This window comes from Homo sapiens, chromosome 10, assembly GCF_000001405.40.
Source record: "Homo sapiens chromosome 10, GRCh38.p14 Primary Assembly".
Lineage (NCBI taxonomy): Eukaryota > Metazoa > Chordata > Mammalia > Primates > Hominidae > Homo > Homo sapiens.
In genome coordinates this window covers 36,169,945-36,242,033 of record NC_000010.11, presented here as the reverse complement: position 1 = coordinate 36,242,033, position 72,089 = coordinate 36,169,945, and the positions used below count along the sequence as shown (strand labels likewise).

Genomic DNA, 72,089 nt, shown 5'->3' with positions numbered 1-72,089 from the left:
ATTTCAGAGCTTGTTATTGGTCCATTCAGGGACTCAAGTTCTTCCTGGTTCAGTCTTGGGAGGAGGTATGTGTCCAGAAATCCTTCCATTTCTTGTAGATTTTCTAGTTTATGTACATAGAGGTGTTTACAATATTCTGTAATTGTTGTTTGTATTTCCGTGGAGTCAGTGGTAATATCCCCCTTGTTGTTTCTGATTGTGTTTATTTGAATCTTCTCTCTTTTCTTCTTTATTAGTCTAGCTAATAATCTATCTATTTTATTAATATTTTCAAAACATTAGTTCTTGGATTTATTGATCTTTTGATGTTTTTTCATGTCTCAGTATCCTTCAGTTCAGCTCTGATTTTGGTTATTTCTTGTCTTCTGCTAGCTTAATTAATATCATTAAAATGGCCATACTGCCCAAAGCAATTTATAGATTCAATGCTATTCCTATTAAACCACAATTGACATTCTTTACAGAACTAGAAAAAAACTATTTTACAATTCGTATGGAACCAAAAAAGGAGCCTGAATAGCTAAGGCAATCCTAAATTAAAAGAACAAAGCTGGAGGCCTAATGCTACCAGACTTCAAACTATACTACCGGGCTACGGTAACCAAAGCCACATGGTAGCATTACAGAAACAGATACATAGAGCAATGAAATGGAATAGAGAACCCAGAAATAAGACCACACACCTACAACTATCTGATCTTCTACAAACCTGACAAAAGCAAGCAATGGAGAAATGATTCCCTATTTAATTAATGGTGCAGGAATAACTGGCTAGCCATATGCAGAAGATTGAAACTGGACCCCTTCCTTACACCATATACAAATATTAACTCAAAATGGATTAAAGACCTAAATGTAAAACCCAATAATATAAAAACCCTGGAAGACAACTTGGCAGTACGATTTGGGACTTAGGCATGGGCAAAGATTTCATGAAGGAGATGCCAAAAGCAATTGTGACAAAATCAAAAATTGACAAATAATATCTAATTAAACTAAAGAGCTTCTGCACAGCAAAGAAAACTATCAGGAGAGAAAACATACAACCTACAGAATGGGAGAACATTTTCGCAAACTATGCATCTGATAAGGGTCTAATAATATCCAGCATCTACAAGAAACTTAAACAAATTTAAAGAAAAAAACAATCCCATTAAAAAATGGGCAAAGGACATGAACAGACACTTTTCAAAAGCAGACATACATGTGGCCAAGCATATGGAAAGAAGCTCAACATCACTGATCATTAGAGAAATGTAAATCAAAACCAGAATGAGATACCATCTCATACCAGTCAGAATGGCTATTGTTAAAAAGTCAAAAGACAGCAAATGCTGGTAAGATTTTGGAAGAAAAGAAATGCTTATGCACTGTTGGTGAGAGTGTAAATTAGTTCAACTATGTGGAAGAATTCTGTTATAAAGACACATGCATGCATATGTTCATTGCAGCACTATTCACAATAGCAAAGACATGGAATCAACCTACATGCTCATCAATGATAGACTGGATAAAGAAAATGTGATACATATACACTGTGGAATACTATGCAGTCATAAAAAAGAATGAGGTCATGTCCTTTGCAGGGACGTGGATGTAACTGGAGGCCCTTATCCTTAACAAACTAACACAGGAACAGAAAACCAAATATCATATGTTCTTAGTTACAAGTGGGAGCTAAATAATGAGACCACACAGACACAAAGAGGGGGAGAACACACACTGGGGCCTATTGAAGGGTGGAGGATGGGAGGAAGGAGAGGAATAGGGAAAATAACTAATGTGTACTAGGCTTAATACCTGGGTGATGAAATAATCTGTACAACAAACCCCTGTAAAAATGCAAGTTTATCTATGTAACAAAACTGCCCATGTACCCCTGGATTTAAACTAAAAGTTAAAAAAAAATTTCATATGACTGAGGACCCTAAAGAGCTTTTGCTTATGTGAGTTACAGTTGTCACTATTTACGGTATTAGAAATTAAGATAGAAAAATTTTAAATATTTATTTACATAGAAATGACAGTGCTAAGCCCCCAATAATAAATATATTAATGTAGGTAACATTTTATAAATAACTACATTTTTTGAAACAAAAAAGTAGAAAACGGCATTGTTTTACATTTTTGTGACTCTCTTTTTTTTTGACGGAGTCTTGCTCTGTTGCTCACTGCAAGCTCCGCCTACTGGGTTGGCGCCATTCTCCTGCCTCAGCCTCCCGAGTAGCGGGGACTACAGGTGCCCGCCACCACGCCCGACTAAGTTTTTGTATTTTTAGTAGAGACGGGGTTTCATCATGCTAGCCAGGATGGTCTTGATCTCCTGACCTCGTGATCCGCCCACGTAGGCCTCCCAAAGTGCTGGGATTACAGGCGTGAGCCACCGTGCCCGGCCGCGACTCTTTTTAATGTATGACTTTTTTTTTTATATACTTAATAGGAAAAAGCTGAATTCTCATATCTGCTTCTGCATTCAATCTGTTGTGATATGCAGTTTGAGTTGAAGTACAGTATATTAAAATTTGGTCTTACAAAGATATGGGGTTAGAAAATGAGGGCTGATATTTTAATAGTCTTTCCAATAATTATGGCTATTCTTCAGTAATACAATAAAACTTGAGAAATGGTAGTTCCTAAAAGTTAGTCATAATATGTAATCTGAAACACATCAATGCAATTTTTATATCTGTTTTTACATCACAATCTTTTGGTCATGCACTTTGAAAGAATATTTTACCTATGCATGGCTTGTGGTATTGGTCATAAGGAAAATATATCAGTTTGCTAAGTTATGCAGCTCTTTCAGATGTTAACACATTTCATTATGTAATATAAAAAATCACACTCATTAATATCATCACGGATCTTGACAGAAAAGTCTTGAAGTATCAAGAAGCTGTTAAGATCCTGGTGGTGAATACAAGTTTTTAAAAATTCCAATTTTTATTCAAAAAGCTCAAATTTTATCACAGGCAACAAACACTATCAGTTGTTTTCCTTGAAGTGACAGATTCTTGTTCATCTTCAAGAAAATGTCTGCCAAATATCCATGTATGCAAAACCGTATTTAGTCTGTCAGGCATTCTTTCAAATAAAAAGATACATAGAGCATTGAGTCAGCTTGTCATTCTAACAATCACACAGGTGCTTTTCCTGGGGATATCACCCATACTTCAGTGGTGGCAGAAGTGTGTAAAAGCCCATTTTATCACACAGAATATTACAAATACACTAACTTAAGTGTTGATATTTTTAAAAATTAATACTTCACCCAGGATATTCTTTACCCAGAGAAACTGCCCCCTACCCCTGCCACTGAGATGTGTGCTGGGGAAGAAGACTGCTAATAGAGCGTGGTGTCTGACTCAGGCTCCTGTAGTTTTGCCCACCTTTGCTTTTGTATCATCAGTGCAAAGATACACAGTGAAAGATACATCTTGGTATCACTGTGCAAATAGCTTCACCTCATGCCAGGATTTCAGAGACTCCCAGGGATCCATGGACCAGTCGTTGAGAATGCTTGGTCTAGGGTTTTCATGCTTCAACCTTTCTCAGGGTGAAAAAAAAAATTGGAGAAGAGAGACTTTTCCAGGGAGGAGTAGCAGGTAAGGACAATCCCAGGGGAAATCTGGAAAGTTGAAAGGTTTTGATCATATGATCCAGGAGGGGCCAAGTCCTGAGACATAGAAGGGGAGGTGGGGAATTGTGGGCTGATTGGAAGTTGGTTCTGATACCTTCAACTTTCAAACTACATGGTAAATTATGGTGAAAGCATCAGGGCTGAAGGGAAAGGTGGAGAAGGCCACTGATGCCTAGCACAGCCACCTCCACTCCTAAATAAATTCAGGGAAATCTCAGCATGGGTGCTAATGTGGTAATAGTTCTCCTAGCTCAGCACCTCTCTAGGCAGCATATTCAACTGTGACCTTTCAAAAACCACCATCCTCTAACCTGGGAATTGACCATTTTTTTCTGTGAAGGCCAAAGAGTAAATATTTGATATTTTGTGGGCTATACTGTTTCTGTGCAACTAATGAACTCTGTGGTTGTGACACATAAGTCTCCACGAATATATGTATGGACCATGAAATTTGGATTTCATAGAATTTTCCTGTGTCACAAAATGTTCTTCTCTTGATTTTTTTTTCAGCCACTTAAAACTTTTAAAAACATTTTTAGATTACAGGCTGTAAAAAAACAAAACAAAACAAAACAACAACAACAACAGAAACTGGGCTGCATATGGACCGTGGGTAGAAATTTGCAAACCTCTGTTGTAATTCAAACTTAATGGCAAAAATTTGGAGTGCCGTGAAGGGTAACTTGGATAAATGAAGGCCTTGTAATATTCCTCCATTTATACCTCCATTTCAGGCTGGCCTTTTGCGGAGTACAGACTGCATTGTTGTTATTTTATTGTGTTTTATTTTATATTTTAGAGCTAGGTCTTGCTATGTTGCCCAGGCTGGTCTCAAACTCCTGGCCTCAAGTGATCCTCCAGCCTCAGCCTCCTGAGTAGCTGGGATTACAGGTGTATGCCACTGTACCTGGCTTTGCATTGCTTTTATAACGTCGGTGATACAATTCACAAGGTATTGAGACAAAAGGTCATGAAACATAAATTATACAACACAACATAGCATAACACATTGTAATATATTGTGATAAAAACACGGGTGATGTATTTATTAAATTCTGCCAGTTCTCATCCATAGAGATCGTCCACAAAATGGTATTTGCACCAAAAAAAGGGAAAACGACTAAACAGATGACTCCCCTCTGCTTTTGGTCCCAGGCAGAATTTTTTTTTTAAATCTGAAAGCAGAAACATGACTTTCCCTAAGCAACTCAGTTCTGCAAGATCTAACCTGTTAAATAATGCTGTTGTGAAAGCTCAGATTAAGTAACTGGATTTTCTTTATCCCAAGAAGGCCCTCCCTGCCTCTTCAGAGTTTAGCAGCTCTGTAAGCCCCAGTTCAAATCTTATGTTCTCTATAAAACCTTCCCTTGTCTGAGTCAACTCATATCTGAATTCCTAGGCATTCATTTATGATACTATTTATTTGACAATTATATACTGATTTATAGGGTCTTTTCTGGTGTTTTCTTAAACAAAATTTTTTGATTCTTGAATAGTTAACTGTAAACTCCTAGAGAATCACAATCCTCTTCTAGTTTCTTGTATTTTCTATGTCCCTTCGCATAATGTTTCACTCATAGTAAGAGCAACTCAATAAGTACTCAGTTAAAAGCAAACACAAGTAAAAGAATACACTTTTTGGCTTATTATTCTTCAGGACTTCTCCATTCAATTTCTTCTCTAGTCTAATTTCTCAATTAGTATGCATCTTGCTCTAGACTTTTTAATCTACTCAGGAATTTTTTTAATCCAACATGGAATTTACAGACTTGTTAGTTTATTTGCTTTTTCAGCACATTGATAACCCTTGACTGAAAGCACTGGTTCTCCAACATTCTGTTGAAATTAATTTGGTGCTCCATGAGTCGAAGCTAGTGAAACCTCATGACAGTGGATTTCCCTGCAAAAGTCCTTCTTTGCTCATAATGAGCCAGTATTAATGTTTCACAACTTCTTGTGCTCAAATTAGATCTTCATAATGGCATAACAGAAAAAAATGGCTCATTGGCCTAACACACAAAAATAAAACCAGAGAGGTTAAATAATGAAAACTATACAGACCGCTATGGTAGAGCCACAAAGTATCTCTCATATTTTTGACAAATGCAGCTATTACTGTTGGCTAATCATGACTGCTTTTCTGGTTTTTTCTTTTCAAATTACTCATCTAAACTACATTGAGGTATCATTTTGATGTGGACAGAGGCTTTCTGTCATGCTTAGCTTGGTTCTTACCATGAACCAGTTTGATTAGACCCCTGACCTTCAAAAAGCTTCTGGAGTTGAATCTGGAAAATGGGTATAGACTTAGAATGCAGGTACAGAGTTAGCACTGGAGAAACGGTGCTGGAAAACTGTATCAATTTTTAAAGGAAAATTGGCAAATCTATTGCAATTTTATTTTACTCACTGTATTACCTGTAGGCCATTAATAAAATAAAATTTATCTGGCAACTTGTCTTTGATAATCAGTGATGTGACTGAAAACTGAAGTTGGAAACTGTGTTTCTAAAGCATGTTGTTTTGTGGTGTCATATTTTTCCATTTCTATTGTCTTCCAATATAGTCAATTCTTCTTTAAACAGTCAATAAAATTCCTCACCATTCTGTGACTCCGATGACTAAATTCATGGATCCAACAATTGTCTAATTTAAATTGGAAGAAACAACAGGAAGAAAGGATACGTTTTAATTTTGCCCACGTAGGTAGTCTCTTATGTCTTTAGGAATTGAATACCAACTTTTTTGTTACCTATCATTTTTATTCTCAGATAAGGAGTAAAAACACAAATTTTATATAACCAGATAGTTATTATAAAACTAAGCCAATATCTTTGTCTTTCTTCTTCTTTTTATTTTATTTTACCTTATTTTATTTTATTGTGGTAGTAACACTTAATGTGAGATCTACCATCTTAACAAATTTTACATGTGTAATACACATTGTTAATTATAGAGATAATGCTCTACAGCAGATCTCTAGAATTTATTCATCTTGCGTAATTGACACTTTATGCCCATTAATTAGCAATTCCCATGTTCCCCTCCCCCTGCCCCTGGCAAGCACTATTCTACTCTCTGATTCTATGAGTTTGACTCTATGAGATGCCTTATATATTATAATCATGCAGTATTTGTTCTTTTGTGACTGGCTTATTTCACTTGGCATAATATCCTCAAGATTTCTCCATGTTGTAACATTTTCAGTATTTCTTTCCTTTTTAAGGCTAAATAATATACCACAGTATTTATACACCACACTTTCTTTATCCATTCATCCTTCAGCAGACATTTAGGTTGTTTCTACATCTTGGCTATTGTAAATAGTTCTTTAATGAACATTGGAGTGCTAATATATCCTCAAGATTCTGATTTCCATTCTTTGAGATATGTATGCAGAAGTGGGTTTGCTGGATCAGATTTATTCTATTTTTAATTTTTCGAAGAATCCCTATATTTTCCATATTGACTTCACTATTTAGCATTCCCACCAAATACGTACAAGGGGTTCCAATTTCTCAGCACCTTTGTCAACACTTTAGTATTTTGATGTTTGATAATAGCCATCCTAACAGTGTGAGGTAATACAAAATAGGATATTACATATATATTATAATATATTACACATATATTATAATATATGTGTAATATATTATAATATACTACACATATATTGTAATATATATGTAATATATTATAATATATTATAATTATCTCATGGTTTCAATTCACCTTTCCTTGGTTATTAGTGATATTGAGCATTTTTTTCATATGCCTGTTGGCCATTTGTATGTCTTCTTGGGAGAAATGTCTATTCAAGTCTATAACCCATTTTTTTTTATTTTTGTTATTGAGTTGTGAGAATTTCTTATGAATTTTGGAAATTAACTTCTTATCTGATAAATGGTTTAAAAATATTTTTTTCCCATTCAAAAAGTTGACATTTTAAATATGGAGTGTTTCCTTTGGTATGTACAGACTTTTTGGTTTGATGCAGTCCAACTAATCAATTTTTGCTTGCTACCTTGTGCTTTTAGGGTTAGATCTATGCAATCATTGCAAAGACCAACATCATCAAGCTTTTTTTCATGTTTTCTTCTGGAAGTTTATGGTTTCAGGTCTTATGTTTAAATCTTTAATCCATTTAAAGATAATTTTTTGTGTGATATAACAGGACAATTTCATCCTTTTGCACGTGGATATTTAGTTTCCCGAACAAAATTTGTTGAAGAGAATATTCTTTACTCATTGTATATTCTTACACTCTTGTTGAAGATCAGTTGACCAAAAACGTGCAGACTGATTTCTGGTCTCTTTAATCTATTCTATCGGTCTATATGTCTGTCCTTATGCCCAGTACCACAAAGTTTTAATTACTATAGAATTGTAATATATTTTTAAATTAGGAAGTGTGATGTCTCCAGATTTGTTCTTCTTGCTCAAGGTTGTTTTGTCTGTTCAGAGTCTTTTTTGGTTCCATATGAATTTTAGTGTCTTTTATCCTATTTTGTAAAAATATACCCCAAGAATTTTGATAGGAATTGCATTAAATTTAGAGATTACTTTGGAAAGAGTGGACATTTTAACAATATTAAGTCCTCCAATCCATGAATATAGGTTATCTTTCCTTTTGCTCATGAGTTTCAAAATTTCTTTTATCAATGTTTGATAGTTTTCAGTTTAATAGTCTTTTACTTTCTTAGTTAAGTTTATTCCTAAGTATTATTTTTGGATAGTATTTTGTGAGCATATAGAATTGTAACTGGTTTTTTATGTTGTTTTTTATTCCGTAATTTTACTGAATTCATTTATGTTCTGACAGGTTTTTGTATTAGTTCAGTGCAAAAGTAATTGCGGTGTTTGTCAATGGCAAAAACCACAATTACTTTTGCACCAACATAATAGTGTACTTAGGGTTTTCTGTAAATAAAATCATGTCATCTGCAAACAGGGACAATTTTACATCTTCATTTCTTATTTTGGTGTCTTTTATTTCTTCTTCTTGCCTAGTTGCTTTGGATAGGAATTCCAGTACTATGTTGAATAGAAGTGGTGAGAATAGGCATTCTTCTCTATTCCTGATCTTAGAGTAAAGGCCTTCAACTTTTCACCTTTGAGTATTATGTTAGCTGGGGGCTTTTCATGTAGGTCCTTTATAATGTTGAGGCAATTTCTGTCTATTCCTAGTTTGTTGAGAATTTTTGTCATGAAAGGGTGTTGAATTTTATCAAATGCCTTTTCTGTATTTATTGAGAAGATCACGTGATTTTAGCCTTCATTCTGTTGAAGTGGTGTGTCACATTAATTGATTTGCACGTGTTTAACCACCCTTGCATCCCATCTAACTTGGTCGGGGTGTATGATCCTTGTAATCTGCTGTTGAATTTTGTTTACTAATGTTTTGATGAGGATTTTTGAATCTATGTTCACCAGAGATATTGGGCTATAATTTCCTTTTTGTGTCTGGTTTTGTTATCAGGGTGATATGGTTTGGCTGTGTTCCCACCCAAATTTCATCTTGAATTGTAGTTCCATAATCACCGTGTGTCCTGGGAAGGACTCTGTGGGAGGTAATTGAATCATGGAGGCGGTTACCCCCGTGCTGCTGTTCTCATGATAGCACGTGAGTTATCATGAGATCTGATGGCATTATAAGGGGCTTCCCCCCTTTGCTCAGCACTTCTCTCTCCTGCCACCATGTGAAGAAGGATGTGTTTGCTTCCCTTTCTGCCATGATTCTAAGTTTCCTGAGGCCTCCCCAGCCATGTGGAACTGTGAGTCAATTAAACCTCTTTCCTTTATAAATTACCCAGTCTCGGGCAGTTCTTTATAGCAGCGTAAGAACGGACTAATACACGTGGTAATGCTGGCTTCACAAAACTACTTTAGAAATGTTCCTTACTCTTCCTTTGTTTGGAAAGAATTTGAGTAAGATTGGGGTTAATTCTTCTTTTAATGTTTGATAGAGTTTACCCATAAAGCCATCTGGTCCTGGGATTTTTATTGTTGTTGAGAGGTTTTTTGTTTTTGAGACAGAATCTCGCTCTGTGCCCAGGCTGGAGTGCAGTGGCGCGATCTCTGCTCACTGCAAGCTCCGCCTCCCGGGTTCATGCCATTCTCCTGCCTCAGCCTCCCCAGTAGCTGGGACCACAGGAGCCCGCCACCATGCCCTACAATTTTTTTTTTTTTTTTTTTTTTTTTTTTTTTTAGTAGAGATGGGGTTTCACCGTGTTAGCCAGGATGGTTTCGATCTCCTGACCTCGTGATCCACCCGCCTCGGCCTCCCAAAGTGCTGGGATTACAGGCGTGAGCCACCGTGCCCGGCCGAGAGGTTTTTAATTACTTCTTCTATCTCCTTACTAGTTAAAGGTCTATTTAGACTTTCTATTCCATCATGATTCAATCTTAGTAAGTTTTATGTTTCTAGGAATTTATCCATTTCTTCAAGGTTATCCAATTTGTTAGCGTATAATTATTCACAGTAGTATGATCCTTTTTATTTCTGTGGCATCAATTTCTGTTTTTCCTCTTTCATTCTGATTTTATTTGAGTTGTTCCTTTTTTGTTAGTCTAAAAGTTTGTCAATTTTTCTTAGCTTTTCATAAACCAACTCTTAGTTTCACTGAATTTTTTCTGTTATCTAGTTTTTATTTTTTAAATTTACACTCTAATCTTTATTCTTTCCTTCTTTCTGCCAACTTCATTCTTAGTTTCTTCTTCTTCTGCTAGTTTCCTGAAGTGTAAAATTAGGGTACTTATTTGAGGTCTTCTTTTTTAATATAGGCATTTATCACTATAAATGTCCTTCCTAGTACTACTTTTGTTCTGTACATTTTTTTCTGCAATATTTTTATTTTTGTTAGTCTCAGGGTATTTTCTAATTTCCTTATTACTTAAAAAAAGTGTTTGTGTGTGTGTGTGTGTGTGTGTGTGTGTGTGTGTGTGTGTGTATGTGTGTGTGTGTGTTTTAGAGAAAAAATATTGCTATATTGCCTAGGCTGGTCTTGAACCCTTGAACTTGAGTGATCCTCCTGCTTCAGCCTCCCAAGTAGCTTGGACTACAGGCACATGCCACTGCATCACCTCTGATTATTTTCTTTGACCCAATTTTGATCAAAAGTACATTGTTTAGTTTCCACATATTTATGAATTTTTCAGTTTTCATTCAGCTATTGATTCCTGAGTTCACTTAATTTCTTCAAAAAAGATACTTATTATTTCAATATATTAAAATTTGTTAAGACTTGCTTTGTGACTTAGCATCTGATCTATCCTAGAGAATACTCCATGTGCATTTGAGAAGAATGGATATTCTACTTATTATTTAAATATTTTAAAATTTGTTAAGACTTGTTTTGTGACCTAACATGTGATCTATCTCAGAGAATACTCCATGTGCACTTGAGAAGAATAGGTATTCTACTTCTATTGGGCAGAACATTCTGTATATGTCTGTGAGGTCCATTTGGTCTATAGTGTTGCTCAAATCAGCTATTTCTTTGTTGATTTGTCTTTGTTTGATCTGTCTAGTTGTTCTATCTGTGGTTGAAAGTGGGGATATTGAAGTCTCCTAGTATTATTTTGTTGCTGTCTATTTCTTCCTTCAGTTCCATCAATGTTGGCTTTATATATTTAGTTGGTCTGATATGAGTGCATTTATACATGCTCCTCAATTTGCAATTGGGTTACATTTTGATAAACCTATCATAAGTAAAAATACCAAAAGTTTAAAATGCATTTACTATCTCAATAAACCCATCATAATATTAAACAATTGTCAATCAAATTTTTATTAAGTCCAGATGCTCCTTAAGTTATGATAGGCATTCTTCCCCATAAACCCATCAGAAAGTCAAAAACTCATAAGTCAAACCACCATAAATTGGAACTATCTTTATATATTTGTAATTATTATGTCTTCAGAGTAAATGAGACTTTTTATTAAATAATGTCCTTCTATCTTTGCCAGTTTTTGACTAAATGTCTATTTTGTATGATATAAATATTGCCATCCTGCTCTCTTTTGGTTGACATTTGCATGGAATTTTTTTTTCATCCCTTCACTTTTGGCCTGTGTGTGTCATAAATCTAAATGAGTTTCTTATAGACAGCATAGAGTGGGGTCTTTTTTATTCCATTCAGTCTCATCACTGGGAAATTTAATCCACTTACACTTCAAGTAATTGTTGATAGGGAAGAATTAGCTACTTGCCATTTTGTTACCTGTGTTCTGTTTGTCTTACAGATTTTTGTGTCCTTTTTGTCTCTCTTGTTTTCTTTCTTTGCATTTTGTTGGGTTTCTGTATTAACATGCTTTGATTCTTTTCTCTTCGTGTGTGTGTTTATAACCTCTATAGATATTTTTGTTGTTACTTTGGGGCTAAAATAAAATGTCTTATTGATATAATAATCTATTTTAAGATGATAACAGCTCAATCACATATAAAAACTCTACACCTTACTACTGCCTCCCCATAGACTTCATATTACTGATGTCACAATTTACAGCTATTTATTTTGTCCATCCATTGACACATTTTTAGTTAGTTATTTTTAGTCACTTTTTTCTTTTGAATTTATACTCAAATTAAAAATGACTTATCTACCACCATTACAATAATATAGTAGTCTACATTTCTCTATGTATTAACCTTTACCAATGAGTTTTATACTTTCTTATAGTATCCCATTGTTGTTTGGCATCCTTTTGTTTCAACTGGAAGAAGTACCATTAGCATTTTTTGTAAGGCAGGTCCAGTCGTGACCAAATCCCTGAGTTTTGTTTGGCAATGTTTTTATCTCTCCTTTATTTTTGAAGAATGTTTTTGCAGAGGTTAGTATTCTTGATTGGAAAGGTTTTTTTCCAGCATTTTGAATATATCACCGCACTTTCTTTTGGCCCCCAGGAAAAAAAAAAAATCTGTTAATAGTCATGGGAGTTTTCTTACATGTGACAAGCTGCCTTTATCTTGCTGCTTTCAAAATTCTCTGTCTTTGACTTTGACAATTTTAATATAATGTCTGTTGATGTGTATTTCTTTGGATACATCTTATTTGAGACTATTTGAGTTTCCTGGATTTGAGTGTTCATTTTGTTTCACAGATATGGGAAGTTTTCAGCTGTCTGGGGGTTTTTCATATATGCTTTCTGGTTCTCCTTCTCCCCGCTCTCTCTCTCCTCTCTCCTCCCCCTGGAAAATCTCTTGATGTGAATATAGGTCTGCTTGATGGTATCAAATAAGTTCCTTCAGCTTTCTTCATGCCTTTTTTTTTATTATCGTTTTCTCTTTCGCTCCTTTGACTGAATAATTTTACATGGCCAGTCTTTGACTTCACTGATTCTTTCTTCTGCTTGATCTAGTCTGCTGTTGAAGCTCCCTAGTAAATGTTTTAGTGCAGTTAATGTACCGTTAAGCTCCAGGATCTCTGTTTGGTACCCTTTAATATTTTCTATATCTTTATTGAAATTCTCATTTTGTTCATGCATTCTTTTGTTAACCTTGGTGAACATACTTTATGGCAGTTATTTTACATTCTCCATCAGGTATATCATATAACTCAGTTTCCTCTGGGTCAGCTTCTGGAGCTGTATTTTGTTCTTTTGTTTGGAACATATTTCTTGTTTCTTCATTTTCCCTGACTCTATGTTGGAGTCTTACACATTAGACAAAACAGCCACCTCTTTCATATTGGCCTCATACAGGAGAAGACCCTCACGAATCAGCCTTGCTAGGGATTCTAGGAGCCTTTTTAACCTTCGTGCACATTCAATCCCCTTTCTTTGTTCTTAGCAGCCCCCAGGCATCTAGAGTGCACTAAGTCCTGTCAGCACTTCAAGAGAAGTGGTACTGAAGTCACTTCCACGGACAGGCTCCAGAAAAGTTGGATCATTGGACACTCTGTCAAACTGTTTCTCTTCCCTGGGAGGATCTAAGATCTGGGTTTTTGTTTTGTTTTGTTTTTTGTTTTCCTCTTTGCTGATCCAGAGAAGGGGCTATGAGAAGTAGATAAATGCTAGTTCGAACCATCATCTGTGTCCTCACTTGACCCCCAGCTGGGGTTGCCATCAGCACTCAAGACAGGCGAGACAGAAGTCAGTCCTCTGGGTAGTCCCAAGAAAATTGGGGTCATTGGACATGAGATCCACTTGTTTTCACCTCCAGAAGAAGCTTGAAGGTAGGATTCTTTGTTTGCTGTCTCTGTGCTGAGGGGATATAGGGTTATGGTGACTGCAAGCCCACACTGCCATTTCTGTTCTCCCTGACTTCAGTCAGACTAAATTATGCTGGGTCACATAAGTACTGTGGGATGGACTAGACAGAAGCCAGTTATTTGGGAAGCCTCTGAAAGAGTTGGGGAATTGGACATGTGGTCAACCTCTTTCTCTCCCTAGGGAGAAGCTTGGAGCTAGGACTTTACCTCCCAAGTCTATGGAGCTCTGACAGAGGTAAGGATTATGGCAAAAGGGTATATCAAATTTCCGTACTGCTCTCAGTGTGGGTAGTGTGATCACCTGATTCAGAAATCCTCAGCTAGTTGCTGAATTTCTCACAAAATGAATTTGTCTGTGAATTGTTGAATCACCGTGGTCATGGAGGGAAGGAAGAGGCTTTGTATTCTGCCATCTTGCTGGTGTTCTACCACAATTTTAAATGTAGTTTTTTTTAACCCATCAGTTACACTTTTAGCATTTGATTCTACATATTTATAGAAGTAAATCAAGAAATATAAACGATAATATTTATTATAATTTACAGTAGGAAAAATATGAAACAAACAAATGTACATAAGAATGGAAATTGTTTAATAAAATATATTATTTTCATAAAATAAAGTACTGTGTTTATATTTAAAAATAAGATAGGGTTGTATATGATGATATTTAAAAATTTTTATGAATTACTATTTAATAGTTAAAAATTAAGGTGCAATATGGGGTAATTTTATTTAAGATTAGTGTGATTTTATTTAAGAATACAAAAAGGACATTACATATATGGGTTTATGCTAAAATATTTTCACTGTCTCTGAGGATGCTTGTGAAATTGTTAACTGTGGTAATAGTTACTGAAAATGATTAGGAAATTAGATAAGAAGACATACTTTTCATTGGGTGCCTCTGTTATACTATGTGCCTGATAAATACCTGCTATACATGTATTGTAAACATTAGATTTGAACTTGTAGCTGTCTTTGGCAAGTAGCAGATGTTCAACAACCGCCCATTTCCTTTACCTTACATGTATGTCAATTCACAGAATCCATTCAATACTTCGACAGACTTTTTTTTCCAAAAATGTTTATTTCAACTTAGAAAATGCATAAACTGTGAAAAATTATCAAATCTATATTGCTATTCCATGTATTTAATCTGCACAGCTAGCATTTGTATTACCTGCACATATATTTTATTGTTTTGTTTTCTAGATTCATTTGAGTGCTAAAAATATAATAAATCTGTATTTTAAAGATTTCTCTTAAAACAGTTTCGAGTTTAGACTGGAGAATATATTTCACACAGGAATTTTAAAAATCGTCTTACTGATATTGTTTCTTTAGGTAAAAACACAAAGTGGCATGATGCCAATTCAGCATGACTAATGAGAAAATAACATCCCATCTCACCTTCTAATGGTCTACTTAATACAAAATAAGAGCGTCCTCACCAAATCCACACCAAAGAGGAAAGGACAGGAGAGCAAGGAGAGAGGAGGGTGGATTGGCGGGGACTAAAAGGAGAACAGTAGGGAAGGGAAAGGAGGCTGGAGGAGAGAGAGGGGAGAGCAGAGGCCACCATGATATAGGCCAGAACAGAAGTCAGAAGTGTGTTAAAGTATGACTCATCCCATCTGCATTAACTTTTGCTATACATGAATTATCACCTTTCTACTTTAAGATATTTCCACTGATTTAAAAAATCAATTTTTAATTATTTAGTGTGGCTTGGATCATCTGTCAGAAGTCATGATCTAAACAACCTCATCTGGCCAGGCACAGTGGCTCACATCTGTAATCCCAGCATCTGGGAGGCTGAGGTGGGCGGATCTCCTGAGGTCAGGAGTTCAAGACCAACCTGGCCAAGTTCAACATGAGTGAAACCCTGTTTCTACTCAAAATATAAAAATTACAAAAATTAGCTGGGCGTGGTGGTGCATGCCTGTAATCTCAGCTACTCAGGAGGCTGAGGCAGGAGAATTACTTGAACCTGGGGGGCGGAGGTTGCAGTGAGCTGAGATTGCGCCACTGCGCCCCAGCCTGGGTGACAGAGCGAGACTCCATCAAAAAAAAAAAAAAAAAAAAAAAAGGAAAGAAAGAAAGAAAAAGAAAGAAGAAAGAAAGAAAAGAAAAAAAAGAAAAGGAAAGGAAAACTCATCTCAGTGTATTTCTATGGCAACCTCTGAAAACCAAATATTGTTTAGCATTAAGCTATTTCCACATGCTAAGAAGAGATTTAGACTCTATAGCTGTGGACCATGATGCCATGTGTCTGCTGCCAACTGCACTTCATGGCAACAAGGGAGGCACTGTTAAGGCAGCTTGGGTTCCTCAGGAGCAGGTCTATAGAATGCTTTTCTGGAATGCAGGTAGACAAGCCTTGTAAATACACAAGGCTATAATAAAACCTGAAAGCTCCTTTGGGACCATGTACGGCTGGAATTTTCATCTTAACCTATGCTTAAGGCATGCTCAGGCGAGGGGAACATTTACAAAGCAGTGTGTTGAAACCCTTTTATACATGGACACAACCTGATATGGAAATATTACAGAAAGCTACTTGTGTACTGTTTGTTAGAACTGGAGGGGAATGAAAGACCTACAAAGGAAACTTTAAACATAGCCCTTTCATTTAGGGATGAGTAAGCAAAGAGTTTTACTGACTTGCTTAAGTTGATACAACAAGTTATTATCTCATATTTCAGAAAAGAACCTAGGTCTTATCACTCTCAAGGTAGTTGCATGAAATGAACAAAAGGACATCCATTAAAGAAAGCATTTACTACTTGTAATAAACTACTTGTAATAAAGGTGACATGAACACTTAGAATAATCAAATGTAGAACCATACTTAATCTCGTTTAGGCCATTTGACTCTCTCTCCCACCAATCATTCAGTAGGGCCAAATTACTAATCTGAATTCACTCATATTCTTTTCTTCACGAATTTAGCAAACTCTTAAGGAATAGAGAAGAGTTTCAAAACACTAGAAGCTCATGGGCAAATGGCATGGTTGTAACCCATGAAAATGGTAACTGCTGGAGGTATGTGTGGCTTGTTATTGCAACACAGCAGAGAAGAACCTTCATTTAGACAGGGGATGTCATAAAGGCTTCTTGAGAGGAACATTTTAGCACACCTTGAAGAGCAAGTAGGAAATAGCATTAGACCAGGGAGAAGGACACATTCAGTGAGAGGGAATTACATACGCAGTGACTTGGAGAAATGAGAAGTTTCATGAGAACAGACTGCAGCAGGAGTTGCGAAAGTGTAATCTTAAGTGACAGGGCTAGAAAGGCAGACACAGAATATACAGAGCTTTGGCTGCCATGCTGGATTTGAAGGTTGACTGGGAGACTTCTGAAACAGTCCCTCTGCAGCTGGGTGAAAGATGAAACAAAACAAGTACAAGGGCATCTTTCCAAAGACCACTAAAGATAAGTGAGACATTATCAGTACATGATCTGAGGCTATCCAGTGAGTGTGGTTAGAGAGGAATGGAGAGTTTTGAGAATTATGTAGGACAAAGAAAAACATGTGAGTAGCAATCAAGTCTTCTTGCTGTCAGCAATGCGTTTCTGAAGTGGAATATAGTGACAGTGGCTAAGCCAACACCCTTAATTTTCCCTCCCTGTTCTCCCTTGGGATATAGAACAGAAAGAGTTGTTTAGCCTTGGCAATTTTCTGAGTCTAGTCATATCTACCATGTGATATTTACTCAAAGTTTACAGGGCTTACGAAATTTTGCATTTTAACACCTCTGTACATTTTTTAAAGAAAAGTCATGAGACAGAAAATTATTTCATTATCCAATTACCATTTTGATGTGAAAGTCATCATTTATATTTTTCTTAAACTTTTATTTTATTTTATTTAGATGAAGTCTTGCTCCCTCACCCAGACTAGAGTGCAGTGGGATGACCATAGGTCCCTGCAGCTATGATCATAGCTCAAACTCCTGGGCTCAAGCAATCCTCTCACCTCAGCCTCCCAAATAGGTAGGGCTACAGGCATAGCACCACCATGCCTGGCTAATTTCTAATTTTTTTATTTTTATTTTTTATTTTTTGGTACAGACAAAGCCTCGTTATGTTGTCCAGGTGGTCTTGAAATCCTGGCTTCAGGAGATCCTCCTGACTTGGCTTCCTAAAGCACTGAGATTATAGGCATGAGCCAACATGCCCAGCCATATTTTCCCTAACCTTTCCTAGTACCCCCTGTTGAACCTTATTTTAAGTGCCTATTTTCTGGACAAAAATCTGATAGGAATTTATATTTCTAGCATGGCACCTTAGATAATGTGTTACCTTCTTTTTTTTGGAGGGAATGTTTGTTGGGACATGAAGATCCTTGCAATATGTTCCTTCCAAACCTCTCTACTAGGAAAATAGCTACATGTAAAGCATAAAAGTTTTATACCTGAGAGATTTTCTCTGATCCTCAGCCATCAGGAAGCCCAGAGCAATGGTGTGATCCACCTTTATGCACTGGGTAGAGCCGTGGGGTAGATATTTGTGTGTATTAATTTTCACATTAATTGACCTTCATTTTCATTCATTCAAGTTCATTTCTATTTTTTAGAAAAATCCTTTCATGTTTATGTAAGTTATCTAAAATCCTTTCTGGATGCAGTAGGGTATAAATTATGAGATGGACTCCATAAACTGTAGCAGTCAATAAATATTATAAATATTCATTGTTATAATCATGGAATATGTAGACAGTGCCCAACCGGAATAAGAGCAAAGGTGATGAACTTCGGTCACATTGCTGGGTTGGGCATCCACTGTGCTGTCTATTAGAGGAAGCGCTTCTTCCCACTCTGCTTCAAGGAAATAATGAGATGCCAGTATTGAAGTATCTTCCAAGGAAATCTTCTAGACTGAATTGAATAATTAAATTAGCTGTTTGCTGAGGTTAACCAGGCTTCCCTAATTAGTAACACATCTGCTCTTCTCCTTAATGTCTAAACCTGTCTCAGTTTAATAGGGTTACAAGTGTTATCAATAGGCTTTCTCTCTTGAGTTCATATGAAAATAAAATTTATCCTCTGCTAAATCAGAGTGTAAATAACTAATCCCTATGCTACTATGAGGTCTGGCTGAGGAACTAGAGACAAGGGATAAACTGATATTGCACTTTTCAAAAAACGAAAAGAGTATTAAAAATTAGTATATTTGCCTGCTGAGATAAAGAATCCTGGAAGAGCCTTTTCGGAATCACCCAGGCTCTAACTTGAAAATGAAACAATTAGCTGGAGTTTTTTTCTCCTTCTCTTCCCTCTACCCTACTTTCCTCCTTTTAAAACTCAATTACTTTCTGTAGTGGATGATGCGGTATACCATAAAGATGTCCCCCCTCCAGAATTGAGGTATTCATTTTCCCAGCTACTTAGCATGTTGAGGCTGAGGCTCTGAGCTGAGCACCTCTTCAGGAATTGGGCTTAACTGAAAACTGCTCAAAGGCACAGTAGAAGCCAGGAGAAATGGAACCATATGCTCAAAGTGCTGAAAGCAAATAACCGTCAACCTAGAATCCTACAACCTGCTACATGATCATTCAAAGATGGGAAAAGCTGAAGAATTTCATATAAGCAAAGAGTAAGAGAAGTTTCAATTAATAGATACTCACTGAAAAAAAACTACGAAAGAAGACATTTCAAGGAAAAGGAAATTGAACCCAGAAAAACGAGTGAGATGCAAGAAAGAATGAATGGTAACAAACATGTTAGAAAATCCATACAACGCAGTAATCGTTAACAACCCATTACAGCATAGGGAAATGCAGCAGATGTGCTGAGCAGCAGCATCACACAAAATGATGGAAGGTGATGAGACAAAGTACTCTGAGATCCCTGAGTCAATTGGGAGGTGGAAAGAGGACATGGGTAACTTCAGACCTATGTACATTAAAACCATAAGGATAACCACTAAAAAATACTGAATGTGTAACTTTCAGACCAGTAGTGGAAAATAAAATGGACCTTGATCAATCCATCACAGAGTATTAAGAAGAAGACACAGACAGAAGGATAACATAAAGGCTGTGATGAGCCCTGGGAACCCCTTTCTGACTGAGCTATTCATTGTGGGACCAGGAATGTTGGCCATTGATGGCCAATCCTTGAAAGGAGATACTGTGTTCAAGTTTACACCCTCTCTCTGGTGACAGCCACCTCCAGTGACAGTCAAAGCAGGTGGGTGATTGCCCAGCTTCCTTGCCTCAAGATGAAATATCTCTTCAGAGCCATCTGAGCTCTTGAGCTTCCGCATGGGAGAAGCTGAGACTTTTGCTGCAAATGCCTCATAGTTCAGTTCTTCTCTTTGCCCAGTCCTGCCTCCTTAAGTCTTTTACATGTATTGATCATGAGAGCATCCCCCAATATAGCTCCTGCATATAAGTTTCTATCTTAGATTTTTTTTTTACCCACGAGCCTGGTCTAAGACAGTTATCTCATACATGCTAGGCAACAGGATAAAACATGAGCAGAAAATAGGGTATAGCAAAGGAATTTCAAAGCTAATGTCAGAAAATAGCTGTAGATTCTGAAGTGAGACTTGACACTTACACCAATGCGGCCTTAGATAAACTCCTTGAGCCTCAGTTTTTTTTTTCATCTGCAGAATAAGATCGATGGGGTAGTTAAATAGGAAGTGCTCAGTGGTGTTAGATAATATTATTCACTGCATGTGAAAATATAATACTGAGAATATCAAAAGAAAAAAAAAGCTAAAAGTGCAATGGCTTTGTTTTGCCTAAAAGACTTTGAAAGAGGTGATATTGAAAAATGAGTAGGACAGTGTCAAACAGGAAAGAGTTGGAATATGCCAAGTAGAAGAATGAATATGAGCCAAATCATGAATGTGTGGGAAATTAAATAATTTGCTTGGGATGATGTATAAATAGAAGTGGCAGGAACTGGAGCTGGAAAGATTGGAGCTAGCCTATGCAGCTTGGATTTTATTCTGACTTATGCAATAGAAGATCCCAATGCCTTTATAAATAAATGTGTGATGTAATCAGATTTAAATTTGTTAAAGGTGGTATCCTGACCCCCGTGGCAAGGATATATTGAGAAGCTAAGGAGAATCTAGAAGCCAAAAAACATACATGGAGCCTATTGCATTGGTCCAAGCTAAAGATGGGAACTGCCTGAACTAGGGCAGCGGCAGAAGAAATTGAGACTGGAAGACAGACTTTTAAAAACTCCAGAGGCAAAATGAAAGGCATTTAGGATGCATAGGTGAAAAGAAAGAAAGAAAGAGGAGTCAAGGACAGTCTCTGAGTGTGTTAACTTAAGTACGAGATTGAGAAAAGGGAAAGGCAAATTTTATCTACAGCATGATCAGTTTTAGATATTAGATTAGCAAAGAATTATATAAGGAGACTGGAGTGAAAGAGGCTAAATACAACTTCAAACAGAACAATACTGGAACAGTGGGGTCATTGTGCATAGAGAAACAGTCATCTGTCAGTGTGTCTGCAAAATGATTTTCTACCTGGTTAGGTTAGCATATGGAAAATATGTGCTTCTTTTCCCATGGAAAAAGAACACTTAGACACTGCATAACTAGTCATACTGCTTCATTCTGAATACCTGAATGTCGGTTTTCAATGGACAATTCAGACTGGTTTTCATGCACTGTTCACTGATAATTTATAATATGCACAAATAGTCTTCTCGATTAGATTTATATCCATGCATTTAAATTAAGATCCACTTAGACTGATGCCTCTGAGTCTAGCTGAAAAGATGCCAAAAGTAAGGCTTTTAAGTTTTCAGACTTTTGGGGATTAATTCATCCACCAGAAGCACAGTAATTCTATATGTCCAAGTTTGGATGTATTTGCTCCTTCTGAAAGAAACAATGATGACACTATGCTGACTTTGAAAATGAATCAAATAGAAGGAAAAGCATCATGCAAAGCCAAATTGAGATTCATTTGCACATATTTGGGACTTAAAAGATTTTTGCCATCATTTGACAGGAGCCCTGTTGGAAACTATTTATGAGTCATTTCTAGTGGGCTTTTTAAGGGAGACTCAGCTTTGAATTGCACAGAGCCCTGAAACAGACGCCTTTCTTTCTATAATTGTCTCTGTCTCTGAAGCCCCTGTCAGCAGGACAACTGCAAAGCCATCTTCAAATCCAGTGAAAGCATGAAGCCCAAGAAGAAATTTAGCACTTGAACACTCAACTCAAATGGCTCAATGTGAAAGAAGGCAGACTAGAAAGAAATTTTAAGATTTCAACTGGATACAAAATCATTCATTCTTAACACCTTAAAATGGCTGCCTGTGAGAAATTGTACCACTAAAATTGTTTATAGTATTCTTAAATATCAAATAGTTCCAGCGGCAAATTTATAGAAAATTGTAATGGTATTTCATGAAAAAAAAAATGAGCGTGACTGTCAAATTGTATTTCTTACTATCTTCCGCTCATTCAGCAATTGACCACCTTCTGGAAAGATCGGGCTGTGCGTCTGTGTTGAGGTTTCTCCAACTAATCAGCAAATATTCACTGAAGTCCTAAGGTGCTGAAATGTTCTTGATCAAAGGAAAGTAAAATGTTTTTATCATAAATATATTGACCCTTATGTTTCAAGAACAGCAGACTGTGTCACATAAAGACACTGCAAAAGATGAAGCCATGTAGAGCTAGCTATACACCTCAATCTTTGTAAATCTGGCCCAAAGTGAGTCTCCAAGGACCAACATGTCCAGCTGCTAGTGCTGTTTTTAGCAATTCTAATTGTCCATTTTAAGCTTCTAAACAAACTTCTTTTATTCTATATTTGTCTAAGTTTAAAAGTCTAGAACGAACAGAATCATATCAGTGCATCTGTGAGGTTTGAAACCTGTCCCCAAACTTTTAAAACATTTTTCCCATTGAGAGATGGTGCCAAAGTCTCTCCTAGAATCTGAGTTCTCATTACCTGACCAACACAATACCAGTGGAGGTGGTGCTGTGCCAGTTTCTAGGCCCAGGCATTACGAGCCTGGAAGCTTCCACTTACTGTTTCTTGGTACACTTTTTCTTAGAGCTCAGCCACAATGCTGTGAAGAAGCCATGCTGCCCAGTGGAGATGCACATATGGAGGAAAACCCACAGGAAGCCACTGTCCAGGGGAGTAAAGATGAGCTCTTCTCACTGAGACCTCTAAATTGAGATTCGTGAGGAAAAGACAATCAAAATATCAAAATTATCAAAGACATTAAACCAAAACAAATTCTAGAGTTATATGTATATAACTGATGCATATGCAATATATAAACATGTATTATGTATGCATATATAATTACATTATATGCAATATGTAGAATATATATTATATATACATGCTCTATAGAGAAATGTAAAACCCAATGAAGGAATTAATTAGCTGCTTAGATAAAATTGAAGAGAGGTTTCAAAAGCAAGAAATTAACTGGAAAAATTGCATCAAATATAACATAAAAGCAAAGATGGATAGAAAACATGAAGGAAAGGTAAAGAGAAAGATTTATTATGAGAAATGAGGAAAAAGCAACATTTGAATTGGTAATTGCTGAAACATCTAGATTTAAGAAAGGCATGTTTTCTCCATTAAAAAGTTCAAAGTGTTAATCCCAGCCATTTGGGAAGCTGAGGTGGAAGGATCGCCTAAAGCCAGGAGTTCACGTCCAAACTGGGCAACATAGCAAGACTCTATCTCTTAAAAAATAAAAAGGCCAAAGTATTGAAAGCAGGATAAATCAAAGGAAGTCCATCCACAATATGTTAGTCTAAGTGCAAGCCATGAAAGACAAAACGGAAATCTTAAAAGTAGCCAGAAGGAAAACACAGTTGACCTACAAATGAACTGAAATTAAGCTGACAACCTATTTCTCAACATCTCAACAACAGTAATGAAAGACAAAAGATAGTGGTCAAATATCTTCCACATACTAAGAGAAAATAACTTTCTGTCTAGAATTGCATTCTCAAAAAACAATAATTCCAAAACTAAAAGTAATTTTAGGTAAACAAAAACAGAGAAGGTGTATTATGAAGGAGAACACTACTTTCTCACTTGCAATATATCATTCATGGTAGGTTCCTCTAAAGGAAGCTAAATTAGTATAATTCTAGGCTTTCCTTTGTCTCTTAAATTAAGAAGATTGGCCGGGCGTGGTAGCTCAACCCTGTAATCCCAGCACTTTGGGAGGCAGAGGCAGGTGGATCACCTGAGGTTGAGAGTTCAAGACTAGCCTGACCAACATGGAGAAATCCCATCTCTACTAAAAATACAAAATTAGCGAGGCATGGTGGCAGGCGCCTGTAATCCCAGGTACTCAGGAGACTGAGGCAGGAGAATCTCTTAAACCCAGGAGGTGGAGGTTGTGGTGAGCCAAGATTGCGCCATTGCACTCCAGCCTGGGCAACAAGAGTGAAATTCCATCTAAAAAAATAAATAAATAAATAAGAAAATTTAGGCAAGTCCAAGGAAAACAACTTTACAAGGAGAGTTCTTCTTTATACTTGGGAGAGAGCTGCTCACAGAAAGCATATTTTTTTTTCAGCTCATCCAAGGACAGCACATCTGCCAACCATCACACAGCCTCGCAGTAAAGGAAATATTGTACCCATTACATTTACCCAGGATTTATTTTTCGTCTCTCAGAACATGGGTAAGGAAAAGGATGCAAATCACTAGGAACCCTTGGAAAACTCCAGCCACCTACAGATCCTCACTAAAATAACGTGGAAGGGATAGACACAAAAAAGAAAAATGAGTCCAGAAGGGCCAGGCGTGGTGGCTCACGCCTGTAATCCTAGCACTTTGGGAGGCTGAGGCAGGCGGATCACGAGGTCAAGAGATCGAGACCATCCTGGCTGACATGGTGAAACGCCATCTCTACTAAAAAAAATACAAACAAATTAGCCGGGTGTGGTGGCAGGCGCCTGTAGTCCCAGCTACTAGAGAGGCTGAGGCGGGAGAATGGTGAACCCGGGAGGCGGAGCTTGCAGTGAGCCGAGATCACTGCCACTACCCTCCAGCCTGGGAGACAGAGCAAGACTCCATTTCAAAAGAAAAGAAAAGAAAAGTGGGCCTAGGAAACTCTTGGATGCCAGAAAAACTGTGATTAAATTATTAAAATGTAGGTAAGAATATACAAATATTGACTGTATAAATCAATGTTATCGATAATAATGTTTAAAAATCTCCATAGATTTTAAGTCTAGACAATACTAGCAGCGTAAAGTCTTTATATTGTTGAGAGTAGATATTCTGTTTAATTTAGATTTTATTAAGTATGTATTATAATGCCAATGGCCAAGACCAAAAGAATTTTTTAAATAAATTTTATCTTCCAAAGAATAGTGAAAAATAGAATGAGGAAAAAAAAAAAAAACAATAACTCTAACCAAAGGCAAGAGAAAAAAATTAAGCAGAGAAAAAAGGGATGAGCAGAAAATACAAAATAAAAGGTAGGATGAATATTGAATATTATAAACATTGAAAATCTTCAACTATCATAACAGAAATACACTAGAATCAGATAAATATCCAATATATGTGAAAATTAGAAAATAATTTGAACCAAATGAAAATGAAAGCACAAACCATTAAAATTTGTAGATGGTCACAGAGGCACTGAGGAGAAGCACCAGGAGAAGAAGGTACCAAGAAAATGGAGGCAAAGATCAAAGCCCCTACAAACTCCAAATCCCCAGGATCCTCAGGACCATGAAGAGCTAAGACAGACACAAGGGTGTCTCTCAGAGCCTCCAGGAGATGCCAACCCACGCTGCTGACACCTTGACTTCAGATTCTCACCTCCTGAATACAATTGAGCCAGCTTTTGTATAATCAGCCTGGGCAACAAGAGCAAAACTCCGTCTCAAAAGAAAAAGTATTAATATCAAAAATTAAAGTGGAAATATTACTACAGAGACTAAAGACATTAAAAGAATGACAAGAGAATGCCTGGGATGGACAACTCTGTGTCCAGAAATTAGACATCTCAATTGAAATGGATCTGTTCTTCTGAAAACGTAAGTTATAAAAACTAATTCAAGAAGAAACAGATAATCTGCCTATACCTGTGCCTGTTACATAAATTGAAATTGTAGTTAAAATTCCTCACACTTCAAACAACCCTTCTGTGCTGGTGTTGCTGGAAAATTTTACAGAACATTTAAGAAAGGAATAATATAAATTCTACACAATCACTTCCAGAAATTAGATAAGAAAGCAAAACTTTCCAACCTATTCTATAAGGCCACCTTTATTCTAATACCAGTATCTACCAAAGACATCACAAGAAAACTTTGGACACAGTTTCCTCGTTTACACAGATACAAAACTGAACATTAACAAATCACATTCAGCAGCATATAGTAAGAATTCTATATTATGACTAACTTGGGCTTATTTTGGGAATCCAGGGCTGCTTTAATATTGGCTAATTAATGTAATTTTATATAGTAGTGCACTAAAGGATGAAAACGAAATAATCCTCCCAATGAAAGAGAAAAAGCACTTGAGAAAACTCAACATCCATTCATGACAAATACTGTCAACAGAGTCAGAATTAGAGAGACTGCTCTTAACGTGATCAAGGGCTGCTACCAAGAATCTATAGCTAACATTATAAAATCAAGAACAAGGCAAATATATCAACTCTCACATTTTTATTCACCATCTCACTGGAATTCCTAACAAGTGTCAAAATGCAGTAAAAACAAATGAAAGACATATAGATTTAAAAAGAAAAAATAAAATTTTCTCCATTCACAGAAGATAGGATTGTCTATGTGGACAGTCCCAGAGAACGTCCAAGAAAGCACCTAGAACTCATCATTAAGTCACAGGATACCAGGTAAATAGACAAAAATGAACTCTAATATTGTATAATAACAATAAACAATTGGAGTCAAAAATTTTAAAACAGTACCATTTACAAAGCATAAAAATATAAAATACTCAGGTAAAAATCTAAGAAACATTGCACATATAGCAGAGGTTAAAACAATAATATCATTCAGTGATAATGATGATGATGACAACAGTAATGATAATAATAGAATCAGCTAACATTTAGGTAGTGTTCACTCTATACTCACACAATTCTATGTAATTTACATAGATTAGCTCATGTAATTCACACATCCTTGTGCGGTAAATAGTATTATTCAACCAAGTGCTCTATTCTTGATTTACTGCTAAATCCTCCTTGAATCTTTAGATTTCATAAAGACTGTCATGAAAGTTTTGGGGGTAGAAAATGTAGCCTATTTCTTACCATCTCCATTTTATAAGTAGACATACAAAGACACTAGAAAACATAGCGATGTGCCTGATGTTGAACAGTAAGAGTGAAACCAAGGTTTGAACACAAGCACTCTGATTATTCTCTCTGCTCTTATTCAGTATGCTATGCTGCCTTCATACAGTCACCTTATCTGTCTTCTTAACCTTGCCCACATGGCTTCAAATAATATCTTCATTCAGATCTCTTCATTTAAATCAAATTAATGAATGTTATTTTGTGCCAGAACCCTGAATAATACATTTCAACAGGAGTGGCTCTTTGAAACCAAGTAGCCGAAGAATACTCCCAGTATGATATAATTTTTACAAATTTAAAAACACGAAATTAAATAATACATTGTGTGATTAAATAATCATATGGGGTAAAATTACAAAGAAAACGCAGGCAATGTTTTAAAAAATATCAATTCAGGAGTATACTCACATAAAGGTGGGGGTGGGCGAATGGGATAAGGATGCATGAGGACCTTCAATGTTAATAATCCATTTCTGGCCGTGCACAGTGGCTCACACCTGTGATATCAGCACTTTGGGAGGCTGAGGTGGGCGGATCATGAGGCCAGGAGATTGAGACCATTCTGGCAAATACGGTGAAACCCCGTCTCTACTAAAAATACCAAAAAAAAAAAAAAAAAAAAATTAGCCAAGCGTGGTGGCAGGCACCTGTAATCCCAGCTACTCAGGAGGCTGAGACAGGGGAATCACTTGAACCCAGGAGGCAGAGGTTGCAGTGAGTCGAGATTGTGCCACTGTGCCACTGCACTCCAGCCTGGGCAACACAGCGAGACTCCGTCTCAAAAAATAATAATAATAATCCATTTCTTCAACTGCGTGATGGAAGGTTCTACTTTCATCTTTTTATTTTATAATATACTATTATATAAGTATCATGATTCTGTACTACCTAATAAAAATAGAAAACACCCACATCCCAGATGTGATATAATTTTTAAGTTAATAGTATAAAATTAAGGTAAAGATGACTAGTTCATTCATTTAATAAATATTGATTGAATATCTACTATGTCCTATGCATGGTTCTAGGTAATGAGGATTCAGCATTCTGGGATGGGGGACACACAAAACAATAAACAGTAAATAAGTAAATTATACAGTGTATCAGATGGTAGTAAGTGCTATGGAAAAAATAAAGCAATGGGACAGAGTCCCTACTGGTGATGTATAATCATGTTTTAAAGACAGGTAAATAAAAAATTATTAACTTAGGTGAATAAGAAGGGCAAGAATAAACTCAATCTGTAAAGACAAAGCTATTAATTTTTGTATATTTATTTGGAACCATTCACTTTACTACACAGGCTTATTTTTGCTAGTGGTTTTTCACCCCATTTTCTTGAGAGAATATAAAATCACTAGCAAATAATATATGTCACAAATTGAGGTGTAGCGGATCAAAGTGAGACAAAATTCAATATTTTTATGGGTTATTCCCAAAGGTGTGGGTAGGAATCACTCACCTAACAAGTGTCTATTGATGGTTATTGTACACGAGGCCCTGTGATAAGCACTGAAGATAAAGTGACCCAGCAAAAATGGCAGTCTCAGACCTCAAAACACTTACCTTCAAATGGTGGTGTGAGACATTGGTTAAGTAATCACACCCAAATGCAAAAATGTATGGAGAAGTACATTCGGCTAAGACGGCATATGATCGCAGGAGTACCTAATCAGGGAAGACAAGGAAGGCTTTCCTGTAGCAGGGACACTGGACCTGAGGTCCTGTGAAAGGGTAGAAAGAAGGAGATGGTGGAGCAGGACCAGGGGAAAGGACTGAAAGCATGCCCTGTGCATGGGACGAGGGGTGCTCAAAGTCAGGCTGGAGATGTGGACAGAGGATCCTGCACCATTCAACGTGAGCACCAACAGTGCAAAGGCCCTGCCTAGAACAGCATAGGGCACAAACAGGCACTCCATGAATAGTCAGCAAGTAAGTGAAGGGCCACACAGAACTCTGCACCCTTGACTCATGAGGGTTTTCCTTTATTCTAATAGAAAGGGGCTTGGGGAAGGGAAGAGATAGGATCAGATTTGCTTTTCCCAAAGACTACTCTGGTGTGATGTGGAAAATAAATTGGAAACAGGCCTGAGAGCACAGATCTTGAGTCCTCCGGAGGCTCCATCTGAGTCCAGATAAGTGACAAAGTGGCAGCATTGTAGTGGAGGCACAGTGAAGAGAAGTGGACAGACACAAAGACATGCAGATCAAGTGGGCAGAATTTAAGGATGAATTTGTACTATCCATCAACCATAAAACCTAGGAGGAAGGACTTTTTTTCAGCAACACACATACCCAATATCTTATTAGCACAATAAAGGTTAATTTTTAAAAACAGGAAAAGAAAGGGAGAAAAAAAGAAATCAAGATAGTATGAAATGGTGATTCACAGAAAAATGCTTGGTGGCCTTAACAAGTCTTGCTGAGGCAGAACTCCTTCTAGACTCTGCAATTACATTATACTGAACAAGCACCTTCAATAGATAGCTTATCATTCACCAAAATTTGTGGCACTGTCTTGTCAAGTAGTTTCTCCCTTCACCACAGGACAAATAACCAGAAGATGAAAATTTCCCCACTTGGATGAGCATTCAAAGTCAATGGCATCTTTTACCCATTCTGACCTATAGACTCCGTCTAATCCAATAGATGGCTCCCTCAAGAGTGAAAGCATATTTACTTCTAAGTGATAGGACTAGCACTCTAACCTCTGGAAAAATGAGCCCTTCACTTAAAACATTAGATAATACAAATCTGATTCATTAGTGGACAAAACAGACATACTTAGCAAAAGAGTGCGAAGCCCTGGTTTTTCACATCTTATTTCCAGCAGTCAAAACACATACACTTTGGTACTAATCTAATAACTTTCACCCAGAGGCTGACAATATATCTTACTGTGTTTCAAATAAATAGCAGACATAGTCCACAGGCTGTCACATCATGCTGCAGAGCAAACAGGGTTATGATTGTACTCAGAAAAATAAAATAGCACCCAAGGAATGAGTTTGCCAGCAGAGGCACCCGCAAGGGCAAATCTGTCAAAAGCCTCAGGAAGCACAAGTCCACAGTTATTATTTTATTGGGTTGACTATCTTGGGGGATTAGAGCTAAAAGCTTTATACATCCAGGTTTTCTAGCTTAAATCAACTGAAATCCTGAATAACCTTTTTAAAATTCAGAAAAAAGATTGTGTTGTCCTAATATTCGAAGTTATTTATCTGACGAAGCAATTATTACTCTGCTTCATGCAGACATTGGACTCTATTAATAACCAAATAGTTTCTCAAGAAATGTTAAAACTTAGAAAGCTGAATTCAACCAGCCTGACCGACATGGAGAAACCCCGTGTCTACTAAAAATACAAAATTAGCCTGGTTTGGTGGTGCATGTCTGTAATCCCAGCTACTCAGGAGGCTGAGGCAGGAGAATTGTTTGAACCTGGGAGGCGGAGGTTGTGGTGAGCCCAGATTTGCCATTGCACTCCAGCCTGGGCAACGAGAGCGAAACTCTGTCTGAAAAAAAAAAAAAAAAAAAAAGCTGAATTCAACTGAGAATTATTCAGAAGTGTTGATAATCCTAATTGACTACAGACAAATGCAAATGCATGTGAGCTGAAACATGGTACTCTCATCTTTAGAGTTTTTATCTTGAAACAAATAAGGGGAGTAGGTCACGTCTGCATCTTTTGACTAGCAAATGTTTAGATATAAACCATCATGCAGCCCTAGTGCCCAATCCTACCAATAATTCAATTACCTTTCTTTGGCATAGCTCATCGATATTTCTACAGCTAACATTACTTTCAATATTTAAGCCAATCAATTTATAAAATATTTTCTCCCGTGACCGTATGACAATAAACAAGAAAAAGTGTCTAAAAGCTTCGCAATTTTCTATTAGTCTGGTCAACTCAGAAAACTGATAACTTTTTTCTGTTTTTGTTTGGTTGTTTGGTTTTCTTTTGCGTCTTTAATTTTTTCCTGTCCCTAACATAGGCTGTAATTCACAAGCACTGAATTATTCTCTACCTTTCTGGTGTTTTTTTCTCCAGCAGAGAGTGAATAATCCATATATAGTTAATTAAGGATTCCATAAATTATAATCTCATGATAGTTTTGGATATAATTGTTTTATTTATTTTCTCTTTCTTCAGAATACTAATGAATACAAATGATTGGCCAATATTTAGGGAGAAAAAAGCAGAAAACCATGTAAAACCAATATAGTGAGGTCTAATTAATTCACACTAATTATTACAGGAAATGCACAGTTCGAATGAGTAGAAAACACGAATTATGAAATATTTTCAAAAATATATACTATTAGTTTTTGCAATTACATGTTGTTTTATTTTAAATCTGGTGACAAAATAGTGCCTCTCCAATATTTTTGAAGATGACAGAACATTTTATAAAATTGACTAATGTAGGGGTTCCATAGGCTTGGAAACTACCTTTCTTGAGTTGTATCGGATATGACCAGTATTACTACCTTGACCTTTTCCAGTTCTGTGGCTGGACAGATTCTGCAAATCAGTCTAGTCTTTGTGTTTTATGAATAAAGCAAATTATTTTACACATTAATACTAACTTTTGTTCTTTAACCGTTTGTAGGAGAGAAAATAAAATGAAAGACAAAAAGCAAAAGACTTTCAGCTTATCAGCCTAACAAAAACAGCAGGGCTGGATTTGGCCAGTGAGCCATAGTTTCCCAATAGATATCAACTTTTACGTATACATTTCTATACAGTTCTACCACAGTAGAAGCAAAAAAGACAAAAAAAAACCCCAAAGGATTGAAAAAATGTGAAAGATGATATTTAATGGTTAAATATAAGTGTACAAATCAGAGCTGCTGAATTTTATTTAATGTATGTGGATATTATTCAGATATTTGGTTATTTTTTGTATGAAGAAGATAAACACTTTCTTACCAGCAGTTGTAATTTTACCAAACTATTTTAATCCCTTAGAAACATTCCTACACAGTATTTTTCTGATATACTTAGTATTTTCAAAGCAAAAACAAATTGCCTATTTTATACTTCATTCTGTGAAACTCAAATGAAACTCACTTTGATGGGGAATGTATTAGTGTATTTTCACTCTGCTCTCCTCTGCAACCGTGACTCCGACCTTGAGTTTTGGCAGAACCAGTTGGGAAATGGCACAGCTCTGCCCCAAGAGGAGACGCTCAGGACTTTCCAATGGCTGTGTCACACACACACATATCTGGTCTGTTTTATTGAGCCTTGCTTTACAGGAGCAATAGGTAAGCCTCTCCCCAATACAAGTCTCTAGAATTTATAATCGCACATAGAATAGAAATGATTTCACAAAAATAATTGCTGTGTGGCATATGCGAGACAGCTATATAAGCTACAGATTAAAACAGTCTTTGACGTTTTTTCACCTGAATAGCTCTACTCCCTCCACACACATGCCCGCCCCCACCCCCCCACCCAATACACACACACGTTGTAAAAATGAAAATGTTAGGCCGGGTGCGGTGCCTTATGCCTGTAACCCCAGCACTTTGGTAGGCCGAGGCAGGCAGATCACTTGAGGTCAGGAGTTCGAGACCAGCCTGGCCAACATGGTGAAAACCCGTCTCTACTAAAAATAAAAAAAATTAGCTGGACGTGTTCACTTGAACCCAGGAGGCAGATGTTGCTGTGAGCCGAGATCACACCACTGCATTCCAGCTTGGGCAACAGAGCAAGACTCTGTCTCAAAAAAAAAAAAAAAGAAAGAAAAAAAGAAAGTTAGGATGCTTGGAGATTAAGTGACTTGGCAAAGGTTATAAAATTAACAAGTGGCAGGGGCTGGGAGGACTTCAGTGTAGTGCTCTCCTGATCTGTGTTGTGAAGACTGATTCTGAGCTTGAGCAGTCACTGGTGTTCACCCTCTAGATTTGCACTGGGTGACATAGGGTTATGCTGTGGGTCCCTTTCCTCACTTCACTTTGCAGTGACCAGTAGAACACATGTTGATGAACTTTAATTCTTTTCAGGGCATTGATACAAATCTTGCTTTCTGATGCATCTTTGAGAAGACACCTGCAGTTGGAAGGTGCAAATCAATTTACTAAACCTTTAGCCAAATTTCTCCACTTCTTCCTGCATCACTGAAAAGAAATAAAAGCACTTTACAGAGTTACGGTGGCCCAGATGCATTGAAATATCTTAAATTTTCTGCTACAGCTAGATGAAATATCTAGATTTCTAATTGCATTTTTCCCCTGAATGTTTACTCATGTGGTTATTAGCAGAAACATACTATACTTTAAATCAGGTGGTTGAGTAAAACCACTAATAAAATGCTGCTGATCTGTTATTACATCAAAGAAAATAAATTGAGCAGACTTTTGCTGGGCAAATGAATATGTTCCAACAATACTGAATGCAACGTTGAACATGTCATGGGCCTATTATCTGCAATAGAAAACAAAGGTATTTTTGTTTCCAATGTTTGTGGCATTGACAGAATATCTTGATTATAAAAAATAAGAGTAGATAAAAAACAAGAAGAAGCTTCCTGTCATAGACCTCTGTATAGATTTAATTACTGGAAATTATCAGTAACATAATAGGTCATTTGAAGAAGCCAAAATGTATTATGTGCATTCATTTTTAAAGTCATCTAATGAGATAATTCTATTCAATAAGGAGATCGTTCTATGTCCCTGGGGTATTTGAGAGGCTAAAGCAAAATATTAACTACACAGTAAGGCTGAAATGGATTCAATTCCTATATCTACCTCTTACAATCCGAGCAGGAATGAGTTACTAAAAATCAGTTTGCTCAGTTTTCTTGTCTGGGAAGAGAATAATAAACCTACCTAAGATGAGTGTTGTGAGGGCTAGAGATATTAAATTTAATACAGTTGGACAATTAAAAAGCTCTCCATTAATGATAGCTGAATTTATTAAATAATGACTATGTGCCAGATGCTAAAATCTCATTTAATTCTTAATTAATGTAACACACTCAATTCTCACAATGATTCTACAAATTTAGATATAATTTTCATCCACATTTATAAATGATGCTATGAGTATTGAATCTGAAGGGAGGAGGGGCTAGTACTCACTCAACTTAGTAGAACAAGTGAAGGGTGAAGCCAAGGATTAACTTCGGCGGTCTGACACCTTTGTCCTCCTTGCACCACCAGTGTGACTAAGTACCAAGAAGTAAGATCTTCTGAAAAGATCAGTATAATCAAAAGATTCATCTATGTGGAGCTTTCAGGAATCTCCAGAACTACTTCGAAGCAGGGGATAGTCAACTCCCTCACATGATACCATTCCCATGCAACTGTCTACCATGATGGTGCCAGCCCTAAAATGCAGGGCAGCACGTTGTCCTGACACTTGATCTTTTTAGTAAAGGGCACACAGATCATTAGGTTTGCACCACACAAAAAAGAGAGACGCTGGAAAAAATACCTACCCCAAAACCTATTAATTTCTGCACTGGACAATTCTTATAACACAGAATAAGAAAGGCTGACTCTATAGCCCAGCGATTTTACAATGTATGGCTAATCACCAAGATAAATGTTTTTATGCAACAGGAATTGCTTTCCTATAAATTTGTTTTTTTCTTTTCTGTAAAGTTAGTTTTCAAAAGCAGCAGATATAAAGACAGAGGTATGCTAAAATCAACAAATCAATCAAGTAAATAAAGGAGCGACTAGTTCATATAGGTTTGGGTGAGATATTGTCAAGGAAGCCGATAAAAAAAGATAATTTATGAGTTTGGGATTATTTAAGCTGAGGATATGTGTGCTTTCTAAAATAAAATTAAGTAAAGAAAGGATATCAGAGAAAAGGAGAGAATAAGGAAAAGATCAGAAAAAATAAGTAGAGAAGTAGGAAAATACAGTGAAAAGAGTCCAGAGAAAGTCAGAGGAGAAAAAAAGAGAAAAAAAAAGAAAAGAATGAGTTCTACCAGGATAAAATCAGCAGCTTTTAATTGAAATACCTTGGTTCTGAAATTCCTGGGGGAAGATGACTATTAATCAGGCCAACTCTGGCTGCTGAAGTTCATACATTCTTTTAACACTCTGAGCATCTATTTTTTAATGGATTTCTAAAGTTTAGAAACAATTGTTCAGTATACACTATTGGTAATAAACACAAAATGCTTTTATATTTGGAATCCTTTTCCAATTCATCAAAGTGTTTTCCTTTGTGCCATTGCATCATATTGAGGTCTCACCCTCTCACCTCATAGCCGAGGTCCCACCCTCTCACCTCACCGCTATTTTTTCCTTGCTGTTCTCAGTGTCAGTAAATAACACCAACAATTACTCAGTTACTCATGCCAGAAACCAGCCCCGTCTTTATCTCCTCCTTCTATCTAACCCTTGATATCAATTGTCGTACATTCTTGAACGTGCCCTTTCCTAACTAGCCCCACTGCGTCTGCCATAGTTGAGTAGGAGCACCATCATCTGTCCCCCAGGTGTCTGCATACCCTCAAGGTCAATCCTGTGCTCTGTTCTTTCTCTTCAGTCCTCACCTGCAGCCATGGTGATTTTGTTGTCGTTAATGCAAATATAATTATGATGTTCCCAAGTTTTATAGTCTTCAAAAAGTTTGCATTGCCTGGGAAATGAGAGCGAAGTCTTTGGCACGATGCACAGGTGCGCCATCAGCTGGTCCCATTTCTCTCTCCAGACATGTCTTTCCTCTGTTTTTGCCTCTCCCAGCCACATTGAGTTCAATTCCTTGAGAATGCCGTGTTCTCTTCTCCACTGTGTGTATGTAAAGGCAATAGTAGACTCTGTCCACTTCACTTTGCCTAGCTCATTTCTATTCATTATTCCAGTGTCGGCTTAACGGTCATTTGGTCAGGGAGGACTTTACTGATAATGTCATTCATTTGTATATTATCCTTTACTTCTTTCTCATAGTGCCTTTATCTATGTGTGATTCCTTAATCAGTTAGTGTTAAATATATCATGCATGTTCTTCCTGCTAGTCAACAAACTACATAAAGGCAAGAATTACCTCTTTCTTGTTCACCAAAATAACTAAGTAACTGGAGCATGATATATTTCAATAAATATTTCTTTCCAAACTGACTTATAAAAACTACCAGCTGTGAGAGAGATACATAAGAATATAACAAAACGAATAGATTAAATATGTCTGGTTTCCTTTAGGAAACTTGCAAAGCAACCCTGGGAACTTGATGGTGAGAGTACATGCCTCCCTGGTTTTGCCGGTTAGAGCACATACTACTAATAGAAATGAGAATGATCCCCATGATTATGTTTCAAAAATAAAAGTGACATACAAAGTATAAACAAATAAATACAAGTTGACATGCAAATTTTCCTTGGCCAAAAAAATAATCTCAACTCTAGCCAGAGGGCTTACAAATATCATGCAATAATCATAAGGAGAACGAAAAACATAGGCTGGGCACAGTGGCTCACGCCTGTAATCCCAGCACTTTGGGAGGCCGAGGCAGGTGGATCACGAGGTCAGGAGATCGAGACCATCCTGGCCAATGTGGTTAAACCCCATCTCTACCAAAAATACAAAAAGTAGCTGGGTGTGGTGACACGCACCTGTAATCCCAGCTACTCGCGGGGCTGAGGCAGGAGAATCACTTGAACCAGGGAGGCGAAGGTTGGCGAAGGTTGCGGTGAGCCAAGATTGCGCCACTGCACTCCAGCCTAGGGACAGGGCAAGACTCTGTCACAAAACAAACAAACAAGCAAACAAAAAATAAACAAACATGATTGGGTAACTTTAAAAACAACCATTATGTGCCAAAGTAAAATAGCTAATTGCGAGCCATATTCTATTACATGTTGAATTGTTTGGCAGTTAACTACCATCTAAAGGCAGGTATCACACCATGACATGTGCTGCTGATTTACTACCCAGTGATTAACACATATTAGACTTGGTTGAATAATTATTAATTAAGAGTATGTTAACTTTAGCTCTAAATAACCAGGCTGAAGAATATCCTTCTAAAGCATTGTTTCTAGTAAGCTTCAATTTCCTTGTGAAAGTTAATATTGATAATATTTTTCCTTAGCCTCATAAAAGTTTACTATATTGCTATTAAAAGCACCACAATTAATTCACTGCTTTTAAAAATTAAATGATGTCAGATTTAGTTATATAATGTTTGAATGAAATTTAGACATTTTACCAAGTGGCAAAGTATTGTGAATATCAATCGGAGACAAAGTTTGACAATAGATGTGGATATTGATTTAGATGTACAGGTGGGTCAGTATACACAAAATTTTACACAGTATATCAGATGCCAGATTATTTCTAAATGATCAAGTCTTGGAGATTCTAGTAAAAACTTTCAAATTTTATCTTTTTTCCTGAGGCTACGCTCAGCAAAACCAAATATTCTTAGTTGAAAACCTCTTACAAATTTAAAAATTCTTCAGATACTTAGAAATAATCAAGAAATAAGATTTCTTATTTTCTATCCTAAGTAAAGAACATTTTAAAAAATTATGTTAAAAAACAGAAGTTTGTTATCACAATTAACAAATTATCTAAACTGGAAGTGTGAAGTATGATTTTATAACCAGGATCAGTGCTTGATTATCCAGTAGTCCAACTAAGTGTGTGTGTGATGCACCAGCAAAACAATGACAAGTAAAATAAGTTTAGTGTTCATATGAGTTATCATAAATGGGGACATGACCACTGCACTCTGAGCAATTGGTAGAGCTGCCAGACAGGAAATTATCAAAGATATAGAGGAACTGAACATTACCATCAACCAGTAAAAAGTGTAAAATGTAATTGGCATTTATGAAACAGTCCACGTAACAATAACAGAATACACATTCTTTTTAAGTTCCCATAAAGCTTTTACCAAGAGAAATTGTCCTGGTCATGAAACAAACTCAACAAATATGAAGGAATTAAAGTCATTTAGTGTATATTCTCTGACTACAATGTAATCAAACCAAGAGACAATAACTAAAAGAAAGCAAGAAAATCTTCAAATACTTGGAAATTAAACAACACACTTATAAACCACTCTCAGATCAATAAACAAGCCTCAGAGGAAATGCAAAAATACACACAGCTAAATTAAAATAAAAACACAATATATTAAAATCTTTAGAATGCTGTTAAAGTAGTGCTGACAGAGAAATTTATGTACCAAATACTTACATTAAAGAGTAAAGGTCTCAATTCAAAACGTACATTCCTATTTCAAGAAACAAGAAAAAGAAGAGAAAAATAAGCCCAAAGCAAGCAGAAGAAAAAAAAATAATAGCAATAAGAGCAAAAAAATCAATGAAGCTGAAAATCAATTGCAAATGATATTACAGTTTTAATTTTGGTTTATGTGTGCTTATTTTTAAACAATAGAGAATATAAAAAAAACCAATAGCAGATTATTTGAAAAATATCACTAAAATTTATAGACATCTAGCAAGACTGATAAAGATTAAAACAGAAAGCAGAAAAAGACACAAATTATCAATATCAAGAATGAATCAGGGAATGTCACTACAGTCTTCTAGTACTTAAATGAATAATAAGAGAATCCTACAAACAACTTGACAGTCATAAATTAAGTAAGTTAGAAAAAATTAATCAATTCTTTGAAAATTACAATTTACCAAACTCAACCAAAAGAATTAAACAATCTGAATGATCTTATAACCATTAAAGAAATTGAATTAGTAATTGAAAAGTTTCCATAAATGAAACGTTCATGCTAAAATGGCTATACTGGGGAATTTTTCCAAATAGTTAAAGAACAATAGTTTTGCACAATCTCTCCCAGAAGAAGAAACATCTGCCAACTCACTTTATGAGTATTACCAAATTCAGACAAAAATATTACCAGAAAAGGAAACTACAGATGAATGTCTTTCATGAACATAGATGCAAAAATCTTCAGCAAAATATTAGCCAATATTATCCAATATTGAATAAACAAAAATATACAGGATAACCAAGTGTGATTTATCTCAGGTATGCAAGGCTGTTTGAACATTTGAAAATCAGTTAACATAAACTGTCACCTGAACGGGCTAAAGAAGAAAAATCACATGATTATATCAATAGATGCAGAAAAAGCATGGACAAAATCCAATATCTATACAAGCTGAAATAAATGAAAAACTCTCATCGAACTGGGAATAAAGGAAAACCTCCTCTCTTTGATAAACATCTACAAAAAAACTACATTTAATATCTTAGTGATGAGAAACTAGAAGTTTTCTCACTAATATCAGGAAGAAGATAGGAATGTCCCCTCACCACTCATTTTCTACTTTGTACTGGACTCCTAGCTAATGCAGTAACATAAGAAAATGATGTAAAAGGTGTACTGAATGAGAAGGAAGAAGTAAAACTGTCTTTGCAGGCTGCTTGATTGCCTGTGTAGAAAATGCAAAAGAATAAAAACAAAAAAACAAAAAAAAAACTACTGGAACTAAAAAGTGATTAATGAAAGGTTGCAGGATACAAAGCTATTACACAAAAGCCTATTGTTTTCCTGTATACCACTGATTAATAAGTGGAATTTGAACTTAAAAACACATTATCATTTACAATAGCACCCACAAAAAAAATGAAATACTTAGGTCTAAATGCAACAAAAAGTGTAGAAGAGGCCGGGTGTGTTGGCTCACGCCTGTAATCCCAGGACTTTGGGAGGCTGAGGCAGGCAGATCACAAGGTCAGGAGTTCAAGACCAGCCTGACCAACATGGGGAAACCCATCTCTACCAAAAATACAAAAATTAGCCTGGCGTGGTGGCAGGCGCCTGTAATCCCAGCTAGTCGGGAAGCTGAGGCAGGAGAATGGTTTGAATCCAGGAGGCAGAGGTTGCAGTGAGCCTAGATCGTGCCACTGCACTCCAGCCTGGGCAACAGAGTGAGACTCCATCTCAAAAAAAAAAAAAAAAAAAAAAAAAGTGGGTAGAAGCTCTATATGAGGAAAACAAGTGTTCTGATGAAAGAAATCAAAGAAGAGCTAAGTAAATGGAGAGATAAAGATGTTAGTTTTTCCCAACTTGATCTGTAGATTCAGAACCATCCCAATCCAAATCCAAGCAAGTTATCTTGTGGGTACTGGCAAACTGATTCTAAAGTTTATATGGAGAGGCAAAAGATCAAGATTAGTGAACTAAATATTGAAGAATAATAGTCAGAGGACTGACATTATCTGACTTCTAGACTCACTAGAAAGCTACTGTAGTCAAGATGGTGTGTATTGGCAAAATAGATCAATGGAACAGAACAGAGAGCCCAGAAATAGACCCACATAAATATAGTCAACGAACCTTTGACAAAGGTGTAAAGACAACAGAGTGGAGCAATAATAGTCTTTTCAACAAGTGGTGCTGGAACTGGATATCCATATAAAACAAAAAAAGAATATTGACACAGACCTTATACCTTTCACAAAAATTATCTCACAATGGATCATAGGCTTAAATGTGCAATACAAAACTATAAAGCTCTTTGAATATACTATAAGACAAAATCTAAGTGACCTTCAGTATGGTGATTTTTTTTTTTGAGACAGAGTCTCTCTGTCAGCCAGGCTGGAGTGCAGTGGCATGATCTTGGCTCACTGCAACCTCCACCTCCCGTGTTCAAGTAATTCTCCTGCCTCTGCCTCCCAAGTAGCTAGGACTACAGGTGTGTGCCAACACACCCGGTTAAGTTTTTGTATTTTTAGTAGAGATGGGGTTTCACCATGTTAGCCAGGATGAGTATGGTGATATTTTTTAGAGATAAAACAAAGGCACCTCCATGAAAAAAAGTTGACAAACTGGACTTTATTAAGATTAAAATTTTCTACTCTTCAAAAGACACAGACTGGGAGAAAATATTTACAAGAGACGTATCTGACAAAGGACTATATCCAGAATATACAAAACACTTTAAAATCTCAACCGTAAGAAAATGAACAATTCGATTTTAAAAATTGGCAAAATATCCGAACATCTAACCAAAGAAGATATACAGATGGCAAATATGCATATGAAAAGACACTCCACATCCTGTGTCATCAGAGGAATGCAAATTCCAACAACAAATGAGATACCATTACACACCCATTAGAATGGCCAAAATCCAGAACACTGACAACACCAAATGCTGGTGAGGGCACGAAGCAAAAGCATTTCTCATAAATACAGTCAATATTCATTGCTGGTGGGAATGCAAAGTGGTACGGCTACTTTGGAAGACAGTTCAGCAGTGTCTTAGAAAACTAAGCACACTCTTACCATATAATCCAGAAATTGTGCTCCTTGATATTTACACAAATGAGATGCAAGCTTATGTCCACACAAAACCCTGCAGCACACAGATGCTTAGAGCAGCTCTGTTCATAATTGCCTAAACTTGGAAGCAACCAGGATGTCCACTGGTAGATGAATAAATAAATAAACCATAATGCATCCAGACAATGAAATATTATTAAACAACAAAAAAATGAGCTATCAAGTCACAAAATTCATGGAGAAACCCTAAATGCATATTACTCAATGAAAGAAGCCAATCTGAAAAGGCTGTGATTTCAACTATATGATATTCTGGAAGAACCAAAACTATGAAGACAATAAAAACCTCAGTGTTGCCAAAGGTTGGGGTAGGAGAGGGATAAATAGGCATAGCATAGAGGATTTTTATGGAACGGAAATTATTCTATATGGTACTATGATTATGGAGACATGCCATTGTATATGTGTCAAAATCCATAGCATGTACAGAACCGAGTGAACCCTAATGTAACTATGGACTTTGGATGATAATAACATGTTAATGTCGGTTCCTCAAGTGTAGCAAATGTATCACTCTAGTGTGGAATATTGATGGTGAGGGAGGCTGGGTACTTACAGTTGCAGGAACATATTGGAACTCTGTCCATTCTGCTCAAATTAATTATGAACCTAAAGCTGCTCAAAAAATAAAGGCTATTAATAATTTGAAAAGAAGATATCATTACACATTTATCAAAAGGCTTAAAATAAAAAGTAGTGACAGCACCAAATCCTAACAAGGATGCAGAGAAACTGAATCATTCATACATTGCAGCGGGGATGCAAAATGGTAGTGCTACCCTGGGAAAACAGTTCGGCAGTTTCTTTATTTAAAAAAAACTAAATGTGCAATTGCCTTATGACTTAGCAATTGCATCCCTTGTTATCCTGGATAAATGGAAATGTATATTTATATAAAATCCTATACATTAATATTCTTTTCTTTTTTTTTTTTTGAGACAGAGTCTCACTCTGTCACCCAGGCTGGAGTGCAGTGGTGCCATCTCTGCTCACTGCAACCTCCGCCTCCCAGGTTCAAGCGATTCTCCTGCCTCAGACTCTGAAGTAGCCGGGACTACAGGCGCCCACCACCACGCCCGGCTAATTTTTTGTATTTTTAGTAGAGACAGGGTTTCACCATGTTAACCAGGATGGTCTTGATCTCCTGAACTCATGATCCACCCACCTCGGCCTTACAAAGTGCTAGGATTACAGGCCTAGCCACCGTGCCTGGCCTACATTAATATTCGTAATAGCTTTATTTATAGTAGTGAAAAAAAACTGGAACTGATCCCGATGTTTTTCAATTGACACATGGTTAAACAAGCTGTGGTACCTTCTTGTCATAGAATATTACTCAACAATGAAAGGGAACACCCTATCGACATAGCACACAACTTGAATGGAGCTCCATAGAGTTATGCCAGATGAAAAAGTCAATTTCAAAAGGTTATATGTAAGCCTGGGCAACAAAGCAAGACCTCATCTCTAATAAAACAAAAAAATTAATTAGCTGGGCATGGCAGTGCACACCTGTCATCTCAGCTGCTTGAGAGACCAAAGCAGGAAGATTGCTTGAGCCCAGGAATCCAAGGCTTCAGTAAGCTATGATTGCACCACTGCACTCCAGGCTGGGTGACAGTGAGACCCCCAACTCTGTGATTCCATTTATATAACATTCTTGAAATAAAAAAATGGAAATGGAGATGAGATTAGTGGTTGACAAGAAAAGAGGCAGTGGACATAGTGGCAGGAAGGCAGAGCATATGTGTCATATAAATGAGCCAAGGGTGGCCTCTGTCTGTTGACCCCTAGGTTGTTTATTTCTCCATGATAGGCTGAGAACCATTAGCACAACAGTCCACCAGCACCAAATTTAAATTTTTACACACTTAGCAGTTTTAAACATCTTTCAAATAAGCAGATTTTGAGTCATTTACAGCCTGCCTGTTTTTAATGCCCCATGAAACTGCATCCAATGTCTGCTAGTTACAGATAAGATAAGCCTCTGTGTCATAAAGATCCCAAGTCACTGTGCCTTTCAGAGCTCTATGACCTGCAGACTCCCTCTTTGCTGCTAAGGGACATCAGCTAGACACACAGCCCCCTTGCAATTCCACTTTTCCCATGGAGCTCCTTTGCCCTCCTCCCCTTTTGAGTACTAACCCTCATGTCCTAGCATCTAGACAGGCTCTTGCTGTGAGGGAGCTGCCCAATGCACAAACTTGCCTAATAAAGTCATTTACCTACTAAAGCTTGTGTGGTCTACTGTCTCGTGGTCATGCCTTTTCCCTGATCAGCCTGCAAATCCCTGGAACCTCCTACAGCATGATTATAAAAAGGCAATGCAAGGGATCATGGTGGTGATAAACTGTTCTGTATCTTGACTCTGGTGGTGGATGCACAAGTCCACACATGTGATGAAATTGCATAGAACTGAATATGCGTACACAGTGGAGTACAAGTAAAACTGGAGAAATCAAAACAAGATCAATGGACTGTATTAATATCAATCTCCTGGCTGTGATAATGTACTATGGTTTCACAAAGTATTATCATCAAAGGAAACCAGAAAAATAACATGCAGGGTCTCTCTGTGTTATTCTTATGAGTGCATGTGAATTAACAATTATATCGAAAGAAGAATTTAATTGATAAATATCATCATGAATAAATTTGGGGAGTACTTCTTATAGTGTAGTATTATTTTAATTTTTGAGGCACATATGTTAGGAACACTACAATTTTTTTCTGTCTCTTATTAGTATACTTTAAGTTCTGGGATACATGTGCAAAACATGCAGGTTTGTTGCATAGGTATACACATGCCATGGTGGTTTGCTGCACCCATCAACTCATCATCTACATTAGATGGATCCTAATGCATCCGTTCTCTAGCCCCCTGCTCCCTGACAGTCCCCAGTGTGTGATGTTCCCCTCCCCGTGCCCATGTGTTCTCATTGTTCAACTCCCACTTATGAGTGAGCACATCCGGTGGTTGGTTTTCTGTTCCTGTGTTAGTTTACTGAGAATGATGGTTTCCAGCTTCATCCATGTCCCTGCAAAGGACATGAACTCATCCTTTTTTATGCCTGCATAGTATTCCACAGTGTATATGTGCCACATTTTCTTTATCCAGTCTATCACTGATGGGCATTTGGGTTGGTTCCAAGTCTTTGCTACTGTGAACAGTGCTGCAATAAACATACATGTGCATGTGTCTTTATAGTAGAAAGATTTATAATCCTTTGGGTATATACCCAATAATGGCATTGCTAGGTCAAATGGTATTTCTGGTTCTAGATCCTTGAGGAATCGCCACACTGTCTTCCACAATGGTTGAACTAATTTACACTCTCACCAGCAGTGTAAAAGCATTCCTATTTCTCCACATCCTCTCCAGCATCTATTGTTTCCTGACTTTTTAATGATCACCATTCTAACTGGTGTGAGATGGTATCTCATTGTGGTTTTGATTTGCATTTCTCTAATGATGAGCAATGAGGAGCTTTGTTTTGTATGTTTGTTGGCCACATAAATGTCTTCTTTCGAGAAGTGTCTGTTCATATCCTTTGCCCACTTTTTGATGGGGTTGTTTGTTTTTTTCTTGTAAATTTGTTCTTTGTAGTGTGGCAGGACAAGCCACAGACAAAAACCCTCAGACACCGAGTTAAAGAAGGAAGGGCTTTATTTGGCTGGGAGCTTCAGCAAGACTCTCATCTCCAACAACTGAGCTGCCCAAGTGAGCAATTCCTGTCCTTTTAAGGGCTTACAACTCTAAGGGGGTCTGTGTGAGAGGGTCATGATTGATTGAGCAAGCAGGGGGTACACAACTGGGGGCTGCATGCACTGGTAATCAGAACGGAACAGAACAGGACAGGGATTTTCATAATGCTTTTCCATACAATGTCTGGAATCTATAGGTAACATAACCTGTTAGGTCAGAGGTCAATATTTAACCAGGCCCAGGGTGTGGTGCCGGGCTGTCTCCCTGTGGATTTCATTTCCACCTTTTAGTTTTTACTTCTTTCTTTGGAGGCAGAAATTGGGCATAAGACAATATGAGGGGTGGTCTCCTCCCTTAGCAGATTCTGGATATTAGCCCTTTGTTAGATGGATAGATTGCAAAAATTTTCTCCTATTCTGTAGGTTGCCTGTTCATTCTGATGATCTTTTCTTTTGCTGTGCATAAGCTCGTTAGTTTAATTAGATCCCATTTGTCAATTTTGGCTTTTGTTGCCATTGCTTTTGGTGTTTTAGTCATGAAGTCTTTGCCCATGCCTATGTCCTGAATGGCATTGCCTAGGTTTTCTTCCAGAGTTTTTATGGTTTTAGGTCTTACATTTAAGTCTTTAATCCATCTTGAGTTAATTTTTGTTTGTATAAGGTGTAAGGAAGGGGTTCAGTTTCAGTTTTCCACATACGGCTAGCCAGTTTTCCCAATGGCATTTGTTAAATAGGGAATCCTTTCCCCATTGCTTGTTTTTGTCAGGTTTGTCAAAGATCAGACAGATGGTTATAGATGTGTGGTGTTATTTCTGAGGCCTCTGCTCTATTCCATTGGTCTATATATCTGCTTTGGTACTAGTACTATGCCGTTTTGGTTACTACAGCCTTGTAATATAGTTTGAAGTCAGGTAGCATGATGCCTCTAGCTTTGTTCTTTTTGCTTAGGATTGTCTTGGCTATACGAGCTCTTTTTTGGTTCCCTGTGATCTGCCCGCCTCAGCCTCCCAGAGTGCTGGGATTATAGGCATGAGCCACCACACCCAGCTCTCTACAATTATTTCAAGACTTGGGGCTCTCTGGAGGTCCTAATATAGCTCTAGGTTGTCTAGGCAATTTTGTGGGGAAGCAACACACACACACTGCGATATTGTGTAATATATATCCTTCTTCAGTACCACTTTCCTGCATGCATACAACTCCTACAATCCTTAGAACCTCTTAAGTGATGTCTTTTTGTATGCTAATAATTAACTGATGGCTAGCAGCCTCTAGGTAGCTTCAGGATGGGGGCTGGTCACCAGGAAGGACAAAGGCTGATTAGAGGATTGGGACATACAGCCCCCCTCCCCAAACCAAAGGAGGGGAGAAGGGCTGAAAGTTGAGCTGATCACCAACGGCCAATGATTTAATCAGCCATGCCTGCTTAATAAGGCTTCCATAAAACCCCAAAAGGTCCGGTTTGGGACAGCTTCCAGATAGCTGAACACGTGGAGGTTCCTAGAGGGCAGCACACCCAGGAAGGTATGGGAGCTCTGTGCCCTTCCCCCATACCTTGCCCTATGCATCTCTTCATCTGTATCATTTGTAATCTCCTTCATCATAAACTGGTAAACATTAAGTAAGTGTTTCCCTGAGTTCTCTGAGCCACTGTAGCAAATTAATCAAACTTAAAGAGGGAGTCATGGGGGCACTAACTTGAAGCCTGCCAGAAGATCCAGAAGCCCCAACTTTTGACGATGGGGTGAGGGAGGGGCAGTCTTGTGGATCCCAGCTCTCAAGCTGTGGGATCTGACGCTATCTCCAGGCAGGTAGCTTCAGAATTGAATTAGAGGATGTCCAGCTGGTGTCTGCTGCAGAAATGATTGCTTGCTTGGTATATGGGAACCACCCATTCAATATTTGGTCACAGAAATCTGTGTTTGTTGTTGTGGTGTGAGAGCTGAGGAAAAATAGTTTGAGTTGTTCCACATACACACACACACAGAGACATGAACACACACAGGCATGCACACACCCCTCACACAATCCCTGAACTCCAGCACAGATAATATAGCAGGTTGATTTTTGCCTACTAAGCCTCTTGTGTCCCTCTGAGGCACAGGTTACATTTATCACTTCTTTGCTCTGAAGGGCTTCGATTATTCAGCCACTCTTTTTTTTTTTTTTCCTATTGTTGTAGCCATCTGTCTCCTTAACTTGGTTATTTCTTCCCATACCCCCTGCTCCTCCTCCCCGGCCCTGCCAAATTCTCTAGAATAGGATGAAGATTCCAGAATTGGCTCTTATCCTGCTGTTTTCAAAGCAGGCCCCTTTGTAGTCCCTCCCATCCCCCGCTACCCAAGACCAGATCCAGGCAATATTCTCTACATCACCTGCAGCTGGGACGGATTTTGATGTGATCACTTACACACTCTTAGTCCCCAAGCCCAGTTTAGGTTCTGGAAGATCACATCCTCCAGCAGCAGGATTGGAAACAATCATTTCCATGAAGTCAGTATTCCAATTTAATTCCCAGAGCGGAATCCTTCAATGTTCAGCACATTCCTCCTTCCTCACATTTTGTCAGGAGAACAACAATAACAACCAAAACAAATTTGAGAAAAAAGATCATTTCAAACGGTGATAGTTGTTTGAAGGAGAGATGGGGAAAAAAAGAATGCATGGGTGACTCTACACAGCATATGAGTGTTTCTGGGAAGACCTGGGATATGACATTTAGCATTCGAATGCAGGTCTGAAAATTTAGGAGCCAATCAAAAGAAAAGGAACAGGGAAAAGGCAATGAGAAAGGAGGATTAGATCCCCTTTAGCGAATATACCAGGGTAGGATCTGAACCAGGATTACCGTTAATATAAGGTATCGAGGAAACTAAATGTATTTGATTGGTGCAAAAGTAATTGCGGTTTTGCCATTGAAAGTAATGGTAAAAACCGCAATTACTTTCGCACTAATCTAATAAAAAGTCACTCACTCTTGGGGGCTGACCCTGCACTTGCAGGAGCCTAAGAGTGAGCACCTCCTTACACTTTGCACCTGGGCACCTTACTCTTAAGGAGCACTGAGCCCCAGGACTATGTGAGTGTAGAGCCAGCCCCTGAAAGTAAGCACCTTGGTGCTTTACATTTCGTGCCCTCGGGACCTCATTCTAGTTCCAGCCATGGGCAAGAACAAGCAGGTGGCTTTGAGGAACAGAAATAAAGCCAATGTTTCTGGAGAAAAATACATTGCTAAAGACTAGGCAGGGGCAAGTTGAGTATGGGTTAATATACCAGATAAAAAGTTGCTTTTTACTTTATATGTGATGTGAATTTACTGGAGGGTTTTCAGCAGGGAAATGTCATGATCTAGTTAATATTCTAAAAAGTTTACAGTAACAACCCAACTAAAAACAGACATGTCACCCAAGAAGGTATGCAGATGGTAAATAAGCCCATGAAAACATGCAACAAATCCTATGTCATTAGAGAAATACAGATTAAAACAATGACACACATATTAGAGCAGCCGAAATCTGGAACACTGACAACACCAAATGCTGGTAGAGGATGTGGAGCAAGAGCAACTCTCATTCATTGCTGATGGGAATGCAAAATGGTACTTTGGAAGACAGTCTGGCAGTTTCTTGCAACACTAAACACACTCTTATCATATAATTTAGTAATTGCATTTTTTGATATTTATACAAACGACTTGAAAACTTATGTTTGCACAAAACCCGGCAAATAGAAGTTCATAGCAGCCTTATTCATAATTGCCAAACCTTGGAAGCAACCAAGATGTTCTTCAGTGGACGAATGGATAAATAGACTGTGGTACATCCAGACAATGGAATATTATTCAACAATAAGAAGAAATGATCTATCAAGCCACAAAAAGACATGGTGCAACCTGAAATGCATATTGCTAAGAAAGTAGGCAATTCGAAAAGGCTGCATATGGTACAATTTCAGTATATGACATTTTGTAAAAGGCAAAATTATAGAGACAGTAAAAAGATCAGTAGTTCTCAGGGGTTAAGGGGTAGACAGGCAAAAATAGGCAGAGCACAGAGAATTTTTTAGGTCAACAAAAATACTGGGTAGGATACTAGTGGGGGACACATGTCATTATATTCTTATACAAACCCATATAATGTACAAAACCAAGAATGAACCCTAATGTAAACTATGGACTTTGGATGAAGATGGTGTGTCAAAGTAGGTTCATCAGTGGTAACAAATGTACCACTCTGGTGGGGAATGTTGAGAATAGAGGAGGCTCTGCATGTGCAGGGGGAGGGGGTGGGTGGGAAATCTCTGTACCTTCCTCTTAATTTTGCTTTGAACCTAAAACTGCCTTAAAAATAAAGTCTTTTTTTAAAAAAAAAAAGGTTAACACTAACTATTCTGATAATTTAAATGGGAAAGTGTAGAAACCAAGAGACCAGTGGGAGGCTACCACTGGAGTCCAGGCAGGAGCCTGGAGGTGGACAGTGTAACAGCAGAAAATGGAGAAAAGTGTACAGGTTAGAAAAAATGTTGGTATCATATGAGAGTGACCACGTGGCTGAAATTGGTGTTGTTCTAGGGAAAGTTGCAGGTGGGGAGTGTGGGGGAGGACTGTGAAATTGTGGATTGTATTTCTATCACATGATTTGAGACTCAACCATGGTTCTACGGGGACTATAGATAGAATATACAGGAAGGCAGACTAAAACAAGTGCAAATATCTATGAGTTCCCTGTAGACATCTCCTTGTGCCATGAGAAAAATTTAGCTTGGATAGAAAAAAAAAAGCCTGTGTCGGCTGTATTGTAGTGTTGTATGCTTCAATTTCACTGGACACTGAAAATTTGCACTACAAAGAGATTATACTGACCTTAATGTCCAAAAAGCATTACTAATTGTTCTACAAAGAGTTTGTATCAAGCATAGTCTTCTATTGGTATCCTTAAAGAAAGGATTCTGTAGAAAATGCATTGTCCTCAAGCCTCAGTTGGGCCATTTTTACTTAGGGCAAGTCTGGCCTTCTCTCTGCTGCTCCTTTCTGGTGGTTTCTCTATTCTCTTGCCCTCTTCTTCCATTTCTCCCCTACTCAGCATAGAACCTGCTTGTATGTCTTTCCACACAGTAGACTGACTGGATTTGAATCTTTTTATTTTCACTTACATGCAGTGGAACCTTAAGTAACTTACTTAACTGGCCAGGTTTTAGTTTTCTCACTTGTAAAATGAAGATAATACTAATATTTACATCTGTCTTTAGGCATAAAGAGTCAATGTGGTAATATATGAGAAGCTCTAACAAAATGACCTGGCACATATTATGTGTGGAATAAATTGTTTTTAGTTCACAGTAAAAGTGAAGTCATTAGATAATAACTTGCTTTATTTCTGCCTAGAAGCTGTCTGACTCATGCTTACTTTTGCTTTCTTTACCCCTGGAAGGTATTGCTCTTCTGATACAGGTTAATCCTTCTACTTGTATCTGAATCCCAACCTTCCATCCTCCTTTGGGACTCTGGTCCCTCAGATATTCTTTCTTTTTCTGCACCGTTAGCCTCTCTCAATTAATGTTGCTCCCAGACACAAAAAATATAACTTTCAGTTGCAACCTTCCATTTCTCACCCTCTCTAGCTCTGTCTTCCACTGCAATAATTCTCTCTTCAGCTGTGTCTAATCTGTTATCTTATGTTAACTACAATTTTTAATTTAAAGTATTATAATTTTTAAATATTATATTTGGTTATTTTTCAAATAAATCTAACTATATAATATATTGTTGCTTTTTCATACTCCTCTCTCTGATGTCTTTAATCATGTTAAGCATGTTTATTTTATAGCTTCAAATCATTTTATTATTTGAAGTTCTTGGACATATAAGCCTGCTATTTACTATTTGCTGACTTTTGCTCATGCTATATTATTTATTTATATTTTTAATACCTTCCCATTGTAAGCTCATCTTTAGTAGAATTTTATCTGTGAGATTCTTGGCTGGCCTAACTTGAGGAAGTGAGGTTTACTTTTGGCTTTAGGGTTATCATTGACTTGGGATCATGTTTGTATTATTCTCTGCTTTGGAATTCCAAGACAGTGACAAGCATATAAATTGGAACTCAAAGCTATAGGAGGTCAAGGTAATAGCTACAAATTATCAGGAAAGGATTTTTCCCCATGTGCTACACAGAATAAGATGGGCTTTTGTTCCTTTTCACCTTGTATCCATAAGAAGATTTTTCACACTTTTATATATGCTTTAATCATCTGGTGGTCCTGACTTTGTGTGAGAGTGTTAATTCCCATCAACTCTTTTCAACATGTGTGGGCCCATGCCCTTCTCTTCCACCTTATATGTCTCTTAGGCCTCAATGACTAGCAAATCTAGCTGGAGTGGTTGCTTTTGTTTTGTTTTTTTATTCCCTTCCCACCCCCATTTCATGCCCCATGAGAATTTATTTATTTTGCAGGGAGCTCAGATAAGGGTTTAAATGGATTTTTAAATATATATATATATATAATATAAGTAATATATATATAAGTAAATATAATTTACTTATATATACATATTTATTACTTATATTATATATATATATATATATCTATATATATCTATATATCTATATCTATATCTATATCTATATCTATATATCATCCAGAGTTCCTAAGTATTTTAGCTGGAGGTTTTTTGGATGATCTGGTCCCTTGGTACTCAGAGTGTTGTCCTCAGGTTAGCAATACCCCTTGGGTGCTTATTAGAAATGCAGGATCTCAGGCCCCACCCCAGACCTGCTGAATCACAATGTGTACGTTAACAAGACCCTTAGATAAAGTTCAATAAGACATCGCCAAACAGACACAATATGTTTTTAAGATTAATCATTACTGTATCCTACACAAAAAGCAGCAATGTCCACCCATCCCAGGTAGTAAAAAGTTTGGATCTGTAACATGTTCTGTCTGTAAACTCTACTCATGCTGCCAAAGCTGTGTTCTCCTGCTCTCCCCTTGCCTCAGCCTCTAAGATACAGCACAAAGGCTGCTATCTCTGGAGGGTCCTTCCTGCTGCTGCCTGAGGCCTCCTCCATGCTCTCCCACAGCATCCTACACAACTTTTCCATGTCCTATCACACATTGTGATGATCCCCTCCCTCCCTAGTCAGCGCAGACTCTGTAAGATATGGACTGCCTTTCCTCTAGCACAGAGCCTGGAACATTGCAGGCATTTGAGCAATATTTGCTAAATGATTTAATTAACGACTAAAGAAATAACCTATAGGGAATATTAAACACTAAGTATATATAATAGCCTCAAGTTAGCTAACCCTCTGTGGTTGGTAATATAATAATTGCTATGTCAATCCACTTCTGTACCACAACTATATCCAGGAAGGATAACTCTGAATATAACATATCCTTAGAAAATATTTATTTAAAAACTATTTTTAAAAATTTTTTGTAGAAGCAGAGTCTTGCTATGTTGCCCAGGCTAGTCTCAAACTCCTGGCCTTAAGTGATCCTCCCACCTCAACTTCTCAAAGTGCTGGGATTATAGGTATAAGCCACCATGCCCAGCCTAAAACACTACTTTTAGTATTTTTTATTTGGTATACATTTGAAAAGGTGTGAAATGAGGATGTGTGTGTCAGTGGGATGCAATAATGCTGCTTCCATGTTACTCTACTTTAATGCAGGTGTATGGGGGGGACTTGGAATCTGCAGTAAGAAAGAGAGGAAAGATGGAAGTTCCTCCCTCACAAATATCCCACCTCTTCTGCATGCATCTCCAAGAAGACCTTCTGTTTCACAAGTCACCCTTCCAGCAATGGGACGAGTAATGGCAAATAATCATTTTTTTCTTTTCTTATATATTTTTTCAACTACAGCGTATTCTAAATCCTTCTAGAGAACCTTTCTAGTATTGCTCTCTAATTTGTATTATTGCTTTGTGTCAGGATATTGATTTTCATTTTCATTTTGACTGAAAGTGAAGTTAGACATTGTTAGCTGTGAGCAGTCAATTATAGTTTAATGACTATTTTGCAATGAGATAATATTCCTGTTTCCCTCCTCTGGGAAAACCAATTCTGTAAGATGTACAGAACTCAGTCCTCACCATGGTTTTGCATCCTCTCATTTTCCTCACCCTGTCACCGTATTTGGCTCTGTTGCTCAGCACCCTAACTCTGTGTGCCAAGGTAAATAAATCATACGTCAGGATACACAACTGCTCTAGTTAATAACCATGCAGCCACCTAATTAGAGAAACACTGTTTACCAGACATGGCAACTCAGTTTTTCTTTTCTTTCTTTAATTTTCTTAAGGTCTTTGGCAGTTCAGTCTGGAAAAGTAAACGCTATTTACCCAAAAGACAGTAATTTTAAACTCCCCTTTCGGATGGTCTCCAGTGAGAAATGAAGCTGAGGAGGTGGAGAGGACAGGAGGGGCTGTTCCTCCAGCTGTTGGAAGCAATCTTGGCTTGGAGAAGAATGTCTGATCCAACCATAGCACACTGGAAACGTTGGAGCCGTCAGTATCCGGGGAGCAATTCCAGAGAAGGCCTAACTTCCAACAGCCCAGGCTTTTCATGAACTATTCTGGTCGTTGTTTCTCTGTTTAGGGAGTTCCCTTTGGCAGGAGCTGCGATTTACACAACAGAAGGTGACACCACTGGCAGCGGAGCATGCCTCTTCGAATCCCCTACCCGGGCAGTGCTCAGCTCCTTCTTCTGCTTCATGCTCCAAAGCTAGGAACCCACTGAAAACCCCTGCTATGCAAGCCCTTTTATTTAGATTCAGGCGGCTTTATTTTCACTTCCTTCCCTTCGAAATGCAGGATACTCTTTCTCAAAGGCAGATTAGATGTTCAACACTCTGACTACATTCAACTAAAACCCCAGGTGATCCCCATTAAAAACCAGTCAGGCTTTGGGGGAGATGCCAGAGGGGGTGTTGTTGTGACTTGTTCTTTCTGGAAGCCTAAGCCAGTGTCTGGTCTCTTCTATGTCTGGTGTGGCCCAGCTGGTGAGGGGGCCTCTGCCAAGCACTGAGAAGTTAGCATATTACATCCTTATTACATTCAACTATCTCTCTCTCTCTCTCTTTTTTTTTTTTTTCGGTCATGCAACTTGAGTGTGTTTGGGACTAAGGCCTTGAGTTTCTGCATTCTGTGTCTTCTATCAGCTGCTTTCACTCTCACATTTGTGACACCCAATATTGCAACTGGGGCCTCCAGGGTGAGACTGTGCATCCCTAGGAAGCACTGTTGTGATGGAGCCAAAAGGCCTGTGTCTTCCGGGGACATGAACTTCCCAGCCGAGTGTTACCACAGCCAGTAACAGACGTAAAACTCATCTCTTCCCTCTAGGGTCCAGCAAAAAAGCAAAAATCCCAGAAGCTGAGCTGCCTTTTCACCCAGCCCAGCTAGAATAGACTGCTGTGCTCAAATAGACAGAGGACTCCATGGAAAATGTGTTTCCCAGTCCTTTCTCTCCTAATATCCCTAACAGGAGAGAGATCACGCGTCCACATGCATAGAGGCAGAGAAAGAAAAGGAAAGAAAAAAGGTGATATTTTATTTTGCAAGTTCTACTGCAGCCAAATTGTTCCCCTTTTAAGAAGTTGGGGAAAGTCAGGAAAGTGAGAGTAGAGAAAGAGCATTTATTGAGTGCCAATTATTTATTCATCAATTATTAGGTGTTTGCCCTGTACTAGGTAGCGTGCTTCATGTATGTTTCAGGGATTTAATGGTGATTATATATCTAATCTTTAAAATAACTATATATTTTTGTCTTGGGGCAAGGCTGATTATAACCTCTACTTTTACAGATGAGAAAACTGAGGCCTCTTTCAGGTTGCACAACTTGCATGTGGCAGAGCAAAACTCTGAAGCCAGGTGCATTTTGACTCCAGAGCCTGTGCAGTTGCTACCCACTCTGATCCTCTTACAGGGTCATGTGAAATGATGTGGAATAATTAAGTTTATTATATCATGGCATTGAAATACCAATTAAACACTAAAATCATGATGATAATATAATTCCAAAGAAAAACTTGGTGTTAGGGTTATGGGCAGTTTATGTGTTCAACAATTACATACTTTTTGATATTGATATACAAGTAAAATAAAGGAAAAATATTGTATTAATAACGTTTGCTGTGGATCTGCTTCTGGGAGGGAAAGAACTGCTTTAAGTAGCCTTGGTACTAAGACAATAAACCACGGAGAGCCAAGAACACATAGCCTCATGCATAGTAACAAAATCATCTCATCCAAAAGGATGATCAAATCAATACTAACTATAGGAATATTTCTAAATTTGGGTGCATGTAATTATGCAATCTTAATAAATGATTTTACAATCTTTAACAGAGGAAGACATAAAATATGCATTTAAATGACCAAATATTTCATGAGAATGCACTTCATATCAGAAACTATGTTTGGTCCTGGAAATACAGAGATTAAAAATACTCTCCTTACTTCTAAAGAAAGTACAACTTATGAAAGGCTTAACAACAAATTTGCTTTAGGTGGTCTTTAGTAATTGGGTCCTGGTTTGTCACAAGCACTGTGACCCTTGGCAGATCAAGATAGCATGGTGGAAATGCTGTCAGAGCCAGGGAAATTAGGGCTTGAACACTGACCTCAATCCTTACTAGCATTCAATAAATGCAACCATTCTAATGGCTGAAAGTAGATCTGTTTATGTGTCAGATCTTCATTTCCTCATCTATAAACCAAGAGGTCTGGTTGATAGAAGAAGACTCTTGTAGCTCTGGTATCTTTGACTCTATATTTTGAAAAATCTGATTCCACCATAACAGATATGGGAGGTTGTGTCATGGTCAATCACTAATATCAGGAAGAGAAAAGTAAGTCAAGACTAATTTTTCTACCGCAGCTACTATTTCTCTCAAATATAGAATTCATTTTCCCTTCTCCGCCCATTGTACCTCCACTGGGCTATTAACCAGACTTCAACTTGACAGGTTTAAAATTCCATCTTATTTGTTGCCCACCCCAAGCTCAAGTAGCTAATGAGCAGAAAAATGACCAGAAGATGGGAAAGAGGATAAAACACAGAGTACTTCGATATTAACAAAGAAAGTGACAGCTGAGAGCTGACTGCAACTTGTTGACCTTCTCAGGGAGCTTCTTGAATAAATACATGTGGTTTAATTTTTTAACAAGGTTCACTTCTCAAGACCCTCCCCCACCAGGATAGCAAAAAAAAAAAAAAAAAAAAAAAAAAAAAAAAAGTAGAACACTATGATTGTATGAAAGTAGTGATAGGAATTCAAAATCTGAAGAAAGAAAGATGAAAGACAAAGCATTAAAAAAAATCTGGGCACTTTGTCCACAAAGACAACAGATATTAAAGATTGAAAATCTTGAAGTCATGAAACTCCCTAGCATGAGCTCAAGCTGTTGCCCTCTGTGACAGCCCCAGTTCTAGGACCCCCAGGGTGGCACCAGCAGCACTTCTCAGTGTGTGGTCCTGAGTGCAGCCTCCCTGCAGCTGGTGCAGCTCTCAGCAGCTGCCTCTCGCCCACGGCGCTCCTCCACGGTGACATCCACGGGTGGCAGTTCCCAGCTCCCCAGCACCTGTCCTTCCACAAACTGACACTTGGTCACCCGCTGTCTGAAGCTGGGATGCTGCCCTGTGCAATTGTCTCCACATCTGCACCAACTCTGCAGAAGTGGCTCTTTCAATCAACTTAAGATTTTAGAACACTAGCCCTGAAAGGAAGCTGAGATCTACTTGTTTCTCATATCCCACTCCCACCACTGCTGCTCCCCACCTCCCACACACACACACTAGGAAGCCAAGGGTCAAGGTCCGGGGACTTAAAACACCTGAACTCAGAGCTGACTACTGAACACATACACCAGCCCCCCAGTGGTCCTTCTGCCATGTGTCTCCTGAGGATGAGGATGGTGATTCAGGATCACATGGTACTGCGCAGACTCACTCCTCATGCCCCTTTCACTGTTATTTTGCTGGAAAAAGAGCACCCTCATACTTGCCATAGGAAGCCTTCCAAGGAAATGTGGTGACAATTTGGTCACTTCACAATGGCCCTGTCTAAACTTGGGCACTAAAGGACAATGACAAAGAAGCAGTGGAAGGATCGGGGTTTTGGCAACAGCAGGTGACATCCTTGCTACTTACCAGTCTCATAACTGTATACAGGTCATGTCAACATCCTCATGTTCCAGGGTTACGCTTGTTAGTGTGTGAAAACAATTGGTCCACAGTGAGTGTGTTGGGACTAGGGGATAAAGCAAAAGCCCCACTTTTCTTCTTGTAGATAATCCCCTCCTGAGAAGAAACAAGGAGCGGACGTGAGAACAAGTTCAAGGTACAATCCTGAGGGTTCTACATCCCCAAGCTAACTAACCTTCTAAAGGGACCCTGAACTTTAAAAAAAGAAATTTTTTTTTTAAATCCCAGCATTTTGTCAAATGGACTCTAGCGATCATTTGGATTTATATTATTCTTTATCGTTTATAAAAAGCTTTTTCTTTAATGAATGACAGTCATAGAATTACTAAGCAGTGGATCTGAGTTTGAACAAAAATCTTCTAACTCATTCTAGTGTCTTTCATCAGTTCATCATTATCTAAAAAGTACTTTCTGAAAGAAGGAAGGGTGTCCATGGACTGTAATGGTTTTGAGAAAACCAAACCAAACGGAACATTAAAGGTAGAAGACATCTTATACTATTAGGAAGCCAATGCCACATTTTATACACAGGACAGTGAAAAGGCCTGGAGCTTTCTAGAATTCATGAAGCAATCTGATGTCACATCCTTGGCTGGAATTTGGATATCCAGCTGCCCACACTTCATCTACCCAGGACACACGCACACTCTCCTGCGAGCACACACATCCCTGATTTAATCAGACAAGCCATTTTCTCCACGCGGGAGAGCGTTGTTGGCCAACTTATCCTGAAGATCTCATTCCCCTTCTTTCTTTAGCAATAATGAACAAGTGCATTGGCATGTGATGTAATTCAGACCAAGGAAAAGGGAGAGATGTAGTGAGAGGCTTCTGCGTGAAGTTCCCTTTCAAAGACACAAGAAAGAGGCAGCACATTCTTTTGCCTCTGGATGTTGTTGTGTGTGGACATGATGCCTTGAACTGCTGCAGCCAGTTTGCAACCCTGAAGAACCAGCCTTAGAATGAACCCAATTTGGAGGAAATTAATTAATTGCCCCTGCCGTATTTAAATGTAACATTTTGTCTAAGCAAAATAACATATTCTTATAATTTCAAACCACTTCCAGTTGTAGTATCAGGCATTGTGCTTAAATAAGGAATAATGAATGAAATTTCTGTATGGGTGATGGATATGTGGATTAATATAAGCATACAACTATAATCATCTATTATTTAATCCTTATGATAATCCAGGGTAGAAATTATTATTATGTGTGAATTACAGATAAGGAAATTTAAGCTTAGAGAAGGTAAATGATTTGCCCAAGGTCACACAACCTTGTGAATGGCACAGCAGATTCCAACCCTCCTACCTGATTCAAAGCCCAAGCATTCATTTGCTTCCTAATGCCATTTAGAGATATGGGGAATCTCTGGACAGTAACAAATTGTTTCCATTCCAAAGTCTGACAGTACTCATAGTAATTTAAGAACAGAAGTAATGGTGAAGACCCAGAGAAGGGCTTTGTGAACTCTCTAAACAAAAGCAAAGCTAATGTATCTATTTACTGAGCAGTTACTCAACAGTCCAATGAGAGAGAGGTGGGATGATAGAGCAGTCTACCCTCTAATTCAGAGCACTTTTGAGAGTGAAAAACATGCCACTAATGATTAAGCCAGGACAACAGGCATCCACTCAGCCTGTTTGGGGTTAAACGAGATGTATGGTCAACCTAGAGATAGCCAAGGAGCACACCCCAAGTTTCCTTCTGTTAGAAACACCATCCTAAAGAAAAATGCTTATGAAATGCTGGAAAATGTCCCATCGTTTTCCTGTGTAACTCTTATCTATTTCTATACCCTCTCATAATACATTTAATGATTAACAATCTGTTCTGAAATTAAGAGAAACAAATCGAGCTAGGAGTTGGAGAGTAACTTGGGGATTAGAAGCAAATAGCTCCAGATAGGCCTCAAGCTAGACGAGCAGTAATAAGGGTACTTATCATTTTACCAACTGACAGGCAAAGAAGAACAATGTGGGAGAGAGGAAACTGTGCCATGAAAAATTGAAATAAAGGAGAAAACAAAATAGAGAGGAAATACAAAAGAGCTGGTCCTGAAAGAGCGCTGGTATCCAGGAGCGTATTTTACTTGCCCTATTTCACCATAACCCTGGGATACTTTTAATTACTTGGCTCTTTTACAAACAGCGTCTGACTATTTTGTCAGAGGGTCAAGGATAACAGCAGGACCTGCCCTTTCCTTGTGCTTAAAGGGACACCACCCCCATATACTTTCAGGGACACCCAACCTAGAATGGCTCGTCAAGAAGCACACGCATTTTTCCTGAGCGATCTTTCCCCAAAAAAAGCCTCTCCCAGAGGCTGTGCTTGCTAAGCTGGCGAGAAGAAGTCGGCAGCATCAGACACTGTCTAATAACCCAGAATGAGATTTTGTCTGAGGTGCAGCAAATGCTTAGCTGATCTCCTATTTGGTACTCGCACTGAGACATGTCCAGATAATGGAATTAGAGGACACAAAAAGAACAACCAATGAATACAATGTTGACAATAAAAAGAAATACATTTTGGAGAAAAAGAAGGCTTGAGTTTTTCTTTTGCCTTCTTTCCTCTCAGTTTAGGAAACGTGCCCTTTTTTCTGAAGCAACATTAATAATGGTTTGCTCATTAACCTATTGGGGTGAAACAGTCACTTAATAAATTCCAGTAAGATTTAATCTGAGAATTTATTATACACTACAGTTAATTAAACGGATGCTTGTGTGAAAAATCTGGCCTCTTACTACATAAAAAAAAAAAAAAAATCATGTCCAGAGTGGGGCTAGAAATGATGAACATTTTCATATTTTAATTTGTTAAGTTTCATAATTCGCTTGTCTCCTTAACTGTAAATCTCTAAAATTGCTCAACCCCAATTAAGAAAAATAAAAAGCAAATCAAGAGTCAGTATTCATAGAGGAATGCTGTTGGCTAAGGCCCCAGATATTTTTTTGTATCTCTGGTGAATTGCTTGTAAAATTTCCAGGAAGTTTGGGAAAACTTTGCATTGACATCACTCAGAAAAACTTGGAAAAGATTTACCAGGGTAAAGACTAGAGGTCAAACTGACTGTCTGGGGTACTGATCCTGTGATATTTGTAGACTCACTTAATGCTGATGAATTTTGCAGAAATTTTCCTTTTCCCCTTCCTCCTTGCAGTTGCAGCCACTTTACTGTAGAATATTTTAATAATTTAACCACATTTGATTTTATCTTAGCTCTGGGCTTTCTCCCTTCTCAGGGTTTCTTTGTTTATCTTTATTAAAATAAATATTTGTGAAAATAAATACTTTTGAGGTATGATACGAAAAAGCAAGAAAACTAAATTTTAGTTTTAAAAAACTAAAATTTTTAGTTAAAAAACATATTTTCAGCCAACACAGTTAATAGATTGATACATTAAAATACTATAAATTGTTTTTTATATTTAAAGTTACCATGATTTAGGGGGTTGCCTCTTTGACTTTAGTTTAAAAACAGTCACTTCAAAAAGCCCTTTTCACTGGCTGGGAATTTCCAATTCCTATATCTCCATTTTAATGCGTACAGATAAATGTTATATTTCACAGGAAATCTTTTAGAAATTTATAGTAATCTTATAAATTAATCCAAAATGATAAAGTATTAAAATAGTAGATTAAACTCAGAAAAATATATTTTCTTAGAGAAAAAATTGTCTCCTTTAAAATACTGCTTTTAAATGTGAATCCCACAGACACATGCTGTATTTGTAGGAATATATGTTTAAGAAGAAACATGTGGGGCTGGGCACGGTGGTGCATGCCTGTGGTCCTAGCTACTTGGGAGGCTGAGGCAGGAGGATCACTTGAACCTGGGAAGTCGAGGCTGCAGTGAGCTGAGATTGCACTACTGCACTCCAGCCTGGGCGACAAAGTGAGACCCTGTTTCAAAAAAGGAAAGAAAGGGAGAGAGAGAAAGGGAGAGAGAGAGAAAGAGAGAGATAAAGAAAGAAAGATAGTGTTCACTACATTGTACGCTTAGCTGAACACTTTTTTGTCACATCTTTGTTGAGATAGAAGTCACATGTCATACTATTCTATCATGTGAAATGTGCAGTTCAATGCCTTTTACTGTATGTGCACATATGCACAGACACATTCAGCTATCACCGAAGGCAAATTTTCATGACCTCAGAAAGAAACCAAATAATATCTGAATTTAGATACTTTGTATTCCTTTTTATTAAATGGTTTAAATGAGATTCTGATAAACGTCTTTTCATCTTGCTATACAATAACTCCTAAAAAATTGCTTTTAAATTATTAACACTAGAAGTTACTCTGTATCTTGTGAACACTTTCTTTACAACAGATAATGTATTGGCCATGTAAGATATCTTCTCATTCTAAAATCAATGATCAAAGAACTAAGAGTTCAGTAAGAATATGCATGAGTATTCGTTCAATATAATTATTATTTTTTAGGAAGAATGAATCAGGGAAGATTTATTATAGATATTCTGGTAGAAAACTTTCACAACTGATAAGGACTCCAGGCATGTTCTCCATCATTTCATGGTAGTTACTATTTGTGAACACTCACTGTAGAGCATTTATGTATAAAGTGCTTAGCAATGGGTCTGACAGACAATGTGAAGAGCTCTTTAGGTATTCATGTTTAATTAACTCTCATGTTTATTTATCCCACAGTTTATAGATTAGATGTCAATATCTCTTCCAGTTTTCAAGTGGAAGAACTGAGGTTTGAGAACATTCTCGAAATTTCTCCAGATCACACAACTAGGGAGTTTCAAACCACTAGCCTACTTTTAAAGTTAGTTTCAAGACTCCAGAGCTTAAACTTTTGTTCTCCAAGATTTTACCATAAAGAAACTTTAGAGGGAATCTTAGCCATCTGGATTCTCCAATTATATGGTATTTGGTTTATCACATATCTACCCATTATCCATCCCTCTATCCATTCATTAGCCCATATCATTTTTAAAATTTATTCCAAAGTAACAGACATCAGTACACTTCCCCAGTGTATTCTGCATAGCCTCAGAGTTTATTATTTGTTTACAGTTATTTTGTTTTCTTCTTAGGTAAAATTGACAATCACTGAAATGTATAAATCTTAAGTGTACTAACAAACACATCTCCCTATTTAGATCTAGGACATTACAATCTCTCCATGACTGGACTCTTAAACTTCATGACTCTATAATGCTAGGTGGTGGTTTGTTACTCTAGTTGATAGATAGGACAATTAGTCTGCTGTCACAAACACAAACTTTGGAACTAGCTTCATACCAACCTAAAATGTCAGGGTAGGCATTATTTCATTCATGAGAAGGGAAAATCTCAGGTTAGAAGAGTTCACCTGAATGTAGCACAATTTAGAGAACGATGAAAAAGCATTGTTAATATTGTTAGGGAGAGGCAGTAGAGCAGACCCCAGGTTCTGATGTCAGGCAGCTCAAACAGTTAAGTCCTGGCTCACATACTTTACAGTCTTTCAGCCTATGCTCCCGTGTCTTCATCTATAAAGTGGAAGTAATAATAGTATGATGGAAGATGATTTGTGAAAATGAACACAATAGTCTTCCTGGATCTATGTCTTGCTGTAATGTGACTTCACAACTCCTCCATCACAAGGTGCAGTCTGCTTTCCCTTTCCTGAATCTGGGCTGTCCTGTGACTTGTGACTTGCTGTAGGCAACAGAAATGCAACAGAAGTTGTGGCCAATTCTGAACCCAGACATCAAGGATCTCGTGTGCTTCCACTCCTGCTTTTAGAAAGCTTAAGATGGGATGTTACCAAGGAGACACCACAGGGAACCAAAAAAGCTAATATAGCTGAGGCCACTCTAGACCAGCCAGCACCCCAGCTGGACAGCAGCTGACCACGGACTCATGAGGGAGTCCGGATGAAGCCTCCTCCTCACAGTGAACTTGAGCTTGAATTGCCAACCCACAGAGAATCAGGCACTAAATAATTGGTGGTTGTTTTAAGCCACCAAGTTTTGGGATATACAGCAATAAAAAACTGTCGCAAGTCTCTATTTCACAGAGGTATTGTGAGGATTTTTAAAAGGTAATACATGTGAAATCCTTTGAGCTGTGCATGCCCATATAGGAAGGAAATGACCAGTAAACATTAACTACCGCAGTCATCATCACTGTCCTCCACATCAGTGTTCTTAAGGCAAAACTGCTCTAGCTTCTTAATGGTGACACTGAGATCCACTTCCTCCTGCCTACAGTATATTTTCCTTCTTTCCTTAGAAATGTCTAATCATTTAGCTTACATGTCATATCCTTGGAATAGTCTCCTTTGGGTTACTTACCAAAGTAGCTTTGTCTTCTTGTAAGCGCTTTGTACATTTCAGTCTTCCCATACTGTACTGTCTATATCAATATTGGTGTCTCTCCCCACCCCACACTGTATGAATCCAAGGTGTATCTCATTCATGTTTGCACATAGCACAGTACTCAACTAACATTTATTGAATAAACAGTCAAAAATAAAAGGCACATGACATTTTATTCCAGGAGCTCAAGGACCATGTTTATTTTGGTGTCCTCATTTTATTCATATTGTGTATCAGCTTCATCAGCTAATTTCTACTTATTTTCAGGCCATATACCTTCTTCAAAATAATGACATGTAAATTTCACAACTATTCCTGGAACCCTGCATTATAAAAATATCACAGCCTCTCTAAAAAACTCTTCATCAGAGCCCATCCATACTTTAAATTGCTTTAAGTTACTTTTCAATGAGATTTATGCCATGAAACATAACATTCATAATTGAAGGCCTTTAATTATGGGAGGAGCATATTCATGTGTTGTTAAATGAAGCTGTCCACTCAGATCCAGGTAAATATTAATTTATTTACAGTTAGATCCAGATTCCCCTCTCTGTAGAAAGAGACAACTTGGTTATTTGGGAAGCATGTAGTGAAAAAATAATTAGTAAATAAAAAATATGGCCCGGGTCACTAAGGCCCCAGGAGAAAATATTATAATTACAAATCACACACAACTCAAGGGATTTTCTGACTTGTCCATTCATCCATGATTATTGGTCTTTGCTTCCTTCTTCTTTCCCTACTCTGCTTGGTCACATGTAACCAGGTGGCTCTGCAAATCACAGAAAGCACAGGTAGAGCAGGAATTATATGAGGAGGAGGGAGGGTGAAGGGCAGGCTCTGTTGTCGATTTTAATTAACAACTTTTGAAGGTAAATTTTGCAACGCTCTTATATGGAATGTGTGCTCAGTAGCTGTGTTTCATCAGGCTACTCAAAAGAGATGTTTGATGAAACATGGGTATGGTGGAAAGCAGAAATGTGGAGGCAAGCTGTGTACTTCCAGCTCTTAGGCTGGCTTTTCCCATGGGCCCGGAGAACCATGACTTTTCTTTGGCTTCATTTCATTGCCCTCCCTTGTCTGGCTCCTTTTACTCATCTTTTGGGAGCCATCTGGGAAGTATATCCCCCAAGAAAACTATTACTCAAATATTCTAGATTGAACAAGTCTCTCCAGTTCATATTTGTCCCTACTCAAGGATCAATAGGACTGTAATTGTTTGTCTCTGCCAGTAAAGTAAGGGATGTTGTTTTGGCTTTGGTATTAATTTTTCATTTTTGGTTTTGTACCCTGCATCCAACACCTCAAACAGAAAAATTATTCAGTAAAGGGTGGGGGAATGAACACGTAAGGAATATGTCACTATGATGAGCTTTGTGAGGGATCCAGAGTGCTGCCACGTGCCCCCTCAGGACAGTCACTGTCACCTTGGGGAGATATGACACCCACATACCTAGAATCAACTCGTTTCATACATGCAAGTCTTCTCTAGCTTGATGTCTACCTACAGTGTTGTTGAGGATCTAATTGTTTTGACAATTGTGATGGGGAGATAATAGTAGCAGAATATAAAGTTTTAGGAGACAGATTTAACTGGTTCTAAAATTATAGTCAAAATCTGCAGTCTATGTTTAAGTGTGCAAATTAATTATTTATCTGGACCTACTTTATTTTTAATGTAGGTTATTGACTGTTAAGTGAGTCAATACAGTCAATATGGTTACAGCAGGTAGCCTAGTCTCATAGTCAATATGCAGCTCCAATCCCCAACTCACAACAATAAAAAGTGAATCGATAAGCATGAGCTGCCAAAGCAAGAAAAAACAAATGTCTCCAAAAAATGTCCTGTGTATCCTTTCTTACATTTTAGAAAGTCTTCTTGATACCTTTTAAATTATCCAATCCAGTGGCATTCATCCATCTCCAGAACTTTGTCATCATCTCAAACTGAAATTTTTTACCCATTAAACAACAGCTCCTCATTTTCTCCTCTCCCTCAGCTGCTGGCAGCCACCACTCTGCTTTGTTTCTATGAATTTGCCTCTTCTAGGTACATTATATAACTGAAATCACACAATATTTTTCCTTTTGTGTCTGGCTTATGTCACTTAGTATAATGTCTCCAAGTTTCATCCATGTGGCAACATATGTCAGCATTTCATTCCTTGTTAAGGCTGAATAACATTCTATTGTATGTTTGTGTATTTTTGTCATCTGTGGATAGACATTTGGGTTGTTTCCACCTTTTGGCTGTTGTGAATAATGCTGCTGTAAACACTGGTGTTTAAGTATCTGTTTGAATCCCTGCTTTCCACTATTTGGGACATATGGCTAATAGTGGAATTGCTGGACCCTCTAGTATTTCTATGTTTAACATTGTGAAGAAGTGCCATATTGTTTTTTACAGTGGCTGAAATATTTTACATTCCCACCATCAATATACAGGAGTTTTAATTTCCCCGCATCCCCACCAACACTTTTTATTTCCAATTTTTTTTAACATAGCCATCCTTATAGATGTCAAGACATGTATCATTGTGATTTTGATTTGCATTTCACTTGTGGCCAGTGATATTGAATACATTTTCATGTACATATCGGCCATTTTTATATCTTCTTTTTTATTTTTGTTTTTTAATTTTTTATTCTTTTTAGAGATGGGAGGTTTCCCTATGTTGTCCAAGATGGTCTCAAAATCCTTCCCTCAGGTGATCCTTCCACCTCAGTTTCCTGAGTAGCTGCGATTACAGGTGCAAGCCACTGCACCTGACCATTTTTTTATCTTCTTTGGAGAAACATGTATTCAGATAGTTTGCCCATTTTTTCAATTGAGTTATTTGTTTTATTGTTGCTGTTGAGTTGTAGAAGTTCTTTATATATGCTGGATATTAATATCTTACTATATATATATGATTTGAAAATATTATCTTCCATTCTGTGGATTGTCTTTTCATCCTCTTGATAGTGATCTTTGATACACAAAATTTTAAATTTTGGTTAAGTTCAGTTGGTTTTGCTGTGTCCCTACCCAAATCTTAACTTGAATTGTATCTCCCAGAATTCCCATGTGCTGTGGGAGGGACTCAAGGGGAGGTAATTGAATCATGGGGGACGGTCTTTCCCATGCTATTCTCATGATAGTGAATAAGTCTCATGAGATCTGATGGGTTTATCAAAGGTTTCTGCTTTTGCTTCCTCCACATTTTTCCCTTGCCACCGTCATGTAAGAAGTGCCCTTTTGCCTCCTGCCATGACTCTGAGGTCTCCCCAGCCATGTGGAACTGTTAAGTCCAATTAAACCTCTTTTTCTTCCAAGTCTTGGGTATGTCTTTATCAGCAGTGTGAAAAAAGACTAATACATCAGTATATCTATTTTGTTTTTGTTGTTACATGTACTTTTGTTGCCATAACAAAGAAATGATTGCCAAATCCAATGTCATAAAGTTTTTCTTCTATGTCTTCTTCTAAGAGTTTTACAGTTTTAGGTTTAGATTTGTTACCTATTTTGAGCTAATTTTTGTATATAATGTACGGTAACAGTGCAACCTTATTCTTTGCACTTTGATATCCAGTTTTCTCAGTACCATTTGCTGAAATGACTATCCTTGCCTCATTGAAAGGTCTTGGCACCCTCATTGAAAAACATTTGCAATTACAGCAGGGTTTATTTCTGGGCTTTCTGTTCTACCTGTATCTTTTTTGACGATTTTTCATGCACTCAGAAACTGTATATGCTGGTACTATACACTATGCAAGAAAAAAAAATCAGAGAGGAAAATTAGAACCTTTAAAAGATGGTGTCTGTTACTGCTTGCTGAATAGTATACCCACAACAAGATGAGGAGCTACTTTAAGAACTAGAAGCAAAAAAGAAGTGACTCTCACTTAAAATGAATGATTCTTTAAGAATGTATTGAGCATTGCCAAGTATCCAACCCTTGGTGTTGAACTGATTGCTCTTCCTACATTACTTTTTGATTTTCTCTCATGGACAGTTGTCCATAAAAAAAGTTACAAAAATTTTCTCTTTTATACAATTTCCTTTCTATATTGGTTGGCATCATAAGAAATCTTGTGCTGACTGATTATTAAGATCTCCAATAAAAATAAAATACACACAAAAGAAGCTGCACATTTATATGTATATGTGTATGGGTTTATTTCTCTCTCCACCATCAAAATGTTTACCCATTATATATTTTAAGCAGTTGTGAATGCAGAGAGAAGAAAAGGCAAATTTTATTCAGCCAGATATAGCCTATTTCCTATAAAATCCTCAAGGTTATAATTTGGGAAGAAGGTGATTTCTCAGAGTTCCCATTTGTAGAGAAATGTTGACTCTTATCATATTCACTGATGTCCTGCACCACCCACCAGATTGGGAGCTGCAGCCTGGTTCATCGAAGCCAGCCATGGTGAGGTTTCTGCTGAAGATCTTCATGGTTATCCACAGAATCTCTTTCTCAATGTCTGAAGAACATCTTACCTATTTAATCAGCACTTGTACAACATTAACAACAACTTCATCCTTGTGTACTGATCATAAGTGCACACACATCACAACTGTTGTCCTTCAAGTCTTACCATCAGCTTTCCAACCTTTCAGAAGAATTTCTCCAATACTTCCCAGCCAAAGCCATTGTTCCAAACCCGCAGGTGGCTTGGCACTCAGCACCCAGCGGAATTCTAGATTCTTCAGCTCACTTCCTTCCCTTGGCCGCACTCTTGACCCAAGCCTAAGCAGAAAGCACCTCGAGGCAGAGATTGTATTCATCTTTGGCACAATTTCATCCATTGTGCTTGGCCCTAGATGTCTCTTCCCTTAGATAAATATTAAATAATAACAAGACAATGACTGTTCTTTCCTCTGGAGGGAAGGGGATGTTTTCCACTATTTACTTTCACCTTCCTCTTTTTTCATTTAGACGTTATCAACCGAAACCTCAAATTTAAAAAATAACTTTAAAAGTGCATATACAAACTAAACTTAATTTTCTGTACATTGTTGTAGTGCCTTAAAGAAAATTTTTGATTTCTATTGCACTCTAGCAAATTATTAGTGCTACTTTGGATACTTAGGAAAAAATTATTAGAAAAAAAAGAAAGAAAACTTTAAAAATGAAATGAAACGTGTTCTAACCGCACTCCACGAGCACTCCATTTATTCTCAAAAGCCCTGCACATAGGCTGTGACAAGTAGGGTAAATGTAAAATTACGAGGTGTAGTGTTCATTTTGTTAACTATCAAGAAAAAAAAAAAGCAGGTCCAAATTCAGGGAGGAAAATATGAGCACTGTGAAATGCCATGTCTTCCTGCCCCTGGGAGATGTATTTATTGGAAATTATATTGCAAGGAAAAGGTCTAAATAAATTAAGGCCCTAGTTATTATGTCACATGTAACTGCATTGTAGAATATAGCCACAATTTTGCAGTTATGTAAACGAAGCTGTCAAGCACTTGTTATTTTAAAGCTGGATCCAGGCAGCTCCCCTGACAGCCCTGTGGTCCCAGCTCCCAGCCTGATTCATGGCCGGCGCTGAGACACAGGAAGTTCATGTCTGCTCTAATCTAAACACGGTGAAAATGGAACATAAGAAGCAGTGCAGAAAGGTAAAAATAGGCTAAACCCCATAACCCAGACAAGAACCATACAACACACTTGGAGGAAAGAGAAGACAAAATGTAAGCCTGTGAGCCACAGCACCAGCTTATGTACAATTAGGGATACCCAGGACAGGCCCCAGTGCAAAATGAAAATGAAGGGCTCCTTGTCTGAAAATTAAAAGAATTCTAAGACAGTGACAGCAGAGCATCAAACCAAGTGCAAGGACAAAGTGTGGGGCCCCGAGTGACTGTACAAGTCACAGCCCATGAAGCTGGACTTGGAGGTATCTTTTAAGCAACCGAATAGTTATACAGCAATGAAACATCAATTGCTTCAAATAGAAGGAAACTGCGTTCCTCATCTGTACTATTTCTTAACAGCATTGGGCATTTAAGTTGTAAATGTGTAAAGATATTTAGCTTTTACGCTTTAAAAGGTTTTTTTTTTTAAATGTGTGGTTTTATAGCAAATGCTTGCGGTCATTGTAATTCTTTCCATATTTTTCTACTGAGACATAGTAATCTGAATTGTGTCCAGCAGTGAAATCTGGACTCATTGTTTAGCTGGGACCATGACAGTATTGACTGCTCCAGGGACAGCCACGGGGGAAAAGGAATATTTAAAATATACCACTATAACTGTTTGTTTAGGGGCAGGGGAGGAGTTTGACCATTCCTACCCTAAATAAAGATAAGCTATGATTTATCTCCTATAACAAAAAAAGTAAATTTAGCTGTTCATACTTCTCATTTTAGAGGAAATTACACTTTAGCCTTATTATTACTCTGTATAAACAAAGAAAAGGCACAAAACTTTGTCTTCCATCAAAAGCAATAATTTACAATAGAGAAGAGAAGAGTCTACAGAGGCTGCAGATTTAAGCAGCAAATCTGGCTCTCAGAGTGCCTTCCTTTTTAGCAAGAGGATGAGTGTTTGTCAGGAGACCCAGAGCCACTCCCTCCAGGCCCTCTTTGTAGCTCAGCTCAGAGCAGAGACCTTGGTGTACCTCAGGAAGGTCTTTGGACCCGTCACATTATCTGCCATAATTTGCCTGCACCAGAGCCCTGTCAACAGGCAATGGTAGGCCATTCTGTTTAAACTGAAGTAATTAAATCTCTCTGCTCTCATAAAAATAAAGTAAAATAAAAATACAACTGCCTGCTGCCGGTCAGTGGAATTAGAATGAGTGGAGGTAAATTTTAATTTCGCAGTGCAAGTGTTAAATTATTGCCCTCTAAGCTGACTGCCAATTCTGCATGAAATCTCACCACATTTTAATAATTCGCCTTTTGTTTATAATGGAAAGAGACTTAGAAATAGCACATGTGTTATGATTTGGAAGGAGATTTTATGTGCAATTAGGGTCCTGAGAACCACAACAACATAACCACGTTCAGGTTCCCTAATTGGGCCAAGAGGAAACTATCATTTCTGAAATGATTTGGGAGCCTTAACCTTTGTTCAACTTCTCTAAAATACTTGGAATTATTTTGGTAGTGTCTGCTTATTCTCAACATTTCCATTTAATTTTAAAGCTATGCACTTTAGAGATGTGTATCTCTGTTATGTGAACACTGTTAATGACCAACCGCTTTCATTACATTATGAAACTGTCAAAAAAAATTGCCATTTGTAAGTGATTCTATGTGACAGTTTTTAAAAATTGTTTTTAATGTAATCTTAACAGAATTCCACTCTCTGCCAAGGATCAGAGCCAAATAACTATCAATAGGGAAATTATTTCTGTACAACCCATCAATAGAAAGCCGAACTTTTAGAAAAAGTCAATTTTGAAATAATAGTAAGTCTCTTAGATTCTTACTGATAGTCATTGGATGATCTCTAAATAGTCTCAAATATTCCTCATATTTATTGCATGCCACTACTAACTAGTAAAATCCAAATGTTAAATAAAATACCTTTAAATAAAGAAAGTAGAGAAAAATCACTTTAGTTTGTTTTAATCAATATTTTATTTCTTGCAAAGCACTATGACTGCAGTGTTCAAAATCAATGATTCAATGCATCCCTTGTAGTTCAATTGACTTGCTGCTCTTACACATTCTGCATTGCTATTAACGTAAAATGGAATTAAAATAGAGTGCTATGCAGTCAAACCTGAATAATCCATACACAGTTTATCCCACACCCCAGGGTATCTGCAAACACTGCTTAGGGACTGAAACAGTTTGACATCCTCCATATGCTATTGACTTGTTGAATCCCAAATTCTTTAATCTGAATAAAAATAGCATTTTCAAACTGACTCACATTGGAGTAGCCCAGCTACATCCAAATCAATAATTCCTTAGAGATGGAAGAATGCATACTAACCAAATAGAGCATGGTACACAGGCAGAGCTGAAGATAGATGGATATACATATTCCAATTGCAAGGTTTCAGCTCCGCCTGCATGGTACATACATATATATGGCAAGAATAAAAATCCAGATAACCAGAATTAAATTTATAGAAAACCTGCAATGGGAATCAGAAGATGAGAAGAAAATATGAAAAGAATTAGGAGTGGAACAGTAGGTGAAAACTGGTAAATCAATTCAGAGTAAAATTATTCAACTGTATGATGGGTTTATTCAGAATTTTTAATTTTCAAGCAAAGAATCATAACTTGTACTTATTTTAGATATTCAAACTGTATCTGGAAAGCAGTTTCCATTTTTATATATACTCATTTAAATAATTTTCTTTTTTACTGTGAGATTTTGTCTGAATTAA

General features: G+C 37.5%; 2 annotated features.

Annotated features, from left to right (window-relative positions):
* Positions 46,062-46,761: an enhancer, noted in NCBI's record as "OCT4-NANOG hESC enhancer chr10:36484201-36484900 (GRCh37/hg19 assembly coordinates)". NCBI's record gives its function as "activates a minimal SCP1, AML or CMV promoter by ChIP-STARR-seq in naive H9 embryonic stem cells {active_cell/tissue: H9 hESC(naive)}" and the evidence as "EXISTENCE:reporter gene assay evidence [ECO:0000049][PMID:30033119]".
* Positions 53,755-54,256: an enhancer, noted in NCBI's record as "NANOG hESC enhancer chr10:36476706-36477207 (GRCh37/hg19 assembly coordinates)". NCBI's record gives its function as "activates a minimal SCP1, AML or CMV promoter by ChIP-STARR-seq in naive H9 embryonic stem cells {active_cell/tissue: H9 hESC(naive)}" and the evidence as "EXISTENCE:reporter gene assay evidence [ECO:0000049][PMID:30033119]".